The sequence below is a fragment of the Erinaceus europaeus genome, chromosome 5 (genome assembly GCF_950295315.1).
Source record: "Erinaceus europaeus chromosome 5, mEriEur2.1, whole genome shotgun sequence".
Classification (NCBI taxonomy): Eukaryota; Metazoa; Chordata; class Mammalia; order Eulipotyphla; family Erinaceidae; genus Erinaceus; species Erinaceus europaeus.
In genome coordinates this window covers 97680948-97753036 of record NC_080166.1, presented here as the reverse complement: position 1 = coordinate 97753036, position 72089 = coordinate 97680948, and positions in this window count along the sequence as shown.

Sequence of the window (72089 nt, the reverse complement as noted above, 5' to 3'; positions counted from 1 at the left end):
AGCATTCATAATTACCCACAAAAGCTAAGTAATGTTATATTTCAAAGAAGAGTCTTTTGGGCATGCCTCAGAGTTACAGGAAAAGCTTTTCCTCTGGAATTTCTTGACAGCTGATCATAGGGAAGCACATCCAGAAAGAGGCCAACCAAACTTTCCAAACAAAATGGGAGGGGGGGACCTTAAATGCATCCTGAAGAGTAGCTACAAGTTAAAGTTCTAAAATGGCCTCTCTTGGTCCTCACGGGGATGCACATGGTTGGGCACACATTACTATGCTCAAGGACCAGTGTTCAAGCCCCCATATCCACCTTCAGGAAAAAAAGTTTCACAAGTCGTGAAGCCATACTGCAGGGTTCTCTTTTTCTCCCTCTACATCTCCCTTCTACCACCTCTGAATCTGTCTCTATTCAAAATAAATAAATAAGCTGGAAAAAATGTCTCTCTTGTTCAAATACAATTTAAATTACTTAAAGGTTCTAGAAATGCAATGTGTTGATCACTAGATGACACAGATTTGGGATAGCCTTGCTTTTCTTCAAGCTTATTCAAAAGCTTATTCCTGTCCTATTGTTTCCAAAGAAATAGCTACTCCACTGGGAGCCTACAGGTGAGTTAGCAAGAGCAACCTAGCTGAGCAGCAGAAGCCTTGTAAGCAGAGTTTGAAAGCAACCATTGATACTGTGGTTGCCTAAATATCCATCCACAATTCCAGATGATACAACCCCCTTAGGGCACCATCACTTGCTGAGTGAGCAACAGTGTATTTCCTGACCTAGAGAGCTATTCTAAGAAGGCAAAAGCATTGCTGTTAACTAGTTCAGACCACATTTTTCTCCAACTGTGTGACCATGCCCAAATATCTCTCTTCTTCTAGTTGAAGACAATGGCAGAAATGGCAAAAAACATATATTAGATGATCTTTTGAAAGATAGGGGGCATCCATTGGTTTTTGCATATGTTGTTTTATTTTAATTATTTATTTTTGCCACCAGGTTTATTGATGGGGCTCAATGCTGGCAATACAAATCCACTGCTGCTAGCAGTCATTTTTTCCATGTTTTTGTTTGTTTTCTTTTCTCTCTGTTTTATTTGACAAGCTAGAGAGAAATTGGGAGGGTAAGAGAGACAGTAAGAGAGAAAGATACATACCTGACTACCTGCTTCACCATACACGAAGTCCCCTCTCCCCCCCCCCCAGGCCTGCAGGTGGGGAACTGGGGACTTGAACCCAGATCCTTGCTCAGATCCTTGCGTAGGTCCTTGTGCTTAATACTGAGTCCTTAACTGAGTGTGCCACTGCCCAGACTCCCTGTTGCTTTCTTCAAAGAACTTTGTAAGAAATCAAGTGATGCCTGTGTTTTAGTCACATTGCATGTTCCTTGCCAGGGAACCAATTAATTGAATAAAGGCTCATTTTAGTAGAGGGTTATGTCCAGATTCCTGATATAAATAGTGTTTTTACTCAATTAAGAAAATCCTTGGAGGCTGGAAGAGATAGCATAATGGTTATGCAAACAGACTTTCAGGCCTGAGGCTCCAAAGTCCTATTTCAATCCCTTATACCTTTGTAAATCAGAGCCAAGCAGTGCTCTAGGCCATTTCTCTCTCTCTCTCTCTCTCTCTCTCTCTCTCTCTCCTTTTGAAAAAGAAAATCCTTCTCCATCTTTTGTAGTCCTTACTTTATATGACATGGGTAGCTGTAGAGTGATTGAGAAAAGTGAAATAGGAAGTGAGGAACGTGTCTAGGTCTAAGTAGGAACTATTTGATTAAGTACTCTATGGTGTCTTTTTTAGTTCTTTCTACTTGCTTGCTGCATTTATGGAATCTTTGCAAATTATTGGGCACTTTTACTTCAAGGTTATATTTTCCCCCTAATTTGTTGATACATATCATGGTAAGGTCTTATATGGTACAGGAAATCCTAACCATGGGATTTTTCAAAGTAAACCAATTTCCACATAAATTGGTTATAACAATAACTATCTATTGCCTTCTTTAACTCAGACAGCAGGGACCTTCCCATATTTCTCCCAGTCCTGGAACCTCTGGGACTTGGCTTGTTTTCCTTCATATGGGTCTCTCGATCCATACTGTCTGATACTGCATCTACTGATCTCAGCCAAATCAATGCAAACAATACCACCTCAAAATGTTTCACTCTGGACTGTGTCCAGAGACGCCAGATGTGGGATGTCAACAATACTCTAGTGAGACCCTTCCTAGTCCTACCGATAGTCCAATGGTAGGACACTAAAAACAGAATAGGGTTGCTGAGGAAATATTTGGGGGAAATGAAGGGAGGGAGATAGGAGGTAAATTGGGTTGACAGAAAAGTCATGGTGTACTTTTCTCTTTTTCAATACAAAGATGCATCAGGACTTTTCTGACAACTCGATCAGTGAACAAAAGAACTGGAGCTACATTAGAGATCTTGGAAAACTTTCAAACAGGGAAATAGTATAATCAGATTTATATTTGTGACAAATAAATTCTTATGCTGTACCAATGCAATAAAATTGCTCATAAACTAGTCTCCACCTGACTATTAAAAAGAAAAGAAAAAAAAACCCATAGAACAGATATATTCTACAGACAGGTTGTATAATACTTGTTTCATACCTATATCCCAAACCCTGAAAGATTGTTCAAACATAACTAAAAGGGCAATCATCAAATTCATACATACATAACCACAAGTAAAAATGATGTAGAATTTGTGTTAATGACACTGATCTTAAGGGTAAAAACTACTTTTGCATGATAATGAATACTTTTTGCTCTCTAATCAACAGAGTGTTAGAAAGAATGGATCTTTAAAAATTATTGTAAATATACACAGTCTTTTAGAGTTTGTGGAATCTTTTGTGTGAATAAACCTTTTAAGTTTTTGTAACAGTTTCCCTAATATAAAGTGAATTATTCAACTAATGTTGTCTTCTCTAAAGTTCTATTATTCATATCTCTTCAAAGATCCCATACAATCACATATTAAACACCAAGAAGAAGCTCAAATGAACGACCTTACTGCACACCTCAAGGACTTAGAGGAAGAGGAACAAAGGAACCCTAAAGCAACCAGAAGGACAGAAATCACTAAAGTTCGAGCAGAAATAAACAACATTGAAAATAAGAGAACCATACAAAAGATCAATGAAGCCAAATGTTGGTTCTTTGAAAGATTAAACAAAATTGACAAACCCCTAGCCAGACTCACCAAACAAAAAAGAGAGAAGACTCAAATTAATAGAATTGTAAACGATGGAGGAGATATCACAACTGACACCACAGAAATCCAGAGAATCCTACGAAACTTCTATAAAGAACTATATGCCACCAAGCTAGAGAATCTGGAAGAAATAGAACAATTCCTAGAAACCTATGCACTTCCAAAACTGAACCAAGAAGAACTACAAAATCTAAATGCACCAATCACAGACAAAGAAATTGAAACCGTTATTAAGAATCTCCCCAACAACAAAAGTCCTGGACCAGATGGCTTCACGAACGAATTCTACAAAACTTTCAGGAAACAGTTAACACCCATACTTCTTAAGCTATTCCATAAGATTGAAGAAACAGGAATATTCCCTTCCACCTTTTATGAAGCCAACATCACCCTGATACCAAAAGCTGATAGGGACAGAACAAAAAAGGAAAACTACAGACCAATATCTCTGATGAACATAGATGCCAAAATATTAAACAAGATCTTGGCCAACCGGATACAGCAACACATCAAAAAGATTGTTCATCATGACCAAGTGGGATTCATCCCAGGAATGCAAGGCTGGTTCAACATCTGTAAGTCAATCAATGTTATTCACCACATCAATAAAAGCAAAGCCAAAAACCACATGATTATCTCAATAGATGCAGAGAAAGCCTTTGACAAAATCCAACACCCATTCATGCTCAAAACTCTACAAAAAATGGGAATAGATGGGAAATTCCTCAAGATAGTGGAGTCTATATATAGCAAACCTACAGCCAACATCATACTCAATGGACAGAAGCTGAAAGCATTCCCCCTCAGATCAGGGACTAGACAGGGCTGTCCACTGTCACCGTTACTCTTCAACATAGTATTGGAAGTTCTTGCCATAGTAATCAGGCAAGAGAAAGAAATCAAAAGAATACAGATTGGAAGGGAAGAAGTCAAGCTCTCACTATTTGCAGATGATATGATAGTATACATAGAAAGACCCAAAGAATAGAGTAGAAAATTACTGGAAATTATTAGGCAATATAGCAAGGTATCAGGCTACAAAATCAATGTACAAAAATCAGTGGCATTTCTTTATGCAAACACTAAATCTGAAGAAGAAGACATCCAGAAATCACTCCCATTTACTGTTTCAGCAAAAGCAATCAAATACCTAAGAATAAAGTTGACCAAAGAAGTGAAAGACTTGTATGCTGAAAACTATGAGTCGCTACGCAAGGAAATAGAAACTGATACCAAGAAATGGAAAGATATCCCATGCTCATGGATTGGAAGAATAAACATCATCAAAATCAATATTCTCCCCAGAGCCATATACAAATTTAATGCAATATCCATCAAAATTCCACCAAGCTTCTTTAAGAGAATAGAACAAACACTACAATCATTTATCTGGAACCTGAAAACACTTAGAATTGCCAAAACCATCTTGAGGAAAAGAAACAGAAATGGAGGCATCACACTCCCAGACCTTAAACTATATTATAAAGCCATCATCATCAAAACAGCATGGTACAGGAACAAAAATAGGCACACAGACCAGTGGAACAGAATTGAAAGCCCAGAAGTAAACACCTATGGGCATCTAATCTTTGATAAGGGGGTCCAAAGGATTAAATGGAAAAAGGAGGTTCTCTTCAATAAATTGTGCTGGGAAAACTGGGTTGAAACATGCAGAAGAATGAAATTGAACCACTTTATTTCACCAGAAACAAAAATCAACTCCAAATGGATCAAAGACCTAGATGTCAGACCAGAAACAATCAAATACTTAGAGGAAAACATTGGTAAAACAGTTTCCCACCTACACCTCAAGGACATCTCTGATGAATCAAACCCAATTGCAAGGAAGACTAAAGCAGAAACAAAGCAATGGGACTACATCAAATTGAAAAGCTTCTGCACATCCAAAGAAACTATTAAACAAACAGAGAGACCCCTCACAGAATGGGAGAAGATCTTCACATGCCAGACATCAGACAAGAAACTAATCACCAAAATATATAAAGAGCTCAGCAAACTTAGCACCAAAAAAAATAATGACCCCATCCAAAAATGGGCAGAGGATATGAACAAAACATTCACCTCAGAGGAGATCCAAAAGGCTAACAAACATGAAAAACTGCTCTAGGTCACTGATTGTCAGAGAAATGCAAATTAAGACAACACTAAGATACCACCTCACTCCTGTAAGAATGGCATACATCAATAAGGACAGCAGCAACAAATGCTGGAGAGGATGTGGGGAGAGAGGAACCCTTTTACATTACTGGTGGGAATGTAAATTGGTACAGCCTCTGTGGAGAGTAGTCTGAAAAACTCTCAGAAGTCTAGAAATGGACCTTCCATATGATCCAGTAATTCCTCTCCTGGGGTTATACCCCAAGGACTCCATAACACCCAACCAAATAGAGGTATGTACTCCTATGTTCATAGCAGCACAATTCATAATAGCTAAAACCTGGAAGCAACCCAGGTGCCCAACAACAGATGAGTGGCTGAGAAAGCTGTGGTATATATACACAATGGAATACTATACAGCTATCAAGAACAATGAACCCACCTTCTCTGACCCATCTTGGACAGAGCTAGAAGGAATTATGTTAAGTGAACTAAGTCAGAAAGATAAAGATGAGTATGGGATGATCCCACTGATCAACAGAAGCTGAGAAAGAATATCTGAAAGAGAAACTAAAAGCAGTACCTGATCAAATTGTAAGTAGGACACCAAAGTAAAAACCCTGTGGTGAGGGGTAGACATGCGTCTTCCTGGGCCAGTGGGGTGTGGGAGTGGGTTGGAGGGATGGGTCACAGTCTTTTGGTGGTGGGAATGGTGTTTATGTACACTCCTAGCAAAATGTAGACATGTAAATCAGTAGTTAATTAATATGAGAGGGGGAAAATCAGTTGTATGTCTCAAAGTTTCTCAAAACATAAACTGAATCTTTTTAATACATAGGCTATGTATTTGATATGCGGACTCTCTCAAAAGCCTAGACCAAATTGATTAGAAGCATCCAATAGCACAGCTATATACAAGAAACTGGATACTGTACAGCAAACCATAACAAAAGGACTTTTCAAAGTTAATCCAATTACCAAATAATGTGATAATAACTAACTATCGATTGTTTTTTGAATCCTAAGACAGCAGGAACCTCACATCTCCACTATAGAGCCCCTACTTCCCCCAGTCCTGGAACCCTTGGACAGGGCCCACTTTCCCGTATGCGTTTCCCAATCCAAACCAAATAATATTGCATCCGCCGATCACAACCTAACCAACACAACGATTGCCACCTCAACATGCTTCACCTCAGACTGCATCCAGAGACTTCACATGTGGAATGACAACCCTTCGGCTTCATTACTCGGGTGAGACTTTTCCTTTTATAGTACACTCTAATTTCATCTCAGGTAGTTCACTTTCTAACAAAGTCCCATAACCTAGATATACACCAGTTTTTGTGAGAGAGAGCTTATGTTTACACGTATCCATAAACTACTGCAAAATATATACCGGAAAGCAGAAGTACACTAGAGTTTGCAGTGAGGACCTCCCTAACACTTCCTCTCCACTATTCCAAGCTTGGGATCCACAATTGCTCAACAAATTGTTTGGCTTCGTATGTTAACTCTCTTTTCAATCACCAGGTTCCAGATGCCACCACGATGCTGGCCAGGCTTCCGTAGATTGAAGACCCCACCAATGTGTCCTGGATCTCAGCTTCCCCAGAGACCCTCCCTACTAGGGAAAGAGAGAGGCAGACTGGGAGTATGGACTGACCAGTCAATGCCCATGTTCAGTGGGAAAGCAATTACAGAAGCCAGACCTTCTACCTTCTGCAACCCTCAATGACCCCTGGGTCCATGCTCCCAGAGGGATAGAGAATGGGAAAGCTATCAGGGAAGGGGGTGGGATATGGAGATTGGGTGGTGGGAATTTTGTGGAGTTGTACACCTCCTACCTTATGTTTTTGTTCATTAATCCTTTCTTAAATAAAATTTTTTAAAAAAGATCATTTTATTGGAAATCTACTCAAAATTAAGATGCATTTATATTTATTACCTAAATATAATTCAATTGAGAAACCCTCCAATTTTGCAGCATCTAATTCTGTCAAATAGTAAATAATAAAAAGTATTAAAATAGTAAATTTTGGGGCCAGGTGGTGGCACACCTGGCTAAGAACACACACTACAGTGTGAAAGGACCCAGGGTTCAAGCCTCTGGTCCCCACCTGCAGAGTGGAAGCTTCACGAGTAGTGAAATAGCGCTGCAGGTGTCTATTTCCCCTCTCAATTTCCCACTGTGTCTATCCAATAATAAATAAACAAATACTTACAAAATAGTAAAATTTTACCAAATATAAAATTTGCTAAGCATTTATCCAATCTATCAAATATTAAAAATCACAATTAGAGATATTTTATTTAACAAATATCTTACAGGTAGTTTTCAAATGAAGGAAACTGAAACAGTTACCTCTTTCAGTAAAAAATAACAAACTTCATTTAATATAATTTTCTCAGATTTTACTACTTATCGAAGTACCTATAAGGAAAATATTTTCTCAATGAAAATTTATGCTTGAAGAAACAAATAAATGAAAAGAATGTCACCAAATTTCAAAATTTTAAACCATCTAACACTACTTTAAGGAAAATTGCAGGACATTTCTTATTGAAAATTACTTTGTTAAAGAAATGTATTCCTGGAGGGCCTGGAGGTGGTGCACCGGGTTAAGTGCACATAGTAGGAAGCACAAGGACCCAGGCAAGGATACTAGCTCAAGTCCCAGGCTCTCCACCAGCAAGGAGGTCACATCGTAAGCTGTGAAGCTGGTCTACAGGTGTCTATCTTTCTCTCCCCCATTAATCTTCACCTCTTCTCTGAATTTCTCTATGTCTTGTCCAATAAAAAATAGAAAAAAGTTAAAAAGAAATGTGTTCCTTAAAAGAAAATCACATCGTCTTAGTGTTAGATATATGAAAACTGAATATATATATATATATATATATATATATATGTGTGTGTGTGTGTGTGTGTGTGCATATATATTTTTATATGTGCATATATGTGCACTTATATAGCAAGAGTAATTATTTCATTCTAGTTTAATTAAAAAATGATCATTATAAAGGAGATTTGTAATTTAACGTTCATAGCTATTATGCTTACTGTAAGAGAAATATTCTTTTGGAAATTTTTGAGTTGAACTAAATTTGATTATGCCAACATAAACATTTAAAAATATTCTGTAACTTAGTTTTAGTATTTTTACTCACTCTAGAAAACAAGTCTTGGAATATATTTTAAATTAGATTTCTCCTAAAAGAATAGGCGTGTTTTAAATGAGAGATGAAAGTTACATGTGCGTTCTCCCCAACCCCATTTTCAGAACCATGCAAAATGCATGGTATCCCAATAGTCTATGGCAGAGTCTCAGGCACATTTCCAGAGATTGTAGGAATTCATGGAGCAAGTGAAGGAGGATGAAGGTGGGACAGGGACACTCAAGTTAATTGCTAATTGCTCTAATTGGTTGCCATCTGTCAGCTGTTATCATTTTTCAGCTACCAATATTGATGTTCTGTTATTGCAGATTGATATTTAATGAATCCATGAAGTGTTTCCATATGTGCTTTTGTCCCTAAAGAGTGATGATGATGTTGGCTCCATGTACCTCATTTATAACTATGATTTTCTAGAGTAATAGGATTCCTTAAGCAGTTTGGAAGCATCCATTTTACCCCCCACCCACCCCAAAATATGGTTCAATAGAAATGACTTTGTTATATGTAGATTTTAAGCAGGTCATGCTAATTGGCTATGCAAAAAAAAAAAGTTCACATTAAGCAGTAGCCTAATGTGATTTCTTTCCAGAGCATCAACACTAAACATTTTGAGAGAAGTTCTACTGATTATAACACCTGGACTGTTAGGTTCTATCTTTTAAAAAATGAAATTATGTACTGTAAGACAGACTTTTACTAATATAGAATTTGTCAAGGAGAATTAGTCCAAAAAATTGAATTTTGCCTCAAGGGACTTTTTCCTCAGAACAAGCAAGGCTACTATGCAGTAATATCTAAATTGCTTTGTAGGAGAAAAAAAAGGGCCAGTTGGTATTTCCAGAAGAAATATCTCCCTGTGGGTCCATATAAACATAAAGATATTGAGAGAAAATTAAAAAAAATATGTTCAGTATAAACTCTTATAATCTGTATTATTTAATTTAGAAAATGATCCACTCAATTTTTTAAAGGCAATGTTTAAAGTCCCATTTTCTAGGAATTCTTACTGCTAGAAAATTCTTATAAAAATTAACACTTAGCAGGCAGGGAAACAGTTCAGTTGGTAGACTTCACTGAGGATTTAGGTTCAGTCCCCTGGTGTTACATAAACTGGAGTTATGCTCCGGTTTTATTGTCATGTGAGACTACTTCACAAAAAAATATTTCAAGGTAATACTTATGTAAAGCAAACATAAAATGGACAGCCTGGCTAAAGAACTGGAATGTTCCAGGTTAACCTTCTACAAATTAAGGATCATGAAGAAAAAATAAATCATAGGGTATACTGGCTTGTGGCTAGACATATAATGAGCTTAGATGTCTTCACTTCCATCTCCTCCCAACAAAAAAGTAAAAGAGCTGAACTAACTAAAAACTAACATGAGTAAAATTACTGTGGATCTAGTCTTAGATCTTACCCATATTTTTTTATTGTTATTGTCTGGGGAGATGATGATGACTCTTTAGTCACTATCAGGCCACCCCATCAGCTGGGGCCCTAGCTGGGGAGTCCTGAGATTCCCAAACAGACATAATAGGCCCAGACCTTGAATAAATCCCTCTCCCCAATGTTACCAGTCATCTCTATCAGGAACAACACAATAGACCCCTTTGTTGGGCACCCATAGGACCTTGCCCTCATCGTGGATCAACAATGTTAGAGAATGTTCCATCCTCCAGAGGGAGGATGGACAAGATACTCTATCTTCCACCTGAGGAAAATGGGTCCTGAAATTGGGACAGCTTGGAACGTTCCTACTCATGACTACAGAATGTGAGCTCAGATCTACAGGGATGCAGAGGTCACATAGGCTCCTAAGCTGAATATGGGCCCCAGATCACATCAAATCAATGGGGTTTACAGTCAACAACATTTATACACCTTTCCCATATTTGGGAGCTACTCTCTTCCCTGATCCATCTTTTTCCAGCCATGACATCATCTCCCCAGACAATAACTAGGATACACCTGCATATCAGATGTCAGGTTCAGGGAAAAACAAACAAACAAAAACTAGTATAATCATGGGCCCTTTGGAATATAACTAAAATAGGCCTATTAGCTATTTACAAAATGGAGACATCCCCAACTCTTCATCTGCAATATTCCAGCTTTTAGGTTTATGATTAGTCAACAAATTCTTGGGTTTATATGTTAACTTTCTTTTCAGCCACCAGGTTCCAGATGCTACCATGATGCCAACCAAATTTTCTTGGGGAGACAACCCCACCAATGTGTCTTGGAGCCCCACTTCCCAAGAGCCCCGCCCCACTAGGGAAAGAAAGAGATGGGATGGGAGTATGGATCGACCTGCCAATGCCCATGTTCAGCAGCGAAGCAATTACAGAAGCTAGACCTTCCACCTTCTGCACCCCACAATGGCCTTGGGTCCATACTCCCAGAGGGATAAGAAATAGGAAAGGTATCAAGGGAGGGAATGAGATACACAGTTCTGGTGTTGGGAATTGTGTGGAGCTATACCCCTCTTATCCTATGGTTTTGTCAATGTTTCCTTTTTATAAATAAAAAAAGAAAAAACTTAATTTCCCTTTCTTGTCTTTTTTCTCAAATTATTTTTATGAGTGGGATCATCTCATACTCATCTTTCTCTTTCTAGCTTATCTCACTTAACATAATTTCTTCAAGCTCTATCCAAGATGGGTCGAAGAAGGTGAATTCATTATTTTTAATAGCTGAGTAGTAGTGTACATATATACCATAATTTACACAGTCACTTTTCTATTGCTGGACACCTAGGTTGCTTCCAGGTTTTGGCTACTACAAACTGTGCTGTTACGAACATACGTATATACATATCTTTTTGAATGAGTGTGTTTGACCCCTTAGGATATAACCCTAGGAGAGGAATTGTTAGGTCATAAGGAAGGTTCATTTCTCACCTAGTGAGGGTTCTCCAGACTGCTCTCCTCAGGGTTTGGACCAATTTACACCCCCACTATCAGTACAGGAGGGCTTGTTTGTCCCCACAATCTTTCCAGCATTTGTTGTTGCTGTCATTCCTGATATATGATGTTCTCATAAAGTGGTATCTCATTGTTGTCTTTATTTGTATTTCTCTGACAATTAGTGAGTTGGAGCAATTTTTCATACATCGATTGGCCTTTTGTATCTTTTCTGTGGTAAGTATTCTGTTCATATCTTCTCCTTATTTTAGAATGCAGTCATTTGTTTCTTGTTGCTGAGTTTGGAGGCTCTTTTTTGGTTATTGGCCTTTTGTCTGATGTATGGCATGCAAAGATCTCCCATTCTGGAGTAGTCTCTTTGTTTGGGTGATGATTCCTTTTGCTGAAGCTTTTAAATTTGATGTAGTCTCATTGCTTTATTTTTGTTTTAGTCTTCCTTGCAATTGTGTTTCTATCATCAAAGATGCACATAAACTTTAGATGGAAAAGCATTTCACCAATATTTTCCTCTAAATTTCTAGTTTAACATTCAGGTCCTTGATCCACTTGGAGTCTATTTTTGTTTCTTGTGAGATGTAGTGATTCAGGTTTCATTCTTCTGCACATTTCAACCCAATTTTCCCAACACCATATATTGAAGAGACTCTACTTTCTCCATTTAGTAATTTGGGCCTCCTTGCCAAAAATTAGATGACCATAGATGTGGAGGTTTGTTTTGGCACTATAAATTCTGTTCCACTGTTCTGTATGTCTATTTTTGTCCCAGTACCAGACACTTTTAATTAAATGGCCTTATTATATAGTTTGAGATCTATGAGTGTGATGCCTCCAATTCTGTTTCTTTTGGTGATTCTACGTGTTTTCTGGTTCTAGATAAATGTTTATAGTTTTGTGTTTTTTCTATTCTCTTAAAGTATTGGTGGGATTGTAATGTGCAGTGAATTATATTTATATATAGATCTGGATAGAATATCCATTTTGCTGATGTTACTTCTTCTAACCCATAAGCATGGACTATCTTTCCACTTTTCTTTATCTTTTTCTATTTCCTTGAATAGTGGTGCATTTTTAAGTATATAAGTGTTTCACTTTTTTTCCAGCCATTTTTTCTTTCTATTTTTATTTTACATATCCAAGAGAAATTGAGAGGGCGACAGGGGGCTGAAAGAGGGGGAGAAAGATAAACACCTGCAGGCCTGCTTTACTGCTCATGAAGTGTCCTCCCTGACAGGTGGTGAGCCGAGACTTGAACCCAGGTCCTTACACATGGTAATATGTGTGCTTAACTGGGTACTACACTGCCTCAACCAGCCCCTTTTACTTCTCTAGTTAAGCATATTCCTAGATATTTTATTGATTTTTCTGCTATAGTGAATAGGACTGATTTGTGGATATCTTCTTCTGACCTAGAGTTTGTGTAAAGAAATGCCATTGAGTTTTTGTATGTTAATTTTGTAGTCTGACATCTTACTATAATGCCAAATTTCTAAGATTTCCTTTTTATGTTTTATTTTATTTGATAGGAAATAGAAACTGAATGGGAAAGGTAAAGTGGATGGAGAGGAAGAGAGAGTTTGAGAGACACCTGCAGCATTGCTTTAATACTTGTGAAGCTTTCCTCCTGTAGTTGGAGACTGGGGCTTGAACCGAGTCCTTGCTCATGATAACATATACACTTGACCAGGTGCACTGACACCGTTCCCTCCCCTATGACTTCTATTTTGTAGTTCTACTATATTCTCAAGGTAAATATTGGAGAAAAACCTGAAACTTCTACCAAAGTGAGGAGAAAAGTCAATGTTTAAAAAATAAACCCAGAGTTTCTTTTCTTCTTAAAATAAAGGCCACACTCAAGGAAAACTACTGAATTCAAACCTATTAGGGTATTTCCAGACTCTTAACCTCAGCAAGGGAAACTCTACTTCCAGTGCCAGTAGCCTTTCTGACTTATCTGGAAGTTTAAGGGTGACAGTTGTAAAGCATTTGTCAAGGTCATTCCAGTATATGGCTTCACTAAAGGACTGGTACCTAATAAAAAGACTAGAAAGCAACCAACTCCTCCCCACACATTACCACCACAGCATTATTATCCCTGCACAATAAGGAACTATAGCCACAACAACTATTATTTAAGGAAATAGTAGTTAAGGAAAACAAAAAAACAGCAAAGGAGATTAAAAGAACACTAGAGGAATTTACTTCATCTGACACATGTAGACAAGAAAGAAAACACCCTAACTCCTATCCAGATACCATTAAACATCATATTAAAAAATTATCTACCTAGTTTACCTTAATTCATTGATCTGCCCAACTGTCAATAAAATGATACTGAGTATACCAAAGACACAGACAGACTGAAATGAAAAAGCAGGCCAAATAAATAAAGAAATACTTTGATAGGGTCGATATTTTGATTTTTACTGAATTCAACATTTATTCATGATTAAAAACAAAACTCTCAGCAAACTAGCAATAGAAGGGAATTTCCTCAATATGAAAAAAAAAATCAGCCTGTGGTTATCAACATTAGTGGTGAAAAACTAGGTACATTACCCTAGGAAAACAAACCATAGGAATTGTACCCCTCTTATCCTATGGTCTTGCTTGCCGGGAGCCAAACCTTAGCTAAGTCTCTCACATAACTGGTGAACGGACATTCTGATCATTGTGAATGAACATTCCAATCATTGTAACTGTGATTACCACCTAACTGTTTGGAAAGTTGCTCACCCACCTCCCTCCCCCCACTACCTTAGCAGAACTTCCTCATGGTGTGTGCTTAAAATGCAGCTGCAAAATAAAATTTTCAGAGCTTGATCAGAAACCTGTCTTGCTCTCGTTCTTCGTGTCTCTTGTCCCCTCCATTCTCTCGCCCCCTACCCTAGGTTTCCATCGATAACCCTGCAGGCCGGGGCACCTGGCACCCGACGTGGGACTTTTTGGGTCTGGGGTCCGAGAGAACGTCGCTCCCCGATGGTCGACCAAGGAGCATAGGACCACCACTTCAGAGAAGGAGTGAGTGAAGGTTCGCATAGGATCGCCGCTTTAGCCCAGAGTGAGTGAAGATCCGCGTGGTGATCACCGCAGATTTACCCGTCTGTGAGATTGATCCGTTTTAAGGTAAGAAAGAGCGACGCAATTATGGGACAAGCATGGAGCAAGCATGTTTTATTTCTTAGGGGCCTCAAAGAGTCCCTCAAGACACAAGGAACAAGGGTTAAGAAAAAGGATCTCAAAAAGTTTTTCGATTTTGTGAATGATGTTTGTCCATAGTTTCCCTTAGAAGGGACTACTGATGAAAAAAGATGGGCCAGAGTAGGAAACTGTTTAAGAGATAACCTTCTGTTTGTGAGTCTGTCTCTATTCCCATGCCTGATTCAGGAGACCCCATCCCTGAGGCTCCTGCTAAGTCCCCTCCTGTTAAGATTTACCCCTCTTTGACAACCTTAAGACCCCCCGGCCAAAGATGGGCCTGATGATAGTCTTTCTCCTGAAGAGGCCTTATCCCTTGATGAAGAGATGGCCAAATATCATAGTCCTGACCGGCCACCCCTTTGCTCTTCTTTGTTCAGACCGCCTCCCTATGCCACCACCCCTCCATTTTGTGCTCCGGTCCTTGACTTGGCCAACACCACCAAGGCTAAAACTCAACTAGCACAAAAAACAGCTTCCCTTAGAAAATTAATAGAAGAAAAACGAGACCATTTACAATTAGTTAAAGAACTGTGGGCTCTTGATTTGGCATTATCTTAAAACTAGCCAGCAAAAAAAAAAAAAATCCAGGTTTTCCCTCTGGCTACCACCAGAGCTCTAACTTAAAAACTATTAATCGGAGAACCAGTACACACTTTTGATAGAAATTTAATGATTTGTTTCTTTAAAACTCTAAAAATGTACCTTAGCCCAGAAAAAGAATTTTAAAGATTTTTCTCTGTGCACGGTAAACTAAGCCCACCTGTTCCGTCCGTGTAGCCAATCACATCACAGAGCTCCTGCTCCACAGATTGGCAAAGACTGCAGTCAATAATTCCTCTAGCCACACCTGCCCCTCCTGGGGTCGGGGTAGGGGGGGAGTGGCTGTGAGCTAAGGAAAAAAAAATTTTTTTCACCAAGAATGTCTGTTTTAAGTCTGTACCTTGTCTCCATTAATGTGTGTTAACCCCTAAGTGACTAAAGTTTGTTTTAAGTTTTAAATAAGATTTAGTTAAGATAAATGTGGTTTTAAAGATCCCAACTCATAGAGTTGGCACACCTTTACCAGAGTAAAATATAGGACAGTTTCATCTTTCTGATAGCTACTATCAGCATCGATTCATTAGTTAAAAGATTTTCTGAGATATCTAGGCATGGTAAAATGCCTCTACAGTCTCTCTCACTCTTGTGAGAATTGTAAATATTACCAGCACCCCAATACCAACTGCCACTGTTTGTTAATTTGTTAATTCCATGCTTGAAATGGCTTTCTAATGGCCCAGTCAGTGTAGAGCAGTGGCCTTGCCAGGAAAAAAGGGTTAAATGTGGTATTCCTGGCCTGATAAAAAATTTTCATTTGGCAGATGTGATTCAACAAAATTATTTAGTGTAAAATGGTCATCTAAAGGAAATGTTAACAGTAAAAAATTTTTTTGAACATTCCAGCTATGAGGTTTATCTTAGCTTTTTAAGTTACCTATCCAAATCAAAGTGAAAGATCAATTAAGTTGTGCACCCACCCTTATTCATAGCTGCCCTTAGGGTGTGATAGCTTTGTGATAAGCAAAGATCCTAACAAACAAAGTTTAACATTTTACTCAAAATTGTTTTTAAAATACTTTCTTAACTAAACTGGCAAAACTGGCTTGGGTTAGTAAAAGATAACACAATGGTTATGTTAATTATCTAATGCCAGAGGCTTTTGCTCTGATAAATGAGGTTTAATTTAAATAAGGTATGTAAAAAAAAATTTTTTTCCAAATAAAACTTATCAAATAAATATGGGGCGGCCTAATGTAGAGCTGTATAGATGTTTTAGCTAACCTTTTCACATTTTATTCAAGAAGTATGCCCCTGGTTTCCCTGAAAAAGAACTCTAGATATTAAAACATGAGAGACTAGGTAAAAAGTTAAGAGAGTTTTATGTCTGATATAGACAAAAATGTTCCGGTTAAAACTTTTATTTTAAAACTTGTTAAGAGATTTTTAAATCTTACTCATGAGTTAGTTACTTTTGCTTTTACAGTGACTTACTCCTTCTAATAAAGTTGTTACTGAGATAACTCCCCTATTTAGAAAAACTACAAAAATTATCAAATAATTGGCTTTTGAGAGTACATATTCTACATGACAAACTTTAATCAGTTCTTTTAGAGAGCAAAAAATTATCTGGCTTGTTTTAAGACACTGTCAGAGGATTATTCTTGATAAATTAAGGTACTACATGGTGCTTCTGGTCTGATAGATTTGTTCTGGCAAATCCTGATTTAACAAAATTAGTACTTTGAACAATTAAGCTATGAGGTTTTATTTTAGCCTTTTAAGTTGCCATATTAAAGTTCTAAAGAGCAAAATCTATTAAGAGTTTTATATCTATGCTTAATCATGATAGCCTTGTGATGAGTAAAATCTTAGTAAACTAAAGTTATAATAGTGTCCTTAAACTGTCTAATCAGTTTAAAATAATGCTAAAAAATGGTAAACATTTTATCATGTCAACACATTAGGTATTGACTTTCTATAACATATTGGTATATTTTAATAAAGAGCCTTCTAAAATCATATGAAAGAACTGAAGCTAATTCTAGCCATTAGATCATCAATTAACTTGGTACAAGTTCTTTCCCTAATTAAATAATTATAGGTACATCTGCACATGAAGAACTGACTGCTCATATGGTAAGATTTAAAACTAAACATTTTTCATTTTTTATTTATGGGTGTGTGATGACTCCTAAAGTCACTCATATCCTAAAATTTTTCTCATTTTTTTACAAGCCTCTTAAAATTTTAACACTTGACCTGCCATAGTGAGAGCACTTTACTGGCTCCTACATTGTTTAACTAAGATCCTGCTATTCAGACTTTTAAGATTAATCCCCATTGATAAAAGCCAATGCTTTCTGGCAGATTGATGTAATTCACCTGCCCATGTTTAGTAAACAAAAACATTTTTTTTCTCAGTTGATATTTTTCCAAATTTGTGTGGGCTACAGCTCAAACAAGAAAAACTTAAGCCCTTAAGCTCAATTAATAAAAAAAAAAAAGAAGGGGAATGCAACCCCCAGTATTCAGTTGGCTAAAGTGTCAATGAAGTAACCTTACTAAGCCTTTTTTATATTTACAAAAATTCGAATTTTCCATTTATTATATCTCATTGACAAAGCCACCCACTCTCCCAGCCATAGAGACATATTTCTTCTGGATGTCCATGTTTTGTTTTCCTTTTATTATGGTGGATGACATTATTGATCTTGCAAAATCCACAGTCCCTGTTGGCAAGTCCTTACCATAAAGGACGCCATGGCAGTATATAGTCCAGCTAACCACACCAGCCTATCCAAGTCTTCTCTTTCTGCTGACCTACCACTGATGACTTCATCCTTACATGTTTATTGACTGCTCACTTTTCTCAAAATATTCCTCATGTTCAAGGAACCTCACTTTGACTTCTAATGTGTATGCACCTCCTCTGTTTGTGTTTGGTACAACACCACCCTATATTTTCATGTCAATTCTTCTCTACCTGGTCCTTGCCTCCTAGTTTTGCTTGTTCCACAGCTGACCCTCTAAGAAGAAAAATTTCATCAGTTGGTGCCGACGACGACTAGAGGACCAGACGTGCTGTTTCTTCCCCTGGACATCACATCCACTGACTGCTTCCCTTAGACTTGCTGGTGGCGCGCTAGGACACTTTGATGCCCCTTATGGGACCCCTGATTAGTCTTTTGTTAATGATTACCTTGGGACCCTTTATTTTTAATAAGATTATTGGCTTTATAAAACAACAAATTGACTCTTTGGCATTGAAACCCTTACAAATATATTACCACAGACTTGATTTGGTTGACAGAGGCTTGGCTGAACCTGAGGGTGACACACCTCTTTTAGGAGCTGCATAAAACTCAGATTTATGAACGCCAGCCTTGGCATGACGTGGGCACCGGTAAGGGGTGCAAGGCTAAGTAAGCACTGCAGGGGGAGGACCCTATAGTCCACCTCTGAGTCCCCCGTGAAGCAAACCTGATTTGCATGGAAGTTGGTGTCAGTCATCAAAACTCTTCACCATGAGTTTTCCTCACCATAGAAATAGTGGCTCTTCCTCCCCTCCCGAAAAAGACACTAAGAGCCGTATAAGATGTGGGAAGATCAGTTCTATATTTACCCCGCAGGAGAAATCAGGTCAATACTTCCCACCTCTGGTTAATGCCTGCTTATCTCTTAATAAGATTCCTAGCTTTTACCCTCAATTGCCGCCTCACTTAAATTGTAAAAAGGGAAGATATGCCGGGAGCCAAAACCTTAGCTAAGTCTCTCACATAACCGGTGAACGGACATTCCGATCATTGTGAACGAACATTCCAATCATTGTAACTGTGATTACCACCTAACTGTTTGGAAAGTTGCTCACCCACCTCCCACCCCTCACTAACTTAGCAGAACTTCCTCATGGTGTGTGCTTAAAATGCAGCTGCAAAATAAAATTTTCAGAGCTTGATCAGAAACCTGTCTTGCTCTCGTTCTTCGTGTCTCTTGTCCCCTCCATTCTCTCACCCAATACCCTAGGTTTCCGTCGATAACCCATCAGGCCTGGGCACTTGCAGACCATTATTAAATGAATAATAATAAAAAACATAAAATTTATGTGTGAAGTAAGCATCCTTTCATATACTTGAGTAATAATTTAATTACACAACAGACTTAAATATCTGAGGCTCTGAGGTCCTAGGTTCAATCTTCAGTACCACCATAAACTCACACATCAATATATTTTATTTTATTTTAATTTTTTTTATTTAAGAAAGGATTAATTAAATTAATTAATTAATTAATTAAGAAAGGATTAAACAAAACCATAGGGTAGGAGGGGTACAACTCCACACAATTCCCACCACCCAATCTGCATATCCCACCCCCTTCCCTGATAGCTTTCCCATTCTCTATCCCTCTGGGAGCATGGACCCAGGGGTCATTGAGGGTTGCAGAAGGTAGAAGGTCTGGCTTCTGTAATTGCTTTCCCACTGAACATGGGCATTGACTGGTCAGTCCATACTCCCAGTCTGCCTCTCTCTTTCCCTAGTAGGGAGGGTCTCTGGGGAGGCTGAGCTCCAGGACACATTGGTGGGGTCCTCTGTCCAGGGAAGTCTGGTCGGCATCATGCTGGCATCTGGAACCTGGTGATTGAAAAGAGAGTTAACATACAAAGCCAAACAAACTGTTGAGGAATCATGGACCCAAAGCTTGGAATAGTGGAGAGGAAGTGTTAGGGAGGTACTCACTGCAAACTCTAGTGTACTTCTGCTTTCAGGTATATATATTGCAGTAGTTTACGGATACGTGTGAACAAAAGCTCTCTCTCACAGAAATTGGTGTATATCTAGGTTTTGGGACTTTGTTAGAAAGTGAACCACCTGAGATGAAATTAGAGTGTAGTTACTATAAAAGGAAAGATCTCACCCATCTCACCCGAGTAATGAAGCTGAAAGGTTGTCATTCCACACATGAAGTCTCTGGACACAGTCTGAGGTGAAGCATGTTGAGGTGGCAATCATTGCATTGGTTAGGTTGTGATCGGCGGATGCAATATTATTTGATATGGATTGGGAGAGGTATGCGGGAAAGTGGGCCTTATCCAAGGGTTCCAGGACTAGGGGAAGTATGGGCTCTATAGTGGAGATGTGAGGTTCCTGCTGTCTTAGGGTTCAAAAAGATAATCAATAGTTAATGTTATCATCACATTATTTGGTAATTGGGTTAACTTTGAAAAGTCCTTTTGTTATGGTTTGCTGTACAGTACCCAGTACCTTGTATATAGCTGTGCTATTGGATGCTTCTAATCTACTTGGTCTAGGCTTTTGAGACAGTCTGCATATCAAATACACAGCCTATATATTAAAAAGTTTCAGTTTGTGTTTTGAAAAAGTTTGAGACATACAACTGATTTTCCCCCTCTCATATTAATTAACTGGTGATTTATATGTCTACATTTTGCTAGGAGTGTACATAAACACCATTCCCACCACCAAAAGACTGTGACCCATCCCTCCCACCCACTCCCACCCCCCACTGGGCCAGGAAGCTGCATGTCTACCCCTCACCACAGGGCTTTTACTTTGGTGCCCTACTTACAATTTGGTCAGGTCCTGCTTTTAGTTTCCCTTTCAGATCTTCTTAGTCAACTTCTGTTGATGAGTGGGATCATCCCATACTCATTTTTAGCTTTCTGACTTAGTTCACTTAACATAATTCCTTCTAGTTCTGTCCAAGATGGGTCAGAGAAGGTGGGTTCATTGTTCTTGATATGTATAGTATTCCACTGTGTATATATACCACAGCTTTCTCAGCCACTCATCTGTTGTTGGGCACCAGGGTTGCTTCCAGGTTTTAGCTATTATGAATTGTGCTGCTATGAACATAGGAGTACATACCTCTTTTTGGTTGGGTGTTATAGAGTCCTTGGGGTATAACCCCAGAAGAGGAATTACTGGATCATATGGAAGGTCCATATCTAGCCTTCTGAGAGTTTTCCAGACTGCTCTCCACAGAGGCTGGACCAATTTACATTCCCACCAGCAATGTAAAAGGGTTCCTCTGTCCCCACATCCTCTCCAGCATTTGTTGCTGCTGTCCTTTTTGATGTATGCCGTTCTTACAGGAGTGAGGTGGTATCTTAGTGTTGTCTTAATTTGCATTTCTCTGACAATCAGTGACCTAGAGCAGTTTTTCATATGTTTGTTAGCCTTTTGGATCTCTTCTGAGGTGAATGTGTTGTTCATATCATCTGCCCATTTTTGGATGGGGTCATTTGCTTTTTTGCGGCTAAGTTTGCTGAGCTCTTTATATATTTTGGTGATTAGTTTCTTGTCTGATGTCTGGCATGTGAAGATCTTCACCCATTCTGTCAGGTGTCTCTCTGTTTGTTTAACAGTTTCTTTGGATGTGCAGAAGCTTTTCAATTTGATGTAGTCCCATTGGTTTGTTTCTGCTTTAGTCTTCCTTGCACTTGGGTTTGATTAATCAAAGATGTCCTTGAGGTATAGGTGGGAAAGTGTTTTACCAATGTTTTCATCTAAGTATTTGATTGTTTCTGGTCTAACATCGAGGTCTTTGATCCACTTGGAGTTGATTTTTGTTTCTGGTGAGATAAAGTGGTTCAATTTCATTCTTCCGCATGTTACAACCCAGTTTTCTCAGCACAATTTATAGAAGAGAACCTCCTTTTTCCATTTAATCCTTTGAGCCTCCTTATCAAAGATTAGATGTCCATAGGTGTGGGGATCTATTTCTGGGCTTTCAATTCTGTTCCACTGGTCTTTGTGCCTATTTTTGTTCCAGTACCATGCTGTTTTGATGATGATGGCTTTATAATATAGTTTGAGATCCGGGAGGGTGATGCCTCCATTTCTGTTTCTTTTCCTTAAGATGGTTTTGGCAATTCTAGGTGTTTTCAGGTTCCAGATAAATGATTGTAGTGTTTGTTCTATTCTCTTAAAGAAGCTTGGTGGAACTTTGATGGGTATTGAATTAAATTTGTATATGGCTCTGGGGAGAATATTGATTTTGATGATATTTATTCTTCCAATCCATGAGCATGGGATATCTTTCCATTTCTTGGTATCAGTTTCTATTTCCTTGAGTAGTGACTCATAGTTTTCAGCATACAAGTCTTTCACTTCTTTGGTCAACTTTATTCCTAGGTATTTGATTGATTTTGCTGAAACAGTAAATGGGAGTGATTTCTGGATGTCTTCTTCTTCAGATTTAGTGTTTGCATAAAGAAATGCCACTGATTTTTGTACATTGATTTTGTAGCCTGATACCTGGCTATATTGCCTAATAACTTCCAGTAATTTTCTGCTGGATTCTTTAGGTCTTTCTATGTATACTATCATATCATCTGCAAATAGTGAGAGCTTGACTTCTTCCCTTCCAATCTGTATTCCTATGAATCCTTTCTCTTGCCTGATTGCTATGGCAAGAACTTCCAATACTATGTTGAAGAGTAACGGTGACAGTGGACAGCCATGTCTAGTCCCTGATCTGAGCGGGAATGCTTTCAGCTTCTGTCCATTGAGTATGATGTTGGCTGTAGGTTTGCTATATATAGACTCCACTATCTTGAGGAATTTCCCATCTATTCCCTTTTTTTGTAGAGTTTTGAGCATGAATGGGTGTTGGATTTTGTCAAAGGCTTTCTCTGCATCTATTGAGATAATCATGTGGTTTTTGGCTTTGCTTTTATTGATGTGGTGAATGACATTGATTGACTTACGGATGTTGAACCAGCCTTGCATTCCTGCAATGAATCCCACTTGGTCGTGATGAATAATCTTTTTGATATGTTGCTGTATCCTGTTGGCCAAAATCTTGTTTAATATTTTGGCATCTATGTTCATCAGCGATATTCGTCTGTAGTTTTCCTTTTTTGTTCTGTCCCTATCAGCTTTTGTTATCAGGGTGATGTTGGCTTCATAGAAGGTGGAAGGGACTATTCCTGTTTCTTCAATCTTATGGAATAGCTTAAGTAGTATCGGTATTAACTATTTCCTGAAAGTTTTGTAGAATTCGTTTGTGAAGCCATCTGGTCCAGAACTTTTGTTGTTGGGGAGATTCTTAATAATGGTTTCAATTTCTTTGTCTGTGATTGGTGCATTTAGATTTTGTAGTTCTTCTTGGTTCAGTTTTGGAAGGGCATAGGTTTCTAGCAATTGTTCCATTTCTTCCAGATTCTCTAGCTTGGTGACATACAGTTCTTTATAGAAGTTTCGCATGATTCTCTGGATTTCTGTGGTGTCAGTTGTGATATCTCCTCCATCGTTTACAATTCTATTAATTTGAGTCTTCTCTCTTTTTTGTTTGGTGAGTCTGGCTAGGGGTTTGTCAGTTCTGTTTAATCTTTCAAAGAACCAACATTTGGCTTCATTGATCTTTTGTATGGTTCTTTTATTTTCGATGTTGTTTATTTCTGCTCTATCTTGAGTGATTTCTGTCCTTCTGGTTGCTTTAGGGTTCCTTTGTTCCTCTTCCTCTAAGTCCTTGAGGTGTGCAGTAAGGTCGTTCATTTGAGCTTCTTCTTGGTGTTTAATATGTGATTGTATGGCTATTAGTTTCCCTCTCAGTGCTGCTTTAGCTGTGTTCCAAATATTTTGATAGGTTTTGTCTTCATTTTCATTTGTTTCCAGGAACATTTGAATTTACTGCTTGAGTGAATCTCTGACCCAGTGGTTTTTAAGGAGTATGTTATTTAGTTTCCAAATTCTATGACTTTTAATAATTCTTTGTTTGTTGTTAAATGTTAGTTTTACTCCACTGTGGTCTGAGAAGATACTTGGATGATTTCAATGCTCTTGAATTTATTGATGCTGTCTTTGTGGCCTAACATGTGGTCTGTCCTTGAGTATGTGTTATGTGGATTTGAAAAGAAGGTGTATTCCAGTTTTTTGGTGTGGAGGAGTCTGTAAATGTCCAAGAGGTCTAGTCTGTCAATCTCGTCATTCAATTCTCTTGTATCTTTATTGGTTCTCTGCTTTGTTGATCTGTCTAAGTGTGAGAGTGGGGTATTGAAGTCTCCCACTATTATTGTATTACTATTTATGTATTTTTAAAATTCTTTAAGTAGGTGCTTGATGTATTTAGATGGTCCCTCATTGGGTGCATAGATGTTAATAATTGTTAAGTCTTCTTGGCTGATAGATCCTCTAATCATTATGTAATGTCCTTGCCTATCTTTTATTACTTTATTTAATTTAAAATCTATCGTGTCTGAGATGAGAATGGATGTTCCTGCCCTTTTTTGTGGTCCGTTAGCCTGTATGATAGTTTTCCATCCTTTCACTTAAGTCTGTGTTTATCTTGTTGTGTCAGATGGGATTCTTGCAAGCAGCATATGGTTGGGTTATGTTTTCTGATCCATCCCCCCCACCCTGTGCCTTTTGATGGGTGAGTTTATGCCATTGAAATTTATTGATATTATGGATTTAATGTATTGTGGTGCCATTGTTCTAAAAAAATTTTTTTGTTTGCTCTGATATATTGCAAGTATTATAGTGATGTTCTTGTTTATAAGAGGTCTTTTAGAACCTCTTTCAGGGCCGGCTAGTGATGGTTTCCTCCTTTAACTGTTGTTTGTCTAAGAAGGTTTTGATCCCTCCATCTAGTTTGAATGAAAGTCTAGCAGGATATATTATCCTTGGTTGAAACCCTTTTTCATTCAGGGCTTGATAGATATCTTGCCATTCCCTTCTGGCTTTTAGAGTTTGAGTGGAGAAGTCTTCTCATTGTGACTATGATATGTCTTGGTGTCTTCAGGTCTGGGTTGATTCTGTTTGGTACTCTCTGGGTCTCTTGAATCTTGATGTCCTTTCTGTTATTCAGGTCTGGGAAGTTTTCTTCTATTATTTCCTCTAGAATGTTTCCTTCCCCTTCCTCTCTTTCTTCCTCTGGCAGGCCAATTATACGAATGTTACTTCTTTTGAGATCATCCCATATGTCTCTGTTGTTATTTTCAGTGTCTCTCAATCTCTTTTTAAGCTCTTACACCTCTTTCTTTGTTTTCTCTAACTCATCCTTTGTCTGACTAATTTTGTTTTCTGCTTCTGTTAGTCTGTTTTCCCTTGCCTCAGCTTCTTTCTTCATTACAGCTATTTCAGCTTTCAGTTCTCTAATTGCCTCAAGATAATCAGTATTTTCCTTGGGGGTCTCAACTGTTGTTTCCCTAATACTGCCATTCTTTTCCTCCAATGTTGTTTTCATTTCTGTGATTAATAAGTTTATTATTTCTTGCATACTTTTCTTATCTATAGTTACTTCTGGCTGATTTGTAGTTTCTTCTGGGCTCTTGTCTTCATTCATTGGAGTAGCAGTTTATTTGTTTTTGATCTACCCATTTTTTTGATTTATGTGTTTCTTGTTTTATGCTCTGTTGTTCCTCAGTTGTTGTGTCTTGAGTACAAGTAACACTGTACTAAATACCTTTATGACAATTGCACTCACCAACCTCATTAATTACAGTAGCAACTGAAGCAAGTATTGAAACAGTTTAATCATTACCAGTTAGCCAAACAATTTCTCCAGTCCGTGAATAAATAGTAACCGAATCCCAGTGAAGAAGAAAGAGAAAATAAAGAAAGAATAACAAGAATAGACAGTTATGCAAATCTACTATCCACTGTATATTCTAGGGGTAACAAGAGGGTAAAGGGAACTAGAGCAGAGATGCACATATAGAGAGTTCACTCTGAGTCAGATTTCTTCCCCAAAGTAATTCACAAATTCAGAAAGGCAAAGAAGAAAGAAGAAGTGTATGACAAGATAAAAAAAGGAGAGAGAGAGAGACAAGAGAGAGAAAAGGGAGAAGATAAGAAAACGAGCTGTAATTAAAGAGCAGTGAAAGGAAATTCCCAAATGTGTATCAGTGAATTCAAAAAAGCACACTGTTTGTTGGTGTGGGGGCTTGGGGCTGTGACTTTGGAAGCTGTAGGATTAAGGAAGAAAGGATGACAAGAATGAGAAAAAGAAAAAAAAAGGAAGAGAAAAAAGAAAAAGATAAGAAAAAGAACAGTCATAAAAGGGCAGTAAAAGGAAAGGGTTTTTTATGTATTTATTTTTAATTATTTAATTAGCTATGCGGGGTGAGGTGGGGGAGGTTGGCTACTTAGAAAGAAAAAAGGCCAGAGGTTTCAGAAGGGTATAGACTTAGAATTAATGATACTCCCTGGTGGGACAGCAATTTGGTAAAGAAAAGGAGCTCATAGCAGGGGATCCTGCTAGGAGCTGGTCCCCAGGGACTGGTTATGGGGGGGGGGGGTGCGGGGAAGGAGATATGCTTAGAAATTAAAAGGAAGAAAAAAAATTTTTTCCCCTTTTTTCCTACTCTAATTCTTAACCCAAATTAAGTTATAGTCACCTCCTTGGTGTCACCGCTAGGACCCCTTATTGGCTGGCCTACTAAAGGCAGAAAATCCTATAGTTTTCAGGAGATGTGGTCAGAGCTCAGCCACTAGCAGCTTCTCAGTGCGCCATCTTCTCTTGATCCATCACACATCAATTTTTAAAAAACTTAAGAAAACACATAAAATAATGAAGTATCATTTCTCACATATCAGATTAGAAAACCTTTAATGACAAACTGGGTTGAAGGGAGACTGGGTCAACATACTCTGCCAATCAAGGAAGGCTGATCCTGAAATGAATGCATTCTAGAATGTTCCTAGCTATGACCATGGAATGTGAGCTCAAACTGACAGGGATGCACAAGTTACACAGGCTCCTGTGCTAAATATGAATAGATAAGGGCCCTAGGTCAGATGGATGAGATTTACAGTTTACAGTATTTATATACTTCCCTCATATTTGGGAGCTGCTCTCTGACCTAATCCAGCTTTCTAATCCTATTCTCAACTCTGACACCATCTTCCCGGACAGTACTTTCAGTCCACTTGCATATTAGCTATCGGGTTCAGGCAAAAATCACTAAAGTCATGGGCTCCTTGGAATATACCTAGAATAGACTTCCTAGGTTTCTTCCCTTATTTCCATCTGCTCTATCTTTCCTTCAGGTTCCTGATTATTAAATAATTTTTCCTGATTAATATCTTAATGCTTTTGACCCATCAAGTTGCAGATGCTACCATGACACCATTCTGATTTCCCTGGGCAGAGGATCTCACCACCCCAGAGCCCTATCCCACTAGAGAAAGAAACAAGGTGGGGTTTGGATCGACCTGTCAATGTCCATGTTCAGCAGAGAAGCAATTACAGAAGCCAGACCTTCTACCTTCTGCAACCCATAAAGAATTATGGTTCATATTCCCAGAGGGAAAAAGAATAGAAAACCATCCAATAAAGAGTGGGATGCAGAACTCTGGTGGTGGGAATTGTATCCCTGTTACCTTATAATTTTGTTCATCATTATTAAGTCACTAATAAAAAAGATTAAATGTTTACTTTATATATTAACAGTTTAAATATTAAATAATTAGGATATGGGCAGTGGCGCATTGGATTGCTTAATATGCACACATAGTATGAAGCAGAGACTTGTGAAAGTATCCTAGTTCAAGGCCCAGCTCTTTACCTGCAGGGAGGTCACTTTACAAGCAGGTCTTCAGGTGCCTTTCTCTTTCTCTCTTCTACTCTATCTTCCCCACTCCTCTCAATTTCTCTCTGTCCTATTCAGAAGGAAAAAAAGCCCACAGAAGCAGTGGATTTGTAGTGCAGGCACCGAGCCCCAGAGGTAACCATATATATTCCTTCAATTAAGAATTAGGCTGGGAGTTGGGCAGTAGAGTAGTGGGTTAAGCACACATGGTCTGAAGCACAAGGACAGGTGTAAACCTCCGGCTCCCCACCTGCAGGGCAGTCATTTCACAGGTTGTGAAGCAGGTCTGCAAGTGTCTTTCTCTCTTCCTCTCTGTCTCCCCTCCTCTCTCCATTTCTCTCTGTCCTATCCAACAACAACAACATCAATAACAACACTAGTAATAACTACAACAACAATAATAATAAAAAAGAATTAGATTAACTTATACCTAAGCTCTAGATAAATGTTCTCTTTGTAAACAATCCCAGTTCTCAGAATCTATGCTTTGGGGTAGACAGACAAGTAAGGTAGACAAATAAATAAATGAATAACATATAGTCTATCAATATGTAATGGCATTGGAGGAGCTCTTTATACTGAAATGGAATAATCTCAAGTTTATACTCTCAAGTGACTATAACAATATATAGTGCAATGGAAATTTCATATTTACTAAAGGGGAAGAAGAGAATATGCACAGATACACATATTTGCAACAACAATACTTATAACTCAAACTCTGAAAGATATCCCAGACATTTACAAAATAGTTACATATTGTACATATTTGAAGGCTAAGAGTGTGGGACAGAAATAGAGCTATATAAAATTTCTTGGTGTCCCTTGTGATATGACATCGGTTTGAAGACTAAAGCTATTTTTTTTATTATTTCTTTATTGGGGATTAATGGTTTACAGTCTGCAGCAGTAAAATACAATAGTTTGTACATGCATAACATTTCCACATAACAATACAACACCCTCTAGATCCTCCTTTGCCATCATGTTCCGGGAGTTGTACCTCCCCACCCACCCACACACACACATACACAACACACCACCACCACCCCAGAGTCTTTTATTTTGGTGCAGTACACCAATAAACCAATTTTTTATATGTTGAAATTTAATCTATTCAAAATTTATAAAATACCCAGTCATACAATTGAAACCAAAATAAGCAAGCAAAAGGTACTGTTTGACAAGTTGGTAACAAACTATACTGAAAAAAACAAAAGGATAGTTGACAGTCCTTAACTGTTTGTACTAGGATATACTCTAAGCTACTAAGTAGAAGGATCATTTTTAGATCACTTTATTGGATCTAGACTATCGCCATCACAAGTGTACAATTCTATGGCTTTCTATGATAAGTGCTAGCACACCACACCTTCCAACAAAATGTTGTCCTCCTCCAACATGGGACAACTGGGCCCAACTTTTGTTCACCATTCTCCTCACTCAGCCCCTCCCCCCCCACCTTAGAGTAATTGGATCTTCTGTAATAGACCTCAGCTAGTCTAAGTTTCACCCTGACTTCCCCCCCCACCCCTTTTTTTTTCTTAAGTTCCATCTATGAGTGAGGTCCATCTGGTATTCATTCTTTTCCTTCAGGTTTATTTCACTTAAAGTGATTCAATGGAAGGTAAATCTTAAGTTTCATTTAACAATTGTATTTGTAATAATGGCTTTGCTCTTTTAGAATGCATGCATCTTTATTTCAAATTTACTAGCAAACTTTTAGTAATTCATTACTATTACTAATTTAACTTTATTAATGTATACAAATATTTTATCTAAACTTATCAATACATTTATATACTGCTTTTTATTAATAAATTTGTATTAGGATAAAGCAGTAATTTTAATATATTTTCAGTATAAGCCAAACCATATTCAAGAATGAAAAGTAAATTGGCTGAGTGGATCTCCAATATGTAAAAAACTGAGATGTAGAATACAGTATGAATTTTTTCCCCTGAAAATAAGTGGTAGTTATAAATTTCCTCAGGATATTGGCTGAGGTCGGTGCATTACTGGATTACTTTCACAAATGAGATACCAAGAAACTGTAAGGAATTCACTTAATTTTCTTTTAGGCCAAATCCTGGATTTTTTTTTTCTCTCCTCCCTTCCCCTTTATTTAGAAAAACTGAGAGAGCAGAGTAGCACATCTTCTTTATCTACAGTTTCCGGGATCAAGCTCAGTGCACAGCCACTGAATTCTCCTTCCCTGGCCACTACTCAATTGCTTTTCTGAGGAATTTCTGGAGTCCTTATGGGCCTCCCTTTTGTCAAGATTCAGATTTGATTCAAGGTCTTTTTCCTGATAGGAAATATATCTATTCCATCCCCTCTTTTATTTCAGATATATTTTCAGTTCTAAGGAGCAAAGTATGTTTATTAACAGTTTTAAGTCCCTAAATGTATGGAAGTTCATGAAGCATATGCAATTAATCACTTGTGGGGAAGATGGGACCAGTTAGCCTCTGAAGATTTGTGAGAACAAGTAGAAGTCACTGACTCTGTAGAAGTTTCTATTTGTTTTTTAGTCTATAAAGAAGTTGAGATGTAGCCTCCAGGAGTCCTTTTAATGAAAGAATGACATTTGAATATCCTGCATGGTTTACATAGCAGAAAGTGCTTCATGTGTGATTCTAACAAAGAGTGTATACATTTCCAGAATCCTGTGGTATAAGACGCCACTCCCTTACCCTCTAAAAATCTCTCACTTTTCAAAAGAAGAAATAACATTTTCTTAACACTCAAACAGGGTCCCCTTTTTAAGTAGCATTTGACTTGGCTGTCAAAGCAAAAACGATACAACAGCAATTTCTCTCTGTCAATTAGATTCTGACAGCCTTTCTCTTCCTCAGTGTATATACAAGCAGAATGAGGAACTGTCTCTCTCCCACATTTCCAGAAAATAACTGTTTTGAAAGTGTAAAATGGAGACAAGAGAAGGGTTACATTGGGCAAACTGTATATTTTGGCCCAACCTCCTTTTCCCAGCAATTGAGTTGCTATTTGATTCACTTGAATAGTTTTTCTGCTCTCACTTTTGACTACTTCAAAGGAGTAATGTTCCACACTAGAACAATGCAACCAAAACAGTTACCAGAGAAATAGATTTCAACTTTCATGTCCTAATAGAAAGAGTAGCAGCAGCCAAGTAAAAGTCTAACTTAGACTTGAAGCCAGCAGAGTTTTTTTCTCAGAAAGGACAAAAAGATAGGTTGCTGTACATTATTTTCTGCAACAGAAAACATGGTCCACTGTCAAGAAAAATTGGCCATCCTTTTCCAAGTCTTGAAAAGTATTTGATTTGTAAGAGATTGGTTTGGTGTACTAATCTATTGATTCTTTTCACTCTACTATCCCTACTGTCAATGATCTATTGATTCTTTTCAATCTACTATCCCTACTGTCAATGACACAATTATCTTGTCACTGTTCCAGTCTCTTCTAAATCTTCCTGATGATCTTCATTAATCTACTTGTGACAGTTATGATTTTGAGTGTAAAGGCTAGTAGGTGCCCTGGTTTTGAAAACAGAAATAGCAAAGTTAATGAATGCCCTGTAGAAAAGAATAATTCAGCACAAGTTTGTTCAAAGCTCAGTATCTGAAGGGAACAAAACACCAACCCATTTGAAGATACAACTTCAATTTACATACACATGGAAGGGTATCAGGCTTCTGTAACCACAGCTGGGAGCAAATAATCTGTGAAGTTAAAAGTAATGCTACTTAGAAAGTCCCAGAAAGAGACTTTGTTGCTAGTATCTTACTTGAAACATGAGCATTCTTGGCTTTTTTGCAAGGCTCAGGGGCAACATGGAGAGGGGGGTATTGATCTCTACAGCAAAAAATGAAGAATGTTGCTTCAAGTTTAAAAAAAAAATAAGAGGCTTCATTAAGAGCTTATTCAGAAACAGGTGCAAGATAAGGACCCTTAAAGGAAGATTGTGGCAAGAGAAAGGTCAGTTACCAGTTTTCTGATGGGATAAACAAATCCAAGCCCCAGGAGACATCAATATGGCTGAACTATTGGCAGAAATGATTCTGTGGTTAAGTCTCACCAGCTAGATACTGTGATAAGCAGATGCCATGCATATACAGTTCAATCATAGGAATTGTGTGTGTGATTTGAATAGTAAGACATCTGGAAGCAAGTTAAGTAGAAGGAGAAGGCAGAGAAAAAGATCATCTAATTTGACAAAGAAGTTAGAAGAGGAAGTGAGTGTAGATGGTACATGGGAAACTGAAATGTTGGGGGAGTTATAGCTAAGTTATGTGGAGTCTAACTTGTCAGGTTCAGAGCATATCAATCAGGTAGCAAGCAAATTAGGATTTGCATCACCAAGTGAACCATTTATCTCCTCCACAGATTTGGAATAAATTGTAAAATCTCAATTATGCATCTGTTAAATAGAGGATAGTAACCCATACCTTGTGGTTCCAGTGGTTATGTAAAGGGTAGCAAGCCTGACTTGCATATACATCAGATCCTAAATCAGTCCCCAGCACAGCATCCAGCAGAGTGGTGCTCTTTTGTTCTCTTTCCTACTCTACTCTCATTAATAAATAAATCTTAAAACACACACACACACACACACACACACACACACACACACACCACCTCACAGATTATTTTGAAAACAAAGGAGTTGGCAATTATACTATGAGACACCTACTGGATAAAAATTATGCTTACAAATACTAACTCCACCTGTTATTTTTCATTAGCCCCTGGGATTTTCAGTCAAATCATCTGTAAGTAAGGGGAGCAAGAGAAGAAGTCAATTTTCAGGGTCTCAGAGGAATTCACTCCACAGTTCCTGTCTTTGAGAAATTGAGATGGTTGGTCCTCTTCAGACTTCATTAACAGTCATTGACAAAGGTGTTCAGTGTTGGATCCTTAACCCCATTTTGTTCAATAAACTCCATAGTTGTGTCATGTTATCTTTCTTAGAAAATGGCTTATAAGCACAATATATATTTCTTTATACCAGAACGAGATGTATGGTGAATTCAAGGTAAGAATTCTTTTTACTTTATGTTTTAAATGATTTCTTTCAGGAGAAGGAGGGGGAAAGAGATAAAGAGGACAATTCTAGCATATGCAATGCTAGACTGAACCTGGGGCCTCCTCATACATGTAAGTCTGTGCTCTACCCACTAAGCAACCTCCTAGCTCACTGCGTTTATTTTAAAAGATAAAACAAGAAAAAGAACAAAAATGCACTACATAGGCTAGCAGCTGATCCTGTTTGTTGAGGAGTAATTGATACTCTGTCACAAGTGGACAAGGTCTGAGCCCTAGAATCTATTGCTATTTTAGCTCTGGTAACTTGGCAAATAGCCTGCCTTACACATTGGATGATACAATTTTTTCAAAAACAAAAATATCCAAGATCTACCAAGGTGCTGCAATTTATCATGGAAAGCTATGAGAATAGCAAGGTCAGATCCTTGCATGATCAGTAAAGTGCATGAATTTCTATGCTCAAAGGCCCAGGTTCAAATCCTCAGTCTCTAGCTGCACTGGGCTAGCTTTACAGATGGTGGAGAAAAATACAGAAGTCTCTCTTCCCCTCTCCCTTTCTCTTCTCCTCTCTCTTTTGCCCCTTTTTCTTTCTGCTTCTATCATAATTTTTAAAAAGGAAAAAAAAAGTTCTTGGGAACAGTTGATTTGTCACATAGGCACTGAGCCTCAGTGATAAACTTTGTGGCAATTTTTTAAAATAAATAAGTATAATTTTAAAACTTGGGAATTTTGCAGTCCCGGGGGCTAAAGCTTAAACCATCATGGGAATCAGATATATATATATATATATTCTATGAGACTGCAAGTTTTATTTCTCAGATTGGTACATGATGTATTTATGAATTAGAAATAAACTTATTGTAAGTATTAAAAGAAATAAATATCATGAAGATATTGATAGATTGGGACAGACACACAAATATTCATTAAGTGGGGTGTGAATCATATGTCTGCATACATGAGTCTGCATATTTAGAAATGTTACTTGTGCTTCACTTCAACGCATAAAGGGATTCTATGCACTGCCACTTTCTTCTGAGTTAGGAATCTTTAGGCACTAAATTAAATTGACCTGAGTTCCTATTCAATTCATTCACTCTTTTCACATATTAAAAAGTCTTTACATCAGTTAACTCCCATCTGTATGCAAAAAGACATAAATCAATGGTATTATCATTATTTTCCCAACAACCAGCTTACAAGGACCCACCCATGTTGTACAAGGAAATTTCTAGGTAGCAATTAATGTCCAATAATAGAACATTAGTCCCAACATATTAGATTGTGGTATAGCCCAAGGCCACATAAATCTGAGCAATGAAGGGGAAAGAGCCCATAAACATTAAGTCATCACAATTACTAACCTTCACTAGTATCACTCTGTTGTATTCAACATGATTTCCCATGCTATTTGCACAATATGTTTTATGAGTCAACAACCCAGGTGAGATAAGTCCTGTGTGCACTCTGAGAGAGCAATAATCCTTAACATTTTAACCATCAACAGTAAAGTCAGGACATACCTTCCCTATGAGAATTGGTGGTTTCCACATGTATTTCTTACACCAGATCTGAGGAGGACAGCAACATGAGGCTGCAACCATGCTCTGCCTTTCAAAGGAGCCTCTAAGCTGGGTCACAGTCTGCTGCAAACATGCTAATGTATGCTGCCTTCTGATTACTGGGAAAGTCAAGGAGAGAAATGACAAGGGAAGCAATGGGATAATTGCTTTTATTTCAACCCACTGCAGAGAGGAAATTCATGACAGATAATATAATGCAAGTTCATCCAAAAAAAAAAAAAGTATCCTTCACTTCTGATAAAGCATGGATCTGGAAGAAATTAAACTAGAGCAATCTCTCTACTGCCTGCAATTCTATGTAAAGCACTACAGCATTCTCTTGGAAGTGGGGCAAATTTATCTGAGTATTGTGGCTTTGGAGAATGAAACAGGACCATGGAGACCACCTTTCTTTTGTTCTCATTATAAATCAGCATTTTTCTGGCTGCTATATAACCACAATCTGAATGGATCTTGACACTGAAGGTCAAGGGTTTTGAATGTCCCAACATACAACTGATCACTGTGATTTAGTTACTGACACCCTGGAAGCTACTTCTCCCTGATTCAAATGAAAAAGGAAAAGGAAAAAAGAACTAAAAAAGAACTGGGCAGATTGTCAAGTGGTAACAGGAGAGACTTGCAAATCTGATAAACGAAGGGTCCCAACTCTGTTATCATCTGTCTCTCTCTCCTTTTCCCTCTCCCTCTCCCTCTCTCTCTCCCTCTCTCTCTCTCCCTCCCTCCCTCTCTCTCTCTGTATCTCTGTCTCTGTCTCTCTCTCTCTCTCTCTCTCTCTCTATATATATATATATATATATATATATATATATTATGCCTCTGTCTTTCATGAAAATAGGATAACTCTCCATAGTATAAAACATAAAAGGGACGAGGAGATCTTATTCAGCAGATCACACTTGTTACCACGTGCAAGGACCGAGTTGAAATCCTTGGCATCACTTCTCTTCTCCTCACCGCTCGCCTACTTTCTTTTGCCTCCAGGGTTATCATTGGGATTGGTTTTGACACTATGAATATGGGAGTCCGGCTGTAGTGCAGCAGGTTAAGCACAGGTGTCACAAAGTGCAAGTAACAGGTAAGCACCCAGGTATGAGCCCCCAGCTCCCCACCTGCAGGAGAGTCGCTTCACAAGCGGTGAAGCAGGTCTGCAGGCGTCTGTCTCTCTCTCTCCCCCTCTCTGTCTTCCCCTCCTCTCTCTATTTCTCTCTGTCCTATCTAACAACAATGACACCAGTAATGACTACAACAATAAAACAGCAAGGGCAACAAAAGGGAATAAATAAATATTAAAAAGACATTAAAAAATGAATCCACTATTCCCAGAAGCCATTTTTTCAATTTTATTGGATAGGACAGAGAGATGGGGGGGGGGGGCGATAATGAAAGAGACACCTGCAGACCTGCTTCTAGCTTGTGAAGCATCTTACCTGCTTGTGGGGAGCTGGAGGCCTCGAACTGGAGTCCTTGAGCAGGTCCTTGTGCTTAGTGTACTTAATCTGGTGCACCACCACCTGCCTGGTCTTCCTCCCTCCCTCTCTTTACCCCCTCTCCCCTCCCTTGGTCCCTCCTTCCCTCCCTTTCTCTCTCCCTCCCTCTTTTTCTCTTGTTCTGTTTCTTAAGAAAAAATAATGATTCCTCAAGCAGCAGTGAAATCATGTAGATATGGCATCCTAAGAAGCTCTGAAATCAGCAAAGCCCTAGAGGCCACAGTAAATAACTATCATTTTGTGGTCCAGGAAGTGGCGCAGTGGATAAACTCTTGGACTCTCAAGCATGAGGTCCTGAGTTCAAGCCCTGGCAGCACATCTACCAGAGTGATGTCTGGTTCTTTCTCTCTCTCCTCCTATCTTTCTCATAAATAAATAAATAAAATCTTTAAAAAAAGTTTGAAAAAAATAACTATTATTTGAATAAATTCTAATATCTAAATATCTCCTATATTTTCAATGGTCCATTTATATGTAGACTTAATAGGGTTTCAACCCTAGTTACAATGAGAGACAAAGACACATGAAACATCTTTGATAAAATCTCCCATAGAAACTTTTAGGTGCCACACAAAATTACGGGGCATCATTGTTTAGCAGAGTTCTTTCTATGTTCTCTATTTTCTTTCTTTTTTTTTTTTTTCCTCCAGGGTTATTGCTGGGCTCGGTGCCTGCACCATGAATCTACCGCTCCTGGAGGCCATTCCCCCCCCCCCTTTTTGTTGCCCTTATTGGTGTAGCCTCGTTGTGGTCATTATTATTGCCATTGTTGATGTTGTTCGTTGTTGGATAGGACAGAGAGAAATGGAGAGAGGAGGGGAAGACAGAGAGGGGGAGAGAAAGATAGACATTTGCAGACCTGCTTCACCGCCTGTGAAGCGACTCCCATGTTCTTTATTTTCAATGCATTGTTGCTAAATTATAAGGTGCTCATTAATCTGTTAGATAAATGGTTAGTAAAACTTGATGTGGAAACAGAGATTTTTAAAGATAATGACACTTTAAAAATAAAATTGAATTTTAAAGAAAGGAGTTTGTAGGAGGTCTTAAAATTGAATGTCCTTCCAACAGTGAATCAGGATCTAAACTAAATAGAAAACTGTTTCCAAGATTCAGTGGCTAAATAAGGACCTTCTTGCCCTCACTTTAAGCACTAAATTCATCAAAATGCCTTTCAAGGCAACAGACAAAAACAAAGTCATCATTTTTAAAAAGTTCAATCTGCTTTGTAGGTGATTCAATAAGAACCAGCCCAATTCATGGCATGAACTGAAGACAAATTCCATGTGAGTTTATAGCAGAGTTATAACAACTCACTGTTTAAAAATTATGGTGAGCAAACCTAATTAGATGGTAAGCCATTTGATTCCAAAGTTACACAGCCCATCAGAAACATACTCCCACAGTCCATTCATTGGGCTTTATTTTTCTTACCCAGATGAAATGAATATAAGTAGCCAGACAAATTTTCTTCTCAGAAGGAAAAGAATACAGAAAGGGTAACAAAGTGAACAATTCTGAAAGCAGGTAACTTTCAATTGCATTAGACATCTGAGATAGTATGGAAAAGTTTTTTTCTAATATAATTTATTATTTCTATCTTAATACATAGCATCAGTGGTGAATAAACATTATTGACCAAAATTATATCAAAAAGAGCTAGGAAAGATAATTCAAACATTCAGTGAAAATGTTGCAGCCACTTAAACCTCTGAAACTCAGGATCATAGATTGTTTCAATATATACACATAGCAAAGATTTAAATTAAAACTATTAATTGAGACTCTAGGGGGCAGGTGGTGGTACAACTGGTTGAGTGCAGATGTTACAATGCACAAGGACCCAGGTTCAAGTAACAGGTCCCCACCTGCAGGGCAAAAGCTTCACAAGTGGTGAGGCAGTGCTGTAGGTGTTTCCCTCTCTTTCCCTCTCAGTCTCCCTCACCCTCTCGATTTCTGGCAGTCTCTATCCAATAAATAAAGATAATAAAAATAAATTAAAAAATATTTTTTAAAAAGACTCTATGGGAATGCCCGAGTTAATTTATTGTGAGTTTTTTTTTTTCTTACAAGTGAACATTTTTAGTGGTGTTTATCTCTGTTCTACTATTTGCAACTGGGTTAATAATCCAGAGGTCCCAGGTTCAAATCCCACATTGAGAAATGTGACCTTGATGAGTGAAAGATATTTCCTAGTTCAATCAGTGAGTGGAAAAGCCAGGAATTAAGCTAAAACTTTACTGGTACCAAAGTTCACAAGCTTTTCTTAACATAAGTTTTCTCATGGAAACATAAAACCTTAGAAGTATTTCCCACTAACAGTTTTGTGCAAAAGATATCCTGATAATTACATCTTACAGGTTGAATATTTTCAATACATGTTATTTACATTAATTAATTGATTTTCTTATCAATAATATATCAAAAAGAAAAAGATTATCTAAAGGTGAATATATTTTTAGACATAATTGAATTGTCCCTGAAAAAATGCAGTTCTTCATTATGGGTATTTTTGTCCCATTATATGTTCATTCTGGGAAATAAACTTTATAACATTTAATAAATAAAAGTTGTCGATATTATGCAATCAAATATTAAAATATTTATATACCTATATATTAGGTGGAGACAGAGAGGAAGACAAAGTATAAAAGATACTGCAGATTACGGGAGCCAAGACAGCGACTTGGAGACAACACCCAGTGTGAGCTCTGGAGAAAAACAGCTTTCAACCTGGGATTCTTGGGAGAGGGAAGGATTACTGACCATCCCATGCTCATGGATTTGAATAATTAATATCATCAAAATGAATATTCTCCCTAGAGCAATATGCAAATTTAATGTGATACCCATCAAAATTCCACCAAGCTTCTTTAAGAGAATAGAACAAAATTTACAGTCATTTATTTGGAACCATAAAACATCTAGAATCACCAAAATTATCTTAAGAAAAATAAACAGAAATGGAGGCATCACACTCCCAGATCTCAAACTATAAGACCATCATCATCAAAACAGCATGGTACTGGAACAAAAATAGGCACACAGACCAGTGAAACAGAATTGAAAGCCCAGAAATAAATCCCCACACATATGGACATCTAATCTTTGATAAGCAGGCCCAAAGTATTAAATAGAGGAAGGAGGATCTCTTCAATAAATGGTGCTGGGAAAACTGTGTTGAAACATGCAGAAGAATGAAACTGAACCACTTTATCTCATCAGAAACAAAAGTCAACTCCAAATGCCTTTCTCATTGAGTACTCCATAGATATCTTGCTATTCTCTTCTGACCTGTAGTGTTTGTGTGGAGAAGTCTGCTGCTAGTCTTATGGGTTTTCCTCTGTAAGTGACTCTTTGTTTTTCTCTTGCAGCCTTCAGGATCCTTTCTTTGTCCTTACTCTTTTCCATTTTAAATATTATGTCTTTGTGTCTTTAAGTCTGGGTTAATTCTGTTTGGGACCCTCTGGGCTTCTTGAATATTTATGTCTTTGATGTTGTCTAGAGAAGTTTTCAGCTATTATGGCCTGAAGAATGTTTTCTTCCTCTCCCTCCCTTTCTTCCTCTGGTAAGCCAATAATGCGTATATTGTTTCTTTTGAAGTCATCCCATAGGACTCTGTTGTTGCTTTCAGTATCTCTTAATCTCTTTTTGAGATCTCTTACCTCTCTTTTAGTTGTCTCTAATCCATCCTCAATCTTTCTAATTCTGTCTTCAGCTTCATTGATTCTATTCTCTCTCCCCTCTACTGTTTTCTGGAGTTCATCTATTTTGTTACCCTGTTCTAATACTGTTTTAGCTTGTTCAGCTAGCTGTGTCCTTAGCTCAGGTATTTCAGCTCTCAGCTCTCTAATAACCTTGAGATAATTAGTGTTTTCTTCTTGAGTCTCATTTGTTGTTCCTGTATTTCTGATTACAATTCTTTCATACCCTTTACTCACTCCTGTGATTATTTCCTTAGCTAGTGTTTGTATGTTGACATCATTATTTTGTGCTTCACCCTTTGAGGGGATTTTAGCTGGATTCTTGTCCTGGTTCATTTCTCCAATATTTCTTCTTGTTGGTTTGACCATTTTATATATTATGTTATGAGTTCCCTCTCTCAGTACTTTTAAAATTACTGATAACTACTGCCAGGATAGACTTGTGTCTAAATAAGGTAATTAAAGGGTTCACAGAAAAAAAAAAAAAAAAAAGGGTTCACAGTGGTGGCAGTTAACAGTTGTTTCAATAGTATTTTAATACCTGATTTGGACCTCAGTGGCTTAAAAGTGTCTTTTGTGCTTTTTCTTCCCTGTAGGTTATGGGAGCCTGAGGGCTTTTAAACTATAAGTAGGCTTCTTAGCTTAATCACTGACTTCTGACCAAGAGATAAAGCAGGGTGGGGCAGAGATAATCTATTGGTTATGCAAAGAGACTTTCACAGCCCCACCACTATGCCACCAAGGTATAGGTCTTCTCCTGAGTTTCCTAGTTATATCTCTGTCCCCTGGTGTCCTTCCCTGCGCTGCTCCAGATTCTGAGGGCAGTAGTAATGGAGACTCAGAGTTGCACTTGGTGAGTCTCAGGGGGGAGTCCTCTCCTCCCTTCAGGAATCCCCTTGTTGGTGTAACAGACTGGAGGTGGTGTCTGATAAACTGCAGGACTGTTACCAGCCACTTAATCTCTCCCTAGGCTTCCATCTGTCCACCAGTCACACGTGTTTTCACTCACCGGTGATTTGGTGGGTTCCCGAAGTCATTCTAGTCCTGTCTTGTTTAGGTCCTGGATGGTCTCCTTTGGTATTCCTACTTTATCTGGGAGAGGGGGAGGATAGAAATAGATCTTGCCAAGTTTCAAAGTGTAAACCTTCATCTCATTTTCTGATTAAGTTTAAATTTTCAAATATCAAATGCTTACAAATGTAATACTTACTGAGTCAGTCTCAGACACATAGTCCACCATTCATCAATCTCCAAAAGTTATTGGAACCCCAGTTTGTTACTGAGCTGAAGCTACTGAGCAAGTATTGTATAACTTTTTCCTTTATCTTATCTTCAGTGACATCAGAAGTCTGAAACAGAAGTCCTCTGTAAGACATTTCTTTTGAAGGCTCTAGGAAAGAATCTATCACCTTACCTTTTCTGATGTCTGGACAGGGCTCAGGCATCTCTGAGTTCCAGGTCATATTTTTTCATGGTGAAATGTAGCAAAGTTGTCCTTTGGGTAGAAACCCTAGCACACTGCCATTTTTAACACTTACACTTATCTCTTTGTGAGGGCATCAGACCTACCTAAGTCAGGCCTAATCTGTTCATATCACTTAAATGGTCTGCATCTTCCTAGTATTTACAGTCTTAGCTGCTCTGAGACCTCTGACCTATTCTGTATACGTAGGTGCTGGAAGTTTTAATGTTGATGACTTTGTGGCAGAATCCTGATTAGCACAACGAGCATCAAGTTTTATTAATGATTTCAAGAATATAAGCAATTATAGGACAAGTGAAGCACAATATGTTTGGGGCCATTCACATGTCTCCTCTTGTTTTTCTCATTCTAAATATGAACCCTCTGACCCTTCCACATAATGGAAGTCATCCCTCAATAAGATACACAAATGATTTTTATCAGTAAGCAAGTTTTTTATGCTTTGTTATTCATCTTTACTTTGTACTTAGATAATGCAAGAGCTTACATAATATTCTCCAGGCATTCTTTCTTTGTAAATCCATCTGTAGTATTTGTTAGAAACAACCCTAAAGGTAGTATGGATTGACTTGTCAATGCCCATGTCCAGTAGAAAAATAATTACAGAAGCCAGACCTTCTATCTTCTGCAACCTATAATGATCCTGGGTTCACAATCATAGAGGGATGAAAAATAGGAAAGCTTCCATTGGAGGAGATGGGATACATAACTCCAGTGATAGGAACTGTGCAGAATTGTACCCCTCTTATCCAACAGACTTGTTGCTAATATTTTTTTTTCTTTATTGGGGGATTAATGTTTTACTGTTGATAGTAAATACAATAGTTTGTACATGCATAACATTTCTCAGTTTTCCACATAACAATACAACACCTACAAGGTCCTCTGCCATTATGTTCCAGAACATTGACTCTCCCCCCAACCCACCCCAGAGTCTCTTACTTTTGTGCAATTGTTGTCCATAATTAAATCAATTAAAAAGGGGGAGGGGGGTCTAGCAGTAGCACAGTGGGTTAAGTGCATGTGGAGCAATGCCCCAGGCTCCCTACCTGCAGAGGGAGTTGTTTCACAGATGGTGAAGCAAGTCTGCAGGTGTTTTTCTCTCCCACTCTCTGTCTTCCCCTCCTCTCACAATTTCTCTCTGTCCTATCCAACAATGAACGATATCAACAGCAATAATAACCACAACAAGGCTACAACAACAAGGGCAATGAAAGGGGGGAAAATGGCCTCCAGGAGCAGTGGATTCATGGTGCAGGTACTGAGCCCCAGCAATAACCCTGGAGGCAAAAGAGAGAGAGAGAGAGGGAGAGAGAGAGAGAGAGAGAGAGAGAGAGAGAAAGGGAGAGGGAAAAAAAGAAAAGAAAAAAATCCCAAAAAATGCCATGTTGAAAGTTTTCTACAGAGAAGTGCAATTTTCTGAGTATCACTAGCCTATTTACTAAGGTTAATGATTACCTCTCCATATATATATATATATATGCATTAAACAAATTACACACTTGTTTCCTTTGAGATCATTTCTTGAATTTTGGTGTGAAATAGAACACAGTGAAAACCTTTAACCATTGTGTGTAGCTACTATTCCAAGTGATGATACTAGAAAGAATACAGTTAAGAAAAGACAGTCTCTGCATTTTTTTTCTGGACCTGATATTACTAGTATGTATAGATAAGGAACTTAATAACTGGAGTAAATGTTCTATAATATAGTAATTAGATTATAGAGAAAGAATTAGGACTCAGTGATGAAAAAAATGAGTAACTATTAAAATGTTATTTGCCCTATCAAATTTAGGAGGTAGACTTAAATGGAGATGGGAAAAATACACTCAAATTTACTGGCAAGTTAGAGGAGAAAGATGACAAGTATTTCAGAAAGCATAGAAAGGAAAAAAAAAAAAGGAAGGCAGATTTTATATTTATTGATTCATTTTGGACATAGATAAATTGAGAGGGAAGAAGAGGCAGAGATAAAGAGAGACATCTGCAGTCATGTTTTACCACTTATGAAGCTTTCCCCCTGCGGATGGGGACCAGTGGCTTAAACTGGGGTCCTTGCATACTGTAATATTTGCACTCAACCAGTTGCACCACCACTCAGCCCCACCACCCAGCCCCAGTTGCACCACCACCCAGCCCCATCCCTTTTTTACTTAATAAAATATGACCTATTATATTTAGTAAAGAATAAATCACTGCCAGAGATTCTACTGTGGGAGAAAAATGCACAGAGAGAAGCCAAAGAACCAGGTTATGTTACCTGCGATGATGGAAACACAAGTATAGTTTGTATGCTCTGAACAGTCAAAATGCTTAAGAAAAACACCCAAACTCTAGTGTACTTCTGCTTTCCGGTATATATTTTGCTGTAGTTTATGGATACGTGTGAACATAAGCTCTCTCTCACAGAAACTGGTGTATATCTAGGTTATGGGACTTTGTTAGAAAGTGAACCACCTGAGATGAAATTAGAGTGTACTATAAAAGGAAAGGTCTCACCCGAGTAATGAAGCTGAAGGGTTGTCATTCCACACGTGAAGTCTCTGGACACAGTCTGAGGTGAAGCATGTTGAGGTGGCAATCGTTGCGTTGGTTAGGTTGTGATCGGTGGATGCAATATTATTTGGTATGAATTGGGAGAGGCATACGGGAAAGTGGGCCCTATCCAAGAGTTCCAGGACTGGGGGAAGTAGGGACTCTATAGTGGAGATGTGAGGTTCCTGCTGTCTTAGGGTTCAAAAAGACAATCGATAGTTAATATTATCATCACATTATTTGGTAATTGGGTTAACTCTGAAAAGTCCTTTTGTTATGGTTTGCTGTACAGTATCCAGTATCTTGTATATAGCTGTGCTATTGGATGCTTCTAATCTACTTGGTCTAGGCTTTTGAGACAGTCCGCATATCAAATACACAGCCTATATATTAAAAAGATTCAGTTTGTGTTTTGAAAAACTTTGAGACATACAACTGATTTTCCCCCTCTCATATTAATTAACTACTGATTTATATGTCTACATTTTGCTAGGAGTGTACATAAACACCATTCCCACCACGAAAAGACTGTGACCCATCCCTCCCACCCACTCCCACCCCCCACTGTCCCAGGAAGCTGCATGTCTACCCCTCACCACAGGGTTTTTACTTTGGTGCCCTACTTACAATTTGGTCAGGTCCTGCTTTTAGTTTCCCTTTCAGATCTTCTTAGAGTTTGCAGTGAGTACCTCCCTAACACTTCCTCTCCACTATTCCAAGCTTTGGGTCCATGATTGCTCAACAATTTGTTTGGCTTCGTATGTTAACTCTCTTTTCAGTCACCAGGTTCCAGATGCCACCAGGATGCTGGCCAGGCTTCCCTGGATTGAAGACCCCACCAATGTGTCCTGGAGCTCAGCTTCCCCAGAGAAACACCCTACTAGGGAAAGAGAGAGGCAGACTGGGAGTATAGACTGACCAGTCAATGCCCATGTTCAGCGGGGATGCAATTACAGAAGCCAGACCTTCTACCTTCTGCAACCCTCAATGACCCTGGGTCCATGCTCCCAGAGAGATAGAGAATGGGAAAGGTATCAGGGGAGGGGGTGGGTTATGGAGATTGAGTGGTGGGAATTGTGTGGATTTGTACCCCTCTTACCCTATGGTTTTGTTAATTAATCCTTTCTTAAATAAAAAAAAAAATATATATATATATATAAAAAGAAAAACACCCAAATCTGGGTTTCAAAGCACCAATAAAAGGAAAACAAATGCAAAATCTAAGAGAGTCTAATGCTTTTTAATTTATTTTTATTATATTCATCTATTGGATAAGCCAGAAATAGAGAGGGAGGGGTAGAGAGAGAGGGAGAGAGACAGAGAGACATCTGCAGCACTGCTTCACCACTTGCAAAGCTTTCCCCCTAAAGGTGGGGACTAGGGACTCAAATCTGGATCCTTGAGCATTGCAACTTGTGTGTCAACCAGGAGCACCACCATCCGGATCCTGAGAGTCTAATATTTTTAAATGATCACAGCCGACTTCAACAATAACCATATTCATGTTGACCATGTTTTATAATCTTCTCCAATTCAAGGGCTAGAGATATAGCTCATATGCTAGGGTACATGTCTCAACATGTATATGGCTTTGGTCTGAACTCCAGCACCACATGAGAAGTGCTATGACATCTGAGGAAACTCCAGTGGTGTGGTGGTATGTGCTACCTCTCTATGTGAATGAAAAGCATTTCAGAAAAAAAAGTATAATTTCAGAGTAGTGAAATTATACATGTGATACTCTCATGATTGAATATTTATGTTCAGTCTAAAATTATGTATTAGCTTATGAAGATACTAAAAGTAATATAAAGATTCATTTTTAATTGTCTCTAATCTTTATTGCATAGTTATAAACACTTGATTAATACTGGCTATTTTTATTTTAATTATAAAAGATTAGAACATCATTATTACTATGAGAGATAATCAGATATTTAGATAGAAAAAATTATGTTTCAAATGAAGTCACATGGACTTTGCTCAAGAAGAATTAACTAGTGCAAGAATTGTTTTCTAACTGTTAATAACTAGAAAGGGGTACAAATTACATGAAAAATACTGTCATCCCTGGTCCAGTACCAACTATGGAAAATATATAAAACTCAGAATAAATAAAAAATGATAAGATGTAAATAAAAATAAAAAATCATTCATATACAGGAGGATTAACTATCAAAAATAGACCCAAAAGCTAATGATAAAAAAAAAATAAATAGCCAAAAAAAGAATTTCTTAAGTGCAGATAATGAATGACAGTGGAATAAACTCTATACTACAAAAACAAATGCCTAGTCATATACAGATTCTACTATAAAAGCTGAAAAACAAGAGGTTGGGCAGTAGTGTAACAGATTAAGCACATGTGGCAGCAAAGTGCAAGGATCAACACAAGGACCCGGGTTCGAGCCCCCGGTTCCCCACCTGCAAGGGTATCGCTTCCCCTCCTCTCTCCATTTCTCTCTGTCCTATCCACAATGAATGACATCAACAACACCAATAATAACCACAACAAGGGCAACAAAAGGGGGAAAATGGCCTCCAGGAGCAGTGCTTCATGGTGCAGGCACTGAGTCCCAGTAATACCCCTGGAGGCAAAAAAAAAAAAAAAAGGAAAAAAAAAAGCTGGAAAAAAAATCTCAGAAGGCATAATCTTTAGCCATTCTATTGCTTATCACAAAGTACATATTTGCCAGGACAACCTCTGTGAGACCACATTTAAAAATAAGGAAAAATGGCTGGAAAAATAGTTCACTTGAATAGCTTGCTGCTTTACCAGGTGTATGACAGATTTGAACCAGGTCCTTCCTGCACTGGACCTGGTGTTGTGCTCTTTCTGTCTTTCTCTCTGTCCCATATTAAAAATAAATTAAGAAAAAGAAATTGATGTATACAACAAAACATATGAAGGCAACAATGACAAAATTTGTGGGAGAAATAAGCCATTCAAAAATAATAAGTGTATGTAGGCAAAAGATAATAAACTAAGATGGGTTTACACATTTGAGACAGAAAAATCAATCATAAATGCCATTTGGGATAGTCACAGATATGAGCAAATTAAACAACCATAAAATTGTTAAGAGGAAATCATAAGGAGGACCAGAAATGCTTTTAGACAAATAAAAACTCATAAAATAGCACATCCAAATCCAGAGGGTAAAACTAAAATAGTCCTTAGAAGGAGATTCATGGTTATAAATGCATATAGAAAGAAATAAAAAAATGTCTTAAAGCCTATTACACCCTACAACCTATTACACCCTAAGATACCAAAAAATAGAAAAGGAGTCTTACAAAAGCAGATAAAATTCATAGTAAAACTAGAAGAAATAGAAAATTTAAAAAGTGATAAAATCAGTAAAAAAAAAAAAAAAGGTTGGTTATCTCAAAGATTAAAGAACATGACCTATATCTAGTAGACAGGTAGAGATGGAGAAAGGGCAATTTATTAAATTTGGGAATGAAAGACAAAACATCATTTTACATAAATAAGAAGGTTTTAAGGGACTAAAAGAAAACTGCATGCCCAAGTAAAGACAGCAATAAGATACTACTTCACTCCTATGAGAATGTCATACATCAGAAAAGGTAGTAGCAACAAATGCTGGAGAGGTTGTGGGGATAAAGGAACCCTCCTGCACTGGTGGTGGGAATGTCAATTGGTCCAACCCCTGTGGAAAACAGTCTGGAGAAGTTTCAGAAGACAATAAGAGGACCTACTCTATGACCCTGCAATTCCTTTCCTGTGGTTATATCCTAAGGAACCAAACACACATCACAATGTGATAGCCAAAACCTGGAATCAACCCAGGTGTCCAGCAGATGACTGGCTGAGGAAGTTACGGTCTATATATACAATGGAATACTACTCAGCTATTAAAAGTAGTTATTTCATCTTCTTCATACCATCTTGGATGGAGTTTAAAGGAATCATGTTAAGTGAGATAAGTCAGAAACAAAAGGATGAATATGGAATGATCTCACTCATAGACAGAAGTTGAGAAACAAAATCAGAAGGGAAACACTAAGCAGAACTTGGACTGCAATTGGTGTATTGCACCAAAATAAAAGACACTGGGGTGGAGTAGGGAGTTCAGGTCCTGGAACATGATGGCAGGGTGAATTGTTATGTGGAAACTGGGAAATGTTATGCATGTACAAACTATTATGTTTTGCTGTCAACTGTAAACCATTAATCCTCCAATAAAGATCTTTTTCTATTGCTTTTTACAGATTTATTTTCATGAATTAGACATTTTATTCATCATGGATACTTGTACTTGTTACTGTTAATTTCTAAAATTACTATACCACAAAGTTACATAATGTTTCTCCTTTTGTTAAAATTTTTAAATTCCATAGTCATAATGATAGATAAATCATGAAAAGGACACAATAATACCTTCTTAAATGTTCTCTAGTACATACTATTTATGTCAATAAATATATTTTTTTAATTTTAAAAAAGAAATAAAACACCAACTCTGTGAATGGTAGAGTAAGACTGGAGTTCCTGCTCTTCAATTGCAGTTGACAATAAAGTCCACATCTACAGCCACCAGCTCATATTCATAGAACTCTAACACCATCTTCCCAGACAATATTTTCAGCCCATCTGCAAGCTAGCTGTCAGATTCCAGCAAAAATTAGTAAAATCATGAGCTCCTTGGAATATACCTAAAATAGACTTCCTAACTTCTTCCAACATGAAGACCCCAAATTTCATCTGCTATATACTTACCTTTAGGTTCCTGATTATTAAGAAGTCTGTTCTGTTTTGAATCTTAATGCTTTTTAGCCACCAAATCGCAGATGCTACCATGATGCCAACCTGACTTCCCTGGGCACACAACCTCACCAATATGTCCTGGAACTCTGTCTCCCCAGACCCTTACCCCACTAGGGAAAGATAGTAAAAGGCTGGGGTATGGATAGAGCTGTCAATACCCATGTCCAGTGAAAAAGCAATTACAGAAGCCAGACTTTCCACCTTCCGCTCCTTGTAAAGATCTTTGGTCAATACTCTCAGAAGGATAAAGAATAGGTAAGCTCTAATGGAGGGGATGAGATATGGAACTCTGGTGCTGGGATTTGTATGGACTTGTACCACTCTTATCTGACAACCTTGTAGTTCTTTATTAAATCACACACACACACACACACACACACACACACACACAAAGAACTTTCTAGAGACGCAAGTGCTCAAGGAATTGGTCTTAATTTAAATTTTAAATTCCAAAAGAAATATTTTCTCTCTTGTCAATTAAGCTTCTTTGGTCTTTTTTGTTTGTTTGTTTGTTTGTTTTGCTTAATTGCAATAATTAGTGTTTGCAAGGAAATATGAAAAAAATTGATATGTCAGTGGGTTTTCTTTTGCTTCTAACATTTTATCACTGAACACTTAAGAATAACATACATAAATATATAATTATTCTCTCTATATAAGTGTATATTTATATATTCCTTAAGTCTGAATTGATCCAATTACTTTTCAACTGTTGTTTGATTTACTCCTTTAGAATTTTTATTTCCTAAAAAATGAAAATTATGTTTAAAGGTTGAACAAAGATGTTCAGTGTTTTGTTTGAAGTTGTTAGGAAATTGTTGCTTTCCTAGAATTTGAGATGCAGAGATTTAATCAATTGTAGATTATCTTTATATCTTTACTTAATATACCAAATTAATCACACAGAGTTTATCCTATAACTCCAGCTGTAGTAAATTATACTAATAAAATTTCTCTTATTAAACCATATTTTCAGCCCATACAATAAAATCTAGTGGAGCAATATTGATTTATTCTTAACATCTTGCTTTATTGTTCTTATTTGCAATAGTAGTCTTTAGCAATGTGCTTTGTATGCTGTATCATCATGGCTAAATCACACAGTTCCATAACAAGAAATAATGGGCAGTAGATGATTTTTAGGCTCTTGTGACTGGAATCATTCACTTCACATGAAAGTTAGGTAGATGGCAATTGGTTTGGTGAAGTTCAGCCATGCAATCATTCAAAACTGGTGACTATTTTAAGCTTAGCTCCCAAACAGCATTTTTGAGATTTTACCTCTAATTATTTGTATTTGTTGTATTTTGTATGGCTTCTTCCTTATCAGACTTATTTCAGATAGTTTGATTTTAGTCCAATGTAATATATATCAGTTGTTAATTTATTGATATGTAATTAAGAGGCATAGTAAAATATCTTAAAATTATTTAAAATCATTGAAACTTAGTATTCTTTTCTCCTATCTAGTATGATATATCTGTTGTTTTCTTCTTTTCTTTCAAACAGTCAAGTGCTTCAATATGTTCTATTCTATAAGAATAAAGTTTTGATAATCCCACCATTCTTATTTTCAAATTCATTTATTTATATTTTTATATTCATTAATTATTTTTCCTTCCTTGTTCCTTGGATTTACTGTGTAGATTTTAATAACTTATGGGTTGTATTTATTATTTTCATTATTGTTGTTTGCAGTAAATATGTCTAAAACCATATTTTTATCATTTTATAAATACCCTGAAATTGTACATTTCTTAAAGTTCTTTTGCCATAAGAGGTTTTTTTGTAAAAGAATTATATCAAAATGCCAAGTGCTTTGGGTGCTTTTTGTTTCTAAATTTGACATTCATTTTTCACTTTATTAGGTTGTGGTTTCAAAATATGATCTGAAGTACTTTTCCTTTTTGAAAGTGAATGAATATTTCTTTTTGGCTAATATATCTTTTTTCCCCCAAAATGCTCTAGGGCCCATGTAAAAATATTATTTCCTGTTTTCAGATTATAGTTTTTCACATATATATACATATTCATTTATTTGAACATAATATACCAATTGCTATTATATTATTTATACTTTTATGTAGGAACAATTTTTTATACATGATATTCAAGAACCAAAAAAATTCTCTCAAATTCTTTCCCTCCTGTTGTTCTTCCATCTGTTTCTCATTTCATTTCTTGCAATAGTTTCTTCAGGTATTCAGATGTTACATCATTTGGGACATAGACACACAGTGGACATTTTATTTTCTGTAGCTTGTAATTTTAAGACTTGTGTCCCTACCAAATGATATGTTTTCTGGAAAAAAAAATAGGTAATTTTGATAGTATACATACTTAAATTTTTGTTTGTTTTACATTCACTGATTTTTGTCTTTTCTCATTTTGGATATTTTAATAAATTAGGATTTAGTAAAAACCCAGATGGATTTATTATACAGTTAATATAAAAATGCATTCCAGCTGAATGTTTGTTTTCATTGTTCAAATGAGTGGAGAAAGATTTTAATGCTGTGAGATTTGTTCAGATATTAAATAAGATAACTAGGTGTATATGTGTCAACATATCATTCTCAGCAAATCGTCTAGAAAGGCAACCACAATGACTAGTAAGAGATCACCCACCCTAGAAGCTACCCTATAGACCAACTAGTGAGTGTTATTTCTCAGGTTTTCTGACTGGTTTTGAGTCTGTGTTCTATTCTACTATGTTTAGACCATGTTTGCCTTATATTAAAATGCATGTCAAGAGTTGGCCTTTATATATAGCATTAGCCACATTTACTTCTATAAATGATGTCCTTTGTAAGCTAAAGAAATTTTGTTCCAGTTTCTGGCATTTAATATGCCAGTACATCTATTCATGAAGCATATTTAATTTACTTTCTTAAACATGAAAATGTTTATCTGGCAAATAATGTGTCAGAACATACCATCATTTATATATACAAGAACATAGTAAATCTTCTGATTTGTTCAAGTATTCTTTTGTGGCTCACTTAGGCATCTAGCTGTTAATTATAAATAATAGTTCACATTTAGTGTTAAATGTATTGCAAGGTGAGATAGATAGAATGCCCCGTCCTCACCCTCAAAATGTGCACATTCTAATGTTCAGAAACAATGACTATGTCAGGAATATGGTACAGGGCGTAAGGGCTTCAGATTGGGTGGCGAGTGCTAATTAGATTGCCTTAAGATGTGTAGATTTTTCTGAATTGAATAACTTGGAGCACTACATTCATAGGATTCCTTTTTCAGTAGAAGAAGAAGAATACAGAAGAGGGAGAATCAGATAGCTATTAATAGCAGCATAGAAAGAATTTGGCCTGGTGTGGTTTTGAAGATGAAGAAAGAAGGCCATGAGCCAAGGAATGTGGGCAGCCTGCAGAAAGAAGCTATAAAGGACAAAGAATGTTTTTTCCCTGAAGCAAGGATAAGGAATGCAGAACTGCTGATCTACTGATTCTTTGATTTTAGTTTACTTAGAACCATGCTGGACCTCTGACATACAGAACAGCAATAATTAATTTATGATTGTTACTTCCAGCTTTGTGGTCATTTATTGTACAAAAAAAAAAAAAAAAACCAAAAACCTTATGTAACAGGCATTCCACATGTTATTGTTAGTGAGATAAATAAGCTATTCTATCAAAGCTTGTAGATGATTTTTATTTCAGTGGAGGCTATTTATCAATGTATAATAATTTTATATCTCACCAACTGACTGCCTTACTAAATTTACTGACTACTGGTGTTTCAGTTGAATGTTTAAAGATTGTCAAATATATAATCACAGCATTGCAAAAAGTGGTGATTGAGCCTCTTTCTGCTTGTTTATTTTCTTGTTTGTTTTGTTGTCACTGAGGTACCACCATTCCTGGCTGCTTTCAGCTAGAAGGGCAGAGATAGAAAGACCGGGAAAACACCATAGCACCAAATATTCCTCCAATGCTGAGAGGGCCCAGTCTGAAACCTGATCCTTGATCAGAGCAAAGGAGGCCCATTAGCCAGAAAAGTTGTTTTGACACTTCTTCATTCCTAGTTGAAATATGTTAGTTACCTGACGCTGTTGACTGGCTACGGAAGAAGGGCAAACGCTAGAAGAAGTTACAGTGTGATCCAATTCAATTCAGAGGTGGTAGTACAGATGTACATTCACCTCTTTTTTCAACTCTATTTCAACTATCAACTCTTTTCCAATCACCAGATTCCAGATGATACCATGATGCCAACCTGACTTCCTTGGGCAGATGACCCCACTGTGCCTTAGAGCCCTGCCTCCCCAGATCCCTGCCCCACGAGGGAAAGAGAGACATAGGTTGGGAGTATGGATCAACCTGCTAACGCCCATGTTCAACCAAGAAGTAATGACAGAAGCCAGATCTTCCACCTTCTGCACCCCACAATGATCCTGGGTCCATACTCCCAGAGGGATAAATAGGGAAGCTATTAAAAAAATGATTGATTTGCTTATTCAAAAAATGATTGATTTTTTTAATTCAAAAAAGGGGACTGGATATGGAGCTCTGGGGGTGGACATTGTGTGGAAATTTAACCCTCTTATCCTGTATCTTGTCAATATTTTTATTTTATAAATTAAAAAAAGAAAAAAAAAAGGAAGATAACTTGTTCCTGACATAGATGGAGTTAGTGCTTAAGTTTTGTTGTTTCTATTTGTTTTTTTCTTTTGAAAGATGTACATGGGTGGGTCCAAGTGGTGGTGTGCCCTGTTGATCACATATACTGTCACTTGCGGCAGCGGTGGGACGCAGAAAAAGGAGGTTTGGAGCAGAAAGGGAGCACAATCCTTTATTTGCGCTGGCACCTCAGAGTTGGGTGAGAGAGCAGCAGTTTGGGCCACGAGGAGGTAGCAAAAATGGCCACCTCACACAGCAACCTTCCCTGCGTCTAATCACTGAAGTGAAAGGTGGGCAAGAGAGTGAGGGGCAGAAGAAGGAGGGCTTTTATGGGAATTGCTCTTGCGAGAATGGGAAGGGGGAGGAGTAACCATGGCACTCTAGGGTAGGATAATAACTCTAGTGAGAATGGGAAGGAGGAGTAACCATAGCACTCCAACTATAGCGGGGAATTGACAATGCCTTGAGGGCACAACATGGAGGAACAGGCACTCCGAGAAAGTCCCAACTCTCCTGGGAACTAACAATAGCCTAAGGGGCAACATGGCAGATGTGACTGCATCTGCACAATTTCCCAGCACATACTATCATGTACAAGGACCCTAGTTCAAGGCCCTGGTCCCCACCTGCAGTGAGGGAAGCTTTGTAGGTGGTGAAGAAGTGATGCAGGTGTCCTTTCTTTCTCTCTTCCTCTCTGTGTCCTCATCTTCTCAATTTTTCTCTGTCTTATCAAGAGAAAAAAGTCTACTATGCTGAATTCATAGTGCAGGCACAAAGCCCCAGTAATAACCTTAGTAGCAATAAGTAATTGATTTTAAAAAGTATGTATGTGTGTGTGTGTGTGTGTGTAGTTATTAGTTAGCTAGTTAGTTGATTAGTTATTATAAGAGGAATAAGGGAAAGAACAGAGCACTGCTCAATTCCAAGGACTGTACATGCAGATTCTGAGGACTCAGGCTTGCAAGTTGGTGCTCTAACAAACTGAGAAATCTCCGTACCCATTAAAGTTCTTTCAACAAGAAGTATTCTATATTTTTTGCTTCAGATGTTTATTTTATCATGATGAGATAGTATTTATCTTGACTTTATGTTTAAAAGTTTATATTAATACTAGGCATTGAATATTAGAAAACACTATGTGAAAGAGTAGGGTGTGGAAGTTTCCCACTATTACTGTGTTTCTATTGATTTATTTTCATAGCTCTTTCAGTAGGTGTTTGATGTATTTTCATGGCCCCTCATTGGGTGCATAGATGTTAATAATTGTTAAATCCCCTTGGTTGACTGATCCCTCAAGTTCCCACTAATTTTTTTTTTTAAAGAGAATAGAAATAAAGCTACACATGTTTCTCTGGGACCAGAAAATACCTAGAATTGCCAAAGCAATCTTGAGAAAAGTGGACAGAAGTGTAAGTAACATGCTTCCAGGTCTCAAACTATATTATAGAACCATTGTAATTAACACTGCCTGGTACTGGAATAAAAGTAGACATATTGACCAATGGAATAGAAATTAGAGCATGATTGTGGAGGAAGACCTAGGCTGGGGATGAGAGTGTTTTGTAAAAAATTGAGAAATCTTACACATGTAGCAACACTGCATCTACTATAAACCATTAATCCTCTTCCAATAAAAATATTTTAAAAGAGAAAAAAATAATATCTTCATGGAAATAATGATATGCTTCTTTTATCTATTAATTTGAGTAATATCTATCAGTAGTCATACTGAACTAAACACTAATTTCTGGAAAAATACCACCACATAAAAGTATTTATCTAAATGTGCTGTTAATTATTTGATCCACTTTCCCTATATGCTAAATTATTAATTTGTATGTTTTCTTTTTTATATATAGTTTATCTTTATACGTAATTTAACATTATTTTACAAAACTTCAAGATAATATGGGAACAATTCCACACCGTTCCCACCACCAAAGTTCTGTGCCTCCCTCCACTGGAAATGACAGTGGTTCTCTCAAGTTCTACAATATGAGTTGATTATTATTTCTATAACTATCTGCCTGTCTAACTAGCTATCTATCTAGCTATCATCATCTAATATTTTTGCCCATTTTCTATAATCCTGCCTTCTCTTCCTTCCTCAGTCACATCTATACCTATTACTACTACAAATGTCTTTCCTTACATCCTCTTTTCTCTCTGGGTGCTGATGGGTTTGGATTTCAGAGCCCTCTAGTCATCTTCTCCTAACATTTCTCCCCGTATGGAATTTATACCTTTATTTACTAATAAATAAATAAATTTACTAATAACTGCTAATTTTATTATTCGTTTACTAGTGACTTCTTGAAGTTTGTTTTGTTGTTTTCCTTGCACTGTCTAATAATGCAAAAGTAATTTTGTTTCTGTTATTAATACTAGTACTTAAGAATATAAATTTTTACAAGATCTGCTATGGATCACTTCAAATATTTCAAAATGTGTTACTATTTTTAGAACTTTCTAAGTGCTTCACAATTAGAGGTTGATTTTTCTCATAAAGCAAAAAAAAAAAAAAACCAACCAACCAAAAAAAACAAACAAAACCACATCTTACTCTTTTTGTTGTTTTTGTAACAGCAACTTCATGTATATTTCTTTTTCAAAATTTCAACATTTCCTTGATTTGACACTTCAATTTGTTAAGTTTTCCTTGGTCTACAAAAAGCCCACATTTCTGCCCATTAATGGTTACAACATGTTTAGGTACAAAATTTGATATATTTCAAAACTATTTACCTTTTGAATTATGTCATTTGAGTCTGATACCCTAACATAGTTTTTGTTCACAACCATCATAGACTCGTCTATGAATTAAAGAAAAAAATCTAGGCTAACAATGTTCATTTATCCCTCTAGCTTTTATAACTTCTACTTTATGCATAAAAAGGTATATTCATTTATAGTCATTCATAACTTTTACTTTCTTAGGTACTAATTGTATACTCTAGCCTGGCTCTTTGTTTCACTTAATACTTGATGTGTCTGCTTACAAACTTCTTGACTGAAGGTAAAATTATGACTCTTCTCCTGTTTTATTTTTTTATTTATTTATTTTTTTTGGTATTTACTTGGCATATCTTTGTCCATATTTTTGTTATCTTTGGCCTTTATAAATTTCTTTGAAAACAATGACATAGAGGGTCTCCCTTTTTTGTTTGTTTTATCAAAATGTTATTTACTTTAACTTTACTGAATAGAGACAGAGAAATCAAGAAGGAAAGGGAAAATAGAAAGAGAGGAAGAAAGAGAGAGAGAGACGTGCAGCACTACCTCACCTCTTCTGAAGATTTCCCCCTGAAGGTATGGACAGGGGTTTGAACCCAGGTCCTTATGCATGGTAACATGTGTGCTGAGCCAGATGCATCGTGCCCTGGACCTTCTCAGGGTCTACTTTGTAATCTGAACTGAGAGTCTTCTTTAATATGTCTAATTATTTTCATTTTTAGATTATATCACTTTGTTTTAATTTGTAATGTAATTTTAGATGCTGTTGCTTTAAAAAATTTCACCACCTTTATTTTAATTTTTTTTTTTTTTTTTGCCACCAGGATTATTATTGGGGCTGGGTACCTGCAGGAAGAATTCATTGCTTTCAGCAGCCATTTCCCCCATTTTTTCTTCTCATTTCTATTTGCTACGACTGAGAGAAATTGAGAGGTGGGTAGAGGGAGAGGGAGAGGGAGAGGGAGAGGGAGAGGGAGAGGGAGAGGGAGAGGGAGAGGGAGAGGGAGAGGGAGAGGGAGAGGGAGAGGGAGAGGGAGAGAGACCTGAGTACTGATTCACTACTCATGAAGTGTTTCCCCTGCAGGTGATGGGGGGGCAGGGACTTGAACCAGGTAATATGTACACTTAAACTGGTCAAGCTTTTATGTTACATTTTCAGTGTGGCTCTAAGGACTTTCATAAGCACATTAGCATCACTTCAACTAATTTTTGTCCTATAATTTAGAGGTATGAATATGGAGATATAGATAAGAAAGGGAGAGTCAAAAGAAGTAAAGACACCACAACATCATCTCACCACCTATGGATATCCACTGGTTCTGACCATATGGTACCAGTGCTCAACTTTAGAAGGCATAATATCTTCAGGGTGAGCTGTCTCCTAGTTCTCACTATGCCATTTCTTAAAAAGGTTTATATATCTTGAGGTTGATGCTTGTAACAGGGTAAAAACTTATTTAATGTTTAATTTGTTGAAGAACAATATATTCATCACTTCCAGTATCCTCTGCTATAATCAGTGAAAGGTTAGTGCCTCCTTTTCCTGTTCTTCCCTTGCTTACATCCAATGTTCAGTCAGTGGTAGTCTTAATATTTATCAAGTTACTATCAATTTAGTTATACATCTCTTTCTTGGTTTGAACTGAATTTCTTTGATATCCAATTAATAGGGGTAAAGAAATCACCACATTCTACATCCAATCTTCTGTTTTCCTCACTCCTGAATTTTCCTTTTTATATTACTAATACACTTGGTTTTTATATTTTATTATACAATCTCTTCCTCACCTTCAACCCTCTCCTTCCCTCCATCCCTTCCTTCCTTCTTTCCTTCCTTTTTTCCTCCTCCCTCTCTCTGTCTTTCATTCTTTTTCTTTTTATCTCTTTTTCTACTGTTGTTAATACATTCTAGTTATAATCTTAGTAAGGATTCCTAGTACTTACTTATTACTTCTCATTTTTCTGTTTCAGTGAGTTCCTTTAATTTTGACTGAACTGTCAGTGATCAAGTGATAGGCTAATTTTCAAACATCCAATGGGTGTGGGTGTGTTTTTCAGCAAAAACAAACAAACAAACAAACAAAAAAACAATGATCTTCACAAGTCTGATGTCTTCTATGATCAAGAGTTCTGGGTGTGACTTTTTCTCTTGCAATGGACATAAATGCAATTGACCCTTTCCTGAGTCCAAAGGCAAACATTCTTTGTTGATACAGTATTGCAAGCACATATGGGTTGTCCATAGGATTGCTCATTTAGTCCCAATACCTCTGCTTCCTGGAACTGTACTGAGTCAACTAAAATTCTTGCCAGGTATACTGCTATATCTGTGTCTAAAAATAAGGAAGCTGGTTTATTACTTTCCATGACCTTCATCTTTACATTATTTTTACTAACTCATTCTCTGATGAAAAGTTCTCTTACCCTATCTCTGCAACATTTTACTGGATTCTTCCAATAAGCCCCACTATATAATCACTCTACAAGCCACTCTCCCAGATAATTCTTTTAAAACCACTTTAAGGAATAATTGACTTACAAAATATATACAAGTTTAGCATATAAAATGCAATGAACTTGCAGAAAAGTGCACATATGTGAAAACATCATTACAGTCTATGACTATATATATATATACTCATCACTTCCAAATTTTTAGCCTACCCTCTTATTATTATTTTTTTATTTAGAGATCTAGGATTTTACCTCTTTTCCAGTTTCATCGTATGTGTGATGTCTGTCTTGTGTGAGCTCCTTTTAGTTCTTTTGGAATATTTCTAGAAGACAAGGAGGAAATACTGATTTTTCATTTCCAATATACACACACAAAAAAACTCTGCTCATTATTTCTTTATTTTGAATTTCTAGTATTCTATTTTTAATGTGGCTAGTTTTGGTCTTCAGGATGATTTTTTATGATGGTTAGTTGATGATAGATACTCAGAGACTATATATATTTAAAGTTCTCTTCCTGTCATGTTTACACATGATGCTTGTGTGTTCAGACTAGATGTACATTATGAGGGATAATTCTTTTCTCTTCATAACTTAAAAGAAAATGTTCCCTTTTTTGCCTATGAATTTTCTGAATGGAAATCTCAGTCTAGTCTGCATTTCTTCTCCTCTAATTCTTTTTACCAGAATGGTGGTATTGTTCTTTTCTTAATCTTAAAGTTAAAAATCTTCACCATATTATACCTCTAATCATTGTTATCTATTAATTCTTTATAGATTCTCCCTATCTTAAACATTTGATATAAGGCAGATTTTTATTTTCAGAATCAGAATAATATCACTAACCCCACATACTCTTCTGTTATTATGACCTGGTCACTAAGAGGTGGGCTGAAGTGAAGGTCTGTTTGTGATTCCAGAAGAAATGACTCAGAAGTTACTTTTGAAAGGAAGTAATTGTAAGCCTCAAATGTCTGCCTCATCCTATGAAAACATCAGCTCTTAAAAGTTTTATTCACCGGTAAAGCAGTACAAGTGTCCTGAGGCTTCTATACAAGGAGACTCAAACTTGACCTTGGGGAAATCACATGGAGAGACCCAGAAATCTTCCCATGAAGAGAGACAGGATGGGTGGGATAGGTCTAGATAACATAATGGTTATAGAAAAAGACTATCATGTGTGAGATTTTAAAGTTCTAGGCTTGAGGACTTCTGGGAGGCATGGCTTATAGAATAGCTGTAATCAGATTTGCGCTTTCCCCAAAACAACAATTAAATACAACAAGAGACCAAAATGGACACACACTCTCCAGCTTAAAAATATAAAGCCTCAAGTGGGTGCTTGCACAAATGGTTGGGGCAATAAAGGGCTTGGTTGAAGGAACAACATAGTCAAACAAGAGCTCCAGGCAGCATGGCACCAAGTTGTGCCATTTTGGACAGTGAGCACAGTTATCAGACCCAGAAGAAAAGGGAGCTTAAAATATCTCAATGTTTGATGCAGTTTTTTTTTATTCCTTCTGAATTTAAGGCAAGGACACAGCAAAAAAAAAAAAAAGACAGTTTTTGCAACCACAATAAAGCCCCAAACACCCCCCACCCACCCACTGTCATGGATTATACAAAAAAAAGAAGCCTAGAGATCACAACAGCACCACCTTCTGACCAACAATAACCAACACCATACATGCATAAACAAAGGAATAAATGACTAAATATGTCACAACAAGCAGATAGAAGTGAAGCAGAGGTAATTCAAGAAATTACAGATGTAGAGAGACTATCAGAGACAGATTATAGAAAGCTTATTGTGCAAACTCTACAAGAACTAAAGCAAGAATTGAAAGAGCATTTTACTTTGGAATTAAGACATACAAAAGAGGAACTCAGAACAGAATTTGCTAAGAAGCTACAAAGCTTAAAAGAAGAACTTCAGTGTTCACTAAGCAGTTAGGAAGCATGAAAGAGAAAAATCAAACAGAACTGCAAGCACTAAAAGACATCTTTAGTGCAGTTCAAAGTCAGGTAGAAAGTTTAGGATGTAGATTCATACATGCAGAAGAAAGAATTTCCAATCTAGAAGATACAATTAGCCCACTCAATTCAAAGATAAAGGAGAGGAAAGGTTTAGAAAGAATGAAGTGACTCTATGTGAAATTGTAAACTCCATCAAATGTAAGAGTGATAGGTATATCTGAGGATGAAAACCGAGTCAGAGGACCAGAGGTAATTTTTTCAGAGAAATTTCAGCTGATAATTTCCCTTACCTAGGCAATCCTCAGAACAGATTTATCCAAGAGGCAGAGCAATCACCCAGGGTCATAAATCCAAAATTACCAACACCAAGGCACATTATTGTAAAATTATCAAAACAGTGACAAGGAAAAATTTTTGCAGGCTGATAGGGAAAGGAAAGAAGTTACATACAAAGGAAGAACTATCATACTTTCATCAGATTTCTCTTCACAAACCCCAGAGGCAAGGAGGAAGTGGAATAACGTATTCAAGATACTAAAGGAGAGGGAATTCTAGCCATGAATTTTGTGTCCTGCAAAATTATCCTTCAAATATGAGGGAGAAATAAAGGTTTTCTCAAATATTCAAAAACTAAAGAACTTATCACAATCAACCCCATCATACAAGAAATACTGAATGGAACCCTACAAGAAAGGAGGAATCAAAGGAATACATGTTCCAAGCAAAGTAAACAGCAGTAGACTAGAAACAAAAGCACAATAAAAATAGAAAAGAACAACAAGCAAATAGGGGAAGGAATTAAAAGACAAAGAAGCCCTATCAAATGTTCATTAAACAAGATCAACTTAAAAAATACTTTTTCTAGATACACAATGCTAGTTACTACACACATAGTAACCACAAAACAAAACAGGAAACAGAGATTTACAGAAAGCACAAGAAAAATCAGTGAGGAACTCACCACAAAAACTCATCCACTCAAAAGGTCAGATAACAACAAATGGGTAAAGATTCAACAATTTAATATAAACTCTTTGACAGATGACTGGATAAAAAAATATGGGAAATACACTCAGTGGAGTGCAACTCAGCTATTAAAAAAGGTAGTTTTATATCCTTTGGGATAAAATGGATGGAACTCAAGAACATTATACTTAGTGGAGTAAGCAAAGAGGCAAAGGAAAGCCACAGGACAGTTTCACTCATATGTGGAATCCAGAGAACTGAACACACACACATTTAAAATAAACAAGAAACAATACAACCTAAATTTAGATTGGAAAACTATAGTGGTCACCTAGGGGAGAGGGGGAGGGCACAGACTTTCAGTGATGGAAAAGGTGTGAAATTTTAATCCTATTGATTATTATTCTCATAAATCACTATTAATATGGCATGTTAGGTGGTTATAGGTTTGCTATCTCAGGTTCTCTGTCTGCCTATATCATAGCTCTAAAAACAAATATCTGCTTTACCCTAAACAATTAATATATTAGATATGCAAGATGATCAAAACTCTGATAATAGGATTAAAGTGTTCAAGAAGCTCTAAAGATCTATCTGCGAACATAGCTCTTTGAACATCTAAGTGAACTATAACTTTAGGCCAGACAGATCAAGACCATTTAGCCCTGTAATTATCTAAAATACGAAGAGGTTCAGATGCCACTAAAAAGGTATAAAGCACAGTGAAGTCAAGTATATTAATATAGATACTAACCATTGGATTATCCCCCATATAATCTGGTTATAATAATAATAATTAATTATTGATATTATAAACTATTTCTAAGACTACAAGAAACCCCTTGTACTCTCTTTAAAACCCTTATTTCTCCTAGTCCTGGTACCTCTAGGATTATGCCCGAACTTGTTGATATTTCTTCTCTATGATTCTTTACCACCATCCCACCTCTTGTCAACTTCAAACAAATTGCTACGGTGCTGCCATCCCACATATTTCTGCTACTAAATTCTTACTGTGGACTTTAACCAGAGATAGCAAACCTGAGAAGTCAACCTTACAACTCTTCTAATCTGATGAGATCTTTCTTAACACATGGGATTACCTACATCCGTATCATTTAACTAAGTAACAGATACCAGATTAGGCTAGGGTTTAGGGTACTGGATACCAGTGCACATGTATCCATAAGCAAGGGGCAATCATATAACCCAAAATTAAAGTGCTCAATAATAGTTGAAATGCCTAAAGAATACATTATAAATTCTCTAATCGATTGGACTTAGACCAAATTAGCTGGGCAACCTAGCAGAAAGGCCCAAAGAAGGCAGATCCTAAAACCCAGTTCTGGTTGGGTTCAACAAATGACACTCAATGCTTAAACAATTGGAAGAAAGTCTAAGGTCATCAGGTAAAGAGAAGAGTACAAAAGTTGGATAAAGGCAAGAGACTGGCCCACTTAATAATGGCCATTTTGGTCATTAGCACACCACCTCACTACCTGGGGTTCTAGTTAGGGAATCCTTGGACTCCCACACAAATATAATGGGCCTAGACCTCTATCAGATTCCTCTTTCCACCATCACTGGTTACTTACATCAAGAACATTATAAGATCTCTTGTGGGCCCTCCCAGGACCTTGCCCTCACCATAAAGCAGCAACAGTAGGGGTATCTTGTCCTACCACTCGAGGAAGACTGGTCCTGAACAGTATAGCCTGCAATGTTCCCAGATGTAAACTGTTAATCCTCAAATAAAGAATTTTTTTTTAAATAGATCTTAGCACTTTCTATAAGGATTCTCTCTATTTGAGTGGTAGTTTCCTTTGCTATACAGATGCTTTTCAATTTGATGTAGTACCATTGGTTAATTTAGTTTTGGTCTTCCTTTCAATTGGATTGGTATTATTGAAAATATCTATGAAATTTAGATGGAAAAGAGTGCTTCCAGTATTTTTCTCTAAGTGCTTGATAGTTTCAGGTCTGACATCCAACTCCTTGATCCATTTGGAGTTTACATAGACATGTCTCAGTGGTGAAATACAGTGGTTCAGTTTCATTCTTCTGCACATTTAAACCCAATTTTTATAACATCATTTGGTTAAATCAAGAGAAAATAAAGCTACTACCACAATGAATCAGGATAGGAGCCCAGAAGAAATTCCAAATACATCAGAAACAATTATAGATAAGAAAAGTATGCAAACAATAATTGACCTATTAATCACAGAAATGAGGACAACTATTAAGGAGAAGGCTATTAGAAATAGGGAAACAACAGATGAGACCCTCAAGGAAAATACTAGCTACTTCGAGGTAATTAGAGACATGAAAGCTGAAATAGCTGAGCTAAAAGGCCAACTAGCAGAACAAGCTAATACTATAACTGAACTGAAGAAGGAATCTGAGGGAAGGGAAAGCAGATTAACAGAAGCAGAAAACAGAACTATCCAGACAGAGGATGACCAAGAGAAAACTAAGAAGGCTATAAAAGAGCTAAAAAAGAGACTGAGAGACACTGAAAACAACAGAGATATATGGGATGATTTCAGAAGAAGTAACATTCACATCATTGGTCTATCAGAGGAAGAAAGAGAGGAAGGGGAAGTAAATATCTTTGCCTCTACCTCTCTATATTTTCACTTTTCAATTTCTTTCTGTCAAATAGAATAGCAAGAAGAAGTGTGTGTGTGTGTGTGGGGGGGGTATTAGCTACCAAGAGGGGTGGATTTATAGTGCCAGCACCAAGCCCCAGCAATAACCCTGGTAGCAATAAAAAATCGAAACGAAGCAGGGCTCAGTGGTAGCACACCAGGTTAAGTGCACATGGCATAGCACAAGGACCAACATAAAGATCCCAGTTCAAGCCCCTGGCTCCCTACCTGTTAGGGGCTTGCTACACAAATGGTGAAGCAGGTCTGCAGGTGCCTATCTTTCTTTCCCCCCTCTCTGTCTTCCACTCATCTCTTGATTTCTCTCTGTCCTATCGAACAGCAACAGTAAAATGGGGGAAAAATAGCCTCCAGGAGCAGTAGACTCGTAGTGCAGGCACCGAGCTGCAGAGATGGGACTTGAATGTATGAAGCCCTAGGTTTGATACCCAGCGAGCCTCACATATGGCAGAGGTAAATGATTTCCTGATCTCTCTCCCAAAATAAATTTGTTTTAATGTTAAACATATTCATTATTCATGGAGTAAAACTATTCCAGTGTTCAGTAATCCTTTCATTGCCCCCACCCAAACCCAAGCAACTCTTTTTAAAATAACATTTTTTATGATGATTTCTTCCTTCTAAATTCACATACACTGCCAAGAAGTTCATGGTCTTCCAAGAATTTTTATTATTAAAAATGTTGGATATTCCCACAAGAAAATTTATCTCTGCTAACAAGATCAAATGTATAACTGGAACTAACCAGTCCTCATTTCATGCTAGCTTGCTTCTCTGTAGATAAATGTGTACCCTCTCATTTGTGGCCAAATGTTCAATTCAGTGGAATTGTGTTGCCTCAATTCTCTAAGTGTTTTGTGAGCATCAAGGAGGAATAAGAAATGTTTCCTGATTGGCATATGTCAACTATCATGAGTTTCACAGACATACACAAAGATAAAGAAAGTTATGACTCTTAGGACTCATGGACTAAGCTTTTACTGTAGTTTCTAGAGCAATAGACACAGTATTCACCCTTCTGAGCTGTGCCCTGCTCTGGCCTTAAGAGTCTGCTTGAAGACAGGTTGTCAAAGATAAGACAGAATGTGACAGAGGCCCTGGCAATAGGGCACCTCAGGTAAGGTTTTAATAGCTGTCTATGCTTGAATAAAGATCCTCCTGATGCCTGGTTTTTCTCCTCATGTAACAAAAGAATATCTTTATATTTCTTAAGTGACACATACATGAAAAGGAATAGATTACTTCATTCATTGATGACAATTTTACATGGAATATTTTTATGGAAAGCACTGTTCTGATTTTCTATCTACTTAAGAATAATTCTTGTTTCACCAGGTAAACAAACCTCTACCTTATAGTTCTGACAGAAAGAAAATAACATCCTCTTTATATGTAATAGAATATATACAGTTAAAATTTGTACTAATTTTCCCCTTACTTATAGGTGCATTTATTGGCTGTGAGGTGTCTCTATGGCAGCAGGATTCACAGGAATGAGGTCCTGGGTTTGATCCCTGTCACGGCATTTCAAGCAGTATTCTTCCCACTCTGTAGAAATTAAATAAATACATTTTATAGTCTATTTATCAACTGGTACTTCTGAATTAAAATATTTGTCACTGCATTAAGGTGGAAAGCAGATTATAGGTACAGGATGATTAATTGGGATGATAAAATAGACAGTGAATTATGAAATAAACTGACTGAGTGGGTAGACATTTCTGCCTTTCATTTTTCTTTCTTTACACAATTGTTCTCATATGTTTTTCAATAAAAAAATTCCTTGCAATATACTATTGACTATTTATATCACTGCTGTGAACCACTTTTTCTTATTCATTGCTCAGTCTTGACACAGAGCAATATCTCAGTGGTGTCCCAAGGATGAAATATTCACTGAACTCAAAGTTTGGATGTTGAGAACCATATTATCCATTTTGAAGTGTTTCTGAGAAAGCAGGAAATCAATCATAGCTTTTGATCTGAAGATAAGAAAAGAAACAGAAAAAATGAAATGGAATTCAATAGTAGACATAGTTTGCGGGGATTTCCAAAGTCTCATTTCCTGATTTCTTTTGTCTTTCTACACTTCACAGCTACTTCATCTATTCAGAGACATTTTGGTTCATGCCTTATACAAATATGGATTGAGTATTTTAAATGGGCTATGCACTTGGAAAGAAGTTCATAATTCAAAAAAATAAGGTAAAATCACTGTCATCAAACAGTTTACATTGAACAATGATGAAGATGAGTACATGGATTATACATGAAGTGCTACTACAGAGAAAATATGTAACAAGCATATGAGTCACAGAGTTAGTGCATCTATCCTTGCCTGGAAGGGAGTAGAGAAAATTCCTGGAGAAGCTCATGTTTGTGCTGAGTTTTAAAAAATGAAGAAAAGATATCTCTGGTCTAAAGAAAAATCTCAAGCAGCTAGAACATCAATAGAACATCAACAGAACATCAACAGCAAAGGCATGAAAGAGAACATTACGAGGCAAATGTCTAGTGCTACAGAACAGAGAGGAAGCCAAAGGGGAGAAGAGTCCTATCACCCTGATCCTTAATGTCTAAGTTAATAAACTTAAACTATACTATGGACAGTGAGAGCCATTATAGAATTTTAAGCAAGCAAACATAAAAAGCAAACAGAGTCAGATTTCTCTTCTAGACCTGATGGTTTAACAAAGGAAGTTGGGATGTGACTGGGAAAACTGGGTAATGAATTGTTTCACTAGTCAGGTTGCAAGATGATAGGGATATCACTCAATATATGATTCTCGGAGAAAAAGGAAGACAGATGTGGAAAAAAAAAATGAAGACAAAACTGGAAAGATCTTGCATTACTTGGATCTACCATAAGGCAGAGATTCGAGAAAAAGAAAACCAAAACTACCTGATTATCTCTACTCAAAAGTCACAACATTATTCATTGTTGGCACTGCAGTACCTGGGTGCCTGTCTGACTGAGTGCAGATGTTCTCTTTGACAGACCATTTAGAGGTGGGAGGATGTGAAGTAGAATAAGAATCAATTATCCACGTTTCTAGATATTCTTTTAAATTTTTTTCTTTATTCATTTACTTATTGGATAGAGACAGCCAGAAATCAAGAGGGAAGGGGGCTACAGAGAGGGAGAGAGACAGAGAGACATCTGCAGCCCTGCTTCAACACTTTCAAAGTTTTCCCTCTGCAGGTGGGGACTGGGGGCTCGAACCCGGGTCCTTGCCCATTGTAACATGTGCGCTCATCCAGGTGCACCACCACCTGGCCCCTCATGTTTCTAGATATTAAGGAATATGACATTGATGTAGAATCCAAGACATAGCAATTGGAAATATCCAGCCCAACTTTCCTTGATCCTATATTCTCTGAAAAAGACTCGGATAGTTGGCTCATAACAAACACAAATATGTGTGACCTCTATATCTCTTATTTGAGAGGTATAATCTGCAAGAATCTGTCACCAAGCAAGGGCACTTTAGATCTATCACCAAAACAACTAAATAGAATTCTTGAAACCAACTACTTCATTACACTGCAGTATATACATTAACTGACTCACTCACATAGATACTTGAGGAAATAATATTTAGACAGGAAGTATAAGAGACCCATCTCTATCTTTGCCCAAGAGCTTCAGTTTCTCCACTAAATGGGAGATAAGAGTAGTGTTCTCTACAGATTTGTGACTGGCTATGGAGGGATACTGTTCACTTCCATATACTCTATATGATCCAATGTTTTGACATTCCATTCACAAGCAGTTACTAATATTAATGATAATAGCAATATTTAGTGCCTAGAAAATGTACTCACAGATTTTAAAATGATAAATTAAGGAACAGTTCTTCCGATAGATAACGTATGCAACCTTTAAAATTATCATTAGCAAAGAATAGACTAACAGTCTAAAACAAAAGCCATAAAACATTCTTACTACAGAGAGTTGACACAAATTGGGCCAAGTCATTAGACACAAATCAATAAAGTTATAAGAAAAAGTGCCCTGAACATAGAGAGGAGTTTCTAAAACATGGCATGGGAATGAGAAAAATCTGTGTAAAATATATTCTCCAACCCACTGTGTAATTGGCATTATCTGAATTAAATACAGCACAAGGAAAACTAAGGTTAGCAATGCAAAACCAAAATAACAATAGCAAATATTAAAGCAGCAAAAGCCACAACCAGGAAAATAATTACGATTATAGACTCTCAGACAAAAATTTAAGTGGAAAATCACTGTGCTCTCTTAGAAATTAAGTAAACATAGCTGCTTGTGTGGCACTAAACCTCATCATATTCACAGCATGCCTCTAGCTTGTTCACCATGATTACTAAGCTATTGTAAACAAATGTGATTGGAAGAGTATGTCAATAATGACACATTTATTTTATAGAGCTAGTCAATAAGGGTGATGTCAACAAAAATAACATCAAAAAGGGACAAATTCATTCCCTGGTTAATATGCTTTTTTAAGGATTTACTTATGCATTTTTACTTTTATGAGAGAGAAAAGAAACAGAGTACCTATCCTTTCTAGAATATACAGTATCAGGACCTTGTGTATTCAAGTCCTGTGCTCTACCTCTATCTTCCCTGCCCCATTGATGTGTCAGTGGATTCTGTTTTTTATACTTTGGGTCTTTATTCGAATTTGCCTTATAGACTTGCAACCATTTTAAGCTAGTCCTGTCCCTTACCTTTTAAGAACTTGTCAATAAACAATAATAATAGGCAAGTTAAAACTATACTGTCTACAAAAGCCAAAAAGACACTTCTTTAAACCATTAACCTCAGAAAACATTTGCATCCAGAATTTAAATGGACTAACATAATTTGGTTCTCACATGAAATTATTTTAAAAAGTACCTATCCTAAGAGTTCTACATACACCTATGTTCACAGCAGTACTATTTATAATATTCCAAACCTAGAAAAACCCCAAATGTCCAATGACAGATGGATGATTAAGAAAGCTGTAGTATAGGGGACCACTGGTGGTACAGTGGGTTAAGTGCACATAGTGTAAAGTGAAAGGATCCTGGTTCAAGCAGCAGTAACAAAATGGGAAAAATGGCCTCCGGGAGCAGTGGATTCACAGTGCAGGCACAGAGACCCAGCACTAACCCTGGATTAGAAAGAGAGAGAGAGAGAGAGAGGGAGGGGGAGAGAGAGAGAGAGAGAGAATCTTAAGATACCGAAGTCATTAAATATATCACCTCCCTCACAGAGCAGTCTCACCTTTGTATCCCAGTGTACTGCATGAATACTAATATTCTTAAAAAAAGTCAAGAAGAATTCTTTTAGAAAATGGATTTTATGTTGGGGTGTGTGTGTATGAAGACATTTGACTTTAGTATTTCAGTTGTTCTTTCCTTTGTTCTTAATTAAGGCTTTGATCATAGGGAGGTTTGGCCTGAAAGAATGTTCCTTTGGTAGGTCAGTGTCTCTTTAACAGAAGCAACTGAGAAAGATAAGATGGCTCCCAGCCCACCATCTAACAGTGTTGGGAATAAGAAGTGAAAGGGCCCTAGAAATGACTTTGTACACAATTTAGCATGCTGATTGCCATTCTCTGACCATTCTTGATACCTATTTCTTGACATTGAATTGTAATGCCCTTCACTGGCTTACATTTTGCTGATTTCTCTGCTGAATTATTTTCCCAATTCCTGAGTAGCTATGTATAGAGCTAGGAGAACATTGCACCACCTGCCATCACTCATGTTGTTCCTTCTGTCAACTGAATTCCTATTCTCTGATGGGCACTTAGTGGATGCCTTAAGCTAATCAACAGCTTGGTCAACAAGACCTTGAAGCAAAAGGCTTTCTAAAGCTGCATGCCATGACAAATATCACCACCCCTCAGACCATGGCATTTGTGCTGTGGACTTGATGTATACCTCCTATATAGCCAGAGGATTACATGACAATACCATAGCAGTCTTGTGTTAGCTGTTATAATTTATGTACCCCTAGAAAGATGCTTTTGATGTTTCTCGCTCCATGCTCTGATGTAACAAAGACTTTTTGATAATAAATACTGTGGGAGTTTTGGTTAAGGTCACAGATATGCTCAACAGAGCCCACTATGGGATTTTTAGACTCCTAGATTCAACCATTAAGAGACTCTGAAAGATTATCTCTCAACCTAGAGGCTTGAAGAGGGCCCACAATCCTGGCCTTTGGTCATCCAGCCTAATATTATGTTAAGTTACAATACTTTCTCCATTTCCTTTGGTTTCCTATGCTAACTTTGTGGGCAATGTGGCTTCATTGGGGTTACATAAGGCCACTGGCTGAAAGTAGCATTTGCCAGGCAAAAGGCTGCTGACCGTACTCGTCGCAGCCAAAATAGCAATCGAAAAGGAAAACTACAAGTAGCATAATGGAGAGTACTCAGGAATAAATATTTTCAAGCATAAAGGTCATTTAAGGACATACCATTGTTCAAAACCCAGAGTAGGGTTTTAGCAGACCAGCCCTCATCTCTGATGATTAAAAGACTCCAATATGTAGAATACTCTGATTTATTCCTCGAGAATTAATATGATCTGATACCCCTCACCCACTCACCCAAGGATCACTTCACCACCATCTCCATCTGGATTACTAACCTCAGCTACATTTGGCTTTCATCTCTGTACGCAAATATAGAAGCTTCTTCCAATCCAAAATTCTTATACAAGTGTTTACCTGCCTGGAATGGAATGTTCTTTCCTGACATCAACCCCCCCACCCCACGCGCGCTGCCACCTATGGGTGGTATGTTCTTTCTTTGTATTTTGTGTTGCAGACTCATTATCAATGACCCCCTCATCAGTTCCCACATTCAATCAAAGTCAATTGTTTCAGATATTATGATAGATTGTAAAATCGGCCACAATTATTGCCTTGTGATATCCACCTTTTTTTTTTCTATGTAACCTTGCAACAACTCTTATCAAGAAGTGAATTGTAGGACTGGGAAGCTATTACAATGGCAATGTATCCAATTGGCCTACTTGGGGCCCCAGGTTCAATTCCTGGCACCAGTATATACCAGAGCTGAGCAGTTTTCCAGTCTTTCTTAAAAATAATAAATAAGTAAATAAATATTTCACAAAAAAACAATAAAAGGAGTCTGTCTCTATCCCTTGAATCTATGCTGACCTTGAGTTAACAGAATAAAGAGAGGATAAACTTGAGCATGTCCCAGTTCTAAGCTTCAAGGTCTTCTGCAGTTCTAAGCTTCAAGGTCTTCTGCAGTTCTATGCATCTTGTACATTTACACCCAGTTTCCAGATGCAGAAACTTGATAAAATATTGTTCATCTAGTGATTACAACAGGCATTACAAATATGTGAAATGTTCAAAGTGTAGCTTTTATTTTATTTTATTTTATTTTATTTTATTTTATTTTATTTTATTTTACCGGAGTGCAGTTCAACTCTGGTTTATGTTGGCATGGGGGATTGAATTTAAGACTTTGTAGCCTCAGGCATGAGAGTCTCTTTGCATAACTGTTAGGCTATCTACCCCGTCCTCTAAATTTATCTTCTATTATGCAATCTGATGTAATAAGATCATCAATCAGCTTTAAGTGCATACATAGGTGCACAATAAGTCTATAGATGAGAACAGTAGTTCCCAGGAAATCTTCTAAAACCTTACATGTCATTTTTATGTTAGAGTTTACTGTGCATCTTTTAATTCCTTGATCAAGGATTTTTCATTCTTCCTAATCCACTAAATTAATCCTTGATTTCTACTTAATTTCTTCTTCATTTCAAGATATTGAGTTTTAGTTTTTCTTTCTTAATATGTTTTTCTTTCTTAACATGTTTCTCTTTCTTAACTACCATGTACCTAAAGTCAGTTTCAATGAACAGTAGCCTAAATGAAACTTTTAGGTATGTTGGTTGAGGCTTCTTAAGAACCAACTGTGTTGTCCAACAGGCTCCAACTAATGCTATATAGGAATCAAATATTAGTTCCAGGGAAATATTTTTAAAAATGCATTGTCAACTTGCACTATCTGGTAGATCTGAGCTTCTTTCTTCTAAGTATCTTTATTATTTTATAGTGTTCAGACAGTCTACTGGTAATTTGTCATATCAACTGAATTCCTTAAACTCATTTAGAGAAAGTTTTAAAAGGGAAAAGAAACATTCAATTTTTCCAAGCTAAAAGATTTCCATGCACATAAAGTCTTCATATTTTGCTTATAAATGCTAATGACGTTTTCAGTTATTCACTCACTGATGTCTTGTTTCAAGCAATGATGATCATA